This window comes from Lontra canadensis, unplaced genomic scaffold (assembly GCF_010015895.1).
Source record: "Lontra canadensis isolate GAN:19392208 unplaced genomic scaffold, GSC_riverotter_1.0 scaffold63, whole genome shotgun sequence".
NCBI classification, from domain to species: domain Eukaryota; kingdom Metazoa; phylum Chordata; class Mammalia; order Carnivora; family Mustelidae; genus Lontra; species Lontra canadensis.
In genome coordinates, this window is record NW_022631057.1 from 11,549,156 (window position 1) to 11,620,193 (window position 71,038).

Genomic DNA, 71,038 nt, shown 5'->3' on the forward strand with positions numbered 1-71,038 from the left:
CGCTGGGCCAGGGAAAGAAATCTGGGCAGAGCGCCAAAACAGCGTCCGCGAACATACTCTGGACAAGGCGTGTGTCTGTGTCTTTGCTTTCCCCGCTGGATTGTCCGCTTTCGTGTCATCAGATCGCAGTTCCCAGCACAGGCCTGGGTGCCTGATAGGCTCTTTGTAAATATCAACAGAATGATTCACAGGAGGAAAATTGCCACTGCTTTCAAAGAAGCAAACTCTAGTCGTCTGGAAAAAACTGCCAGCTAGGTGAGGTATCACTGGGGTTAGGGCCACGCTGGAGCTCAAGAGAGACTCATTGAATACGGGGGCCACGAACTCCCCTCAGCGGCTGGGTTTGCTGAGAATGCAGATCTTTTCATCGAAGCAATACGGCTTCCCCACTTTGGGAGAGCATATCCCATCAAAAAGAACCGTTTGATGGCTTCTCACAAGCAGGAGACATATGTGCTGTCACTGAGAATTAATTGTCGAAAGCCTAGCCTAAGGAAATGCCCAATTTTCTCCTTTTTGCTACCAGATCTGGTATAAGCAAGAAGTAGACTGGCAGATGATTGCTGATGTGTTCTCTACACCTCTCCAAATGGCCTACTTTTGCAAGCAACATCCCACCTTTAAATAAAGCTGCTAGCAAATGCAGAAAGCTGTCTATGTTCTCTTGCCAAGTTGCAGTATTGGAGTTATAAGTGAAATACAGGAAACCTCTAGAATCCACAAGGCCGCTGCTACTCTGATAAGGAAAAATCCCTCAACCCCGGGGATCTCACATACTGGGATGTACTCTCGTTTTCCACGCTTGTCCAAAATGAAGAAGGATGCACAATGTTGTCTGACCTCTGAACACGGTTACAGGAACGGACACCAGATACAGTGGGAAAGTGGACTGGTTTCAAAACAAAAACCGGGAGATGGAAGGCATCACGTGAGACAGGGCTGTTAAAGGGTTATTTCACTAGGCCTCCATTAAAACCAAACAAAATAATGGTAAGTGTTAGTGGAACTTGGGGTGGGGTGTGTGAACGTGACTTTGGGGCTAGAAAATGCATATGAGCACCTCAGATCCCAGATGGACTCTGCTAGAACCACCCCAAGGTTGATGTCCACATACCCACCTGTTACAGTATCTACATGGACCCTTCTTGTTCTGGCACATTCTGGTGGGGTTCCCATGGGCGCAACGTGGAAAGTCAAGGGCTTATCCAGATTCAGTTCATCTGGGGTGGGATGCTGGCAAGGAAAGAAGAAAAGGACAGCCATTGTGATACAAGGTGGCATTTACACAGGGAAGAACACTGGAGGTCTGGAAGCAGAATGTAAACTGTGGATGTATTTTGTTTGGCCCAGAGGTTTTTTTTTTTATGTTTTTTACAAATTTTGAATCAGTTGCCAATTTGAAGAATTCAGAGATTTCACCTAAACATCCAGAATTTTGCTTTTCTGGAAGAATCTACCCACATTACTACGCACGGCGCGTCCTGGTTGGGCTGGGGAGCTACTGCCTCCTCTGGTGTACCGTGCGCCCTGCAAGTCACTGGGCTCGCACCTCGTTTACACTAGCCTCGCACCTCGTTTACACTAGCCTTGCATGGCCCTTGCGAGTATGTGAGTTTGAGACCCCGGATGTTGTAAGCAAATGCTGTGCATAATTGTTTGGTTTCCTTTTTTTTTTAAAGTGTAATAAAATGTACACAAAATTTACCATTTTAACCATTTTTCAGTGTACAGTTCTATGACAAAGCACACTCACACTACTGTGCCACCCGATCAGCACCGTCCATCTCCAGAATGCCCTTCATCCTGCAAAATGGGAACTCTGTCTCTCCACGCCCCCGTTGGCAACCAGCATTCTACTTTCTGTCTCCCAGAATTGGCCTCTTCTAGGTCTCTCGTAGAAGGGTAGTCCTACAGCACGTGTCCTTTTATGACAGGCTCGCTTCACTTAGCACAATGTCTTCAAGACTCCCATGGCTTTGTTTCTGACTCAGAATTCTGGGGCTTAGTTTACAAACGAAACTGAGACCCCAAGAAAGCCCTACATTCCTATAAGCAGCAAGGGGCCCAGTTGGAATGGGAACCTAGATCCTCTCAGTCCCTGCTCAGGGCACTTTCCTCCATGTCACTCTTCTTTCTTCTCTTTCTCCTTCTTCTTCTTCTTTAAAGATTTTACTTATTTGAGAGAGAAAGAGAGAGCACAAGCAGGGAAAGCAGTGGAAGGAGAGGGCTCAGTCCCAGGACCCTGGGATCAGAACCCGAGCAGAAGGCAGCTGCCTAACCCTGAGCTGCCCAGACGCCCCACGTTGCTCTGCTTAGCCCAGATTGCGACTCCCCAGCAGGGTAAGTAGGAAAGACGTGTTCTTCACAGCAGCAAAGTCATCCTTGTTCATAAGGGTCGTGAACCTGCCCTCCTCCTGGTTGGCCCCTTGGAAGGCTTACCCAACATCAGTCTCATGAAAGGGGAAAGAGGTGCCCTCGGATGAGGACGGTGATGGACATTAATAACGTTTTCCCCTCCTAAGGGCCCAAACACAGTTGCAGCCCCAAAAAAAAAAAAAAAAAAAAAAAAGACAAACTCACTCTGTCCCCTCCACATACTTTTAGTGAATCCTTGAACTCCAAAGAGGATTTTAACAATGGCTCTCTAGGAAATTGTAGCTGTCACACCACTCTTATTGCCAGGAAATGAAGAGAGCTGCCCTCATTCATATCTGAGTGTTTCTAGAATAACCCCCTTCTGGCTCTCCCGGGATTGATTCGCAAGGTTACATACCCCCACCCTTACCCCCACCCCAACACACATGAGAATGTTTGCAGGAGCCATTATATTGCAGTGAATGTGTTCCTTGAAGGCTGAGAGGGAGCTTGCGGTAACCAGGCTAATGAGCACACACATGTCCTCCCTGCTGCCCCCCTGTACCCCCTCACCACCCCCATCTGCCCCTGCTCGGCACCCACCCACCTGCTTTGCCAGAACGCTCCAGAAGGACGCGGGAGCGGGCTGCCTACCCAGGCGGGCACGGGAGCCATGGGTGACAGCGGCGCTGGCATTCTGTTCCCTCTTAACAGGTTCATTCCTTCTTGAGCAAGCTTGTTAAAAAAGTTAGAGGGGCTTCACACCAGCTAACTGGCTCCCATCTCATTTTCTGCCACTCTGGTTTCTACGGGAGTCTTTCTCCCGAAGCACGGGCTACGGTTGTTACACACTTTCTCATTTTAGTCTTGAGATCATTTCTTGCTTCAGGCAAGAGTGAAGTTTAATTTTACTCCACGTCAGCCCCTTCCCATTACTCTAATCAACAAGGCTTTTCTTGGCTGGGGGCGGGGGTGGGGTTTGGGGAGAGAAGGAAAGAGGGAGGAAAAAAAAAGGCAAGAAAAGGCAACCTCCCCAACGTCAATAATCCTTTTCCTTGAGTGAAGAATAATCATCAGCTACTATAGATATGAATAATGTGGTCTAGCACTTCTTTATTTATGACTGTGGCAATGAAAATAACTTGGTACTTAACCAATTATTTTTAAGAGGTGGTAGCACAGTGTTTCTTTGAATGTTAAAAACCAGAAATAGAGCCTTTAAGAATTTCTCCCATCTGCCAGCCTGGATGTTGGCTGGGTAGAGATTTTAACAGCACACATGTGATGGGCTGGGCCTCCTCGCCCCCTATGTAGAACACAGGCCCATGAAACCCAGCGCCCCTCTGTGACACGCAATTAGCTGAATTCCGCTTCGCCAGCCAGCACTCCACCACTGAACCGTTGGGCAATCGGGGGAGACAGAGCCCCTGTCTGGGCGGCAGGTCCTCCCCGGAGGTAAGTAGTGACATTTACGGGAATGAGCGCTGTGCTGCTCTGGGAATGACAGCCTGTTACCAGGGTAAACACTGCATAATGAGGTTGATTGGGAATGCCTTTCAGCAGCGCCTTGCTCATTTCAGAAACTTCTCCTCACAGGGATGAAAAGGAGGCAAAATCTGGGGTATTGCTTTTGTGGTTTCGCATGTGTATTTGGGTTGGAATCCACTTAAAAATGAAGTGGGCTCATTCTGCATAGAGTGAAGCTGGCGCTTTGAGAAGAGATCCAGACACGATTAAGATACAGTCCCCAACCCAAGGAGCTCCAGGAGTTGTAGGGGAAGGCAGATGAGTAGTTAGAACTGGAAAATACCACAGCCCGATGGCTGGGAGTTTGCTCTGGACAAGAGGAGAATAAATCTCTATACAGATTCTCTCTCTATTACTGAGACTAGTGGGAGAGGGAGCCCTGCCTGGGAATTTGATTTGGCCCAAGGTAAGAAAATCTCAGTGTCATGGCTTCTGCCCGATCGGTGTGGAGCCGGAGGTGGGGTGGGGGCGGGTAGGGGACTCTTTGGGAAGACCACCCAAATAGGCTCGTTCTCTCCTGCCCACATTTTAGCTTCCTTGTTATGTCTGAGATTTCAGAAAAGTGTTTTCTGCAGCTCGTGTTATACCGTGAAGAACTAGGGCAGTGGCGGAAGTGGTCTCCTCTCCTCCGGCCCTCCGTTGAGGTCAGCTTGGTGGCGGCCATTTCCTATGGAGGGCGCTGGTCTTGGGGTGGAGGGGACAGTCAGCCCCACTCCCCACACACACTTCCCCCACATGACCAGGGGAAGGGGAGCCTTGGAAGAGAGGCTCCTGAAATACTTGGGTCCAACCCACATCACCAATATTCACACAACAGGGCAAGCGCATTTTGGGGGGGTTTAATGGTTTCCTTTCATCCCCCATCCTATTTGCTCTGGGCAACCGTGGCCAGTCCTTCTCTCCCTGGGCGACCCGTGGAGTTGTCCCATGGCCGCTCTCCCAGTGGATGTCTTCTCTGCCACCCTGGTTCTCACCGCGTTGCTGCATTTGCCGGCACACACGATGGAGAGTGTGTCACGGTGTGCTGCCTCCCGTAAGTGCTGGGCTCCCCGCTCCTGTGGCTGCAGGGCCCGACACACCAAGAACTGCGGTGCCCTCCCAACATCCCTGGGGGATTTGACCAATGACTCCTTCGGTTTGACAGCTCTTTAAGAAGCCCTCTCTTCCTAGCTCTCCTGGGAAGCCAGGGAAGCCACGAGAACCAACAGAGAAGACAATGAGGGAGGCAGGGAATGTTAGCTCTTTTTTTTTCTTTTTTTTTAAATATTTTACCAATTTTTTGACACACACACAGAGAGAGAGAGAGAGAGAGAGAGAGGCAGGCAGAGGGAGAGGGAGAAGCAGGCTCCCCGCTGAGCACGGAGACTGATGTAGGGCTCTCTCCTGGGACCATGGGTTCATGACCAGAGCCCAAGGCAGATGCCCAACCCACTGAGCCACCCAGGCGCCCTGGGAAGGTTAGTTCTTAGAGGTGTTCCTCTTCTCAAGTTTCTGCCTCTGAATCAAGTTCAGACTCCTTAACCTGGTTCCCAAGACCGTGATCTGAATCCTGCTTTCCTTCTGGCCCCGTTTCTCACCACTTCCCTTTCCTTTTCCCTTGAAGTTCCCCAAACGTGCCTGCTATCTCTCACATACTCATCTCCATAAATACTGTGCCCTTGACCTGAAGATGGTTCCCATAGCCTCATCCACTTTTCTCCCCCTTCTTTTGACTGCCTCCTGTTCATCATATGGGATTTCGCGATGATATTTCTCCCACGTGTGCTCCCAACACCTGTGAAAGTTGCCCTCTTCTGCGCTCCCAGAACACCCTGTCCTACCATCTCAAAGATACCGCTGAACACTGTGATGTCTGTTGGCATCCCTATCTCCCCGCTCAGACGGCATAGTCCTTGAGAACAGGAACTATACTTTATATTGATTTTATTGATTTTATTTGATTAATCTGATTGATTTGACTTGAATATCTGATTTGATTTGATTTGAATTAAATCATTCGATGAATATTTGATTTGAAAATCTGATTTATTTGATTACATCAAAAATATTGATTTTATTTGCTCTTCTTTTGAGAGTGTGCAGGAGGTATTAAATAATTTATTGGATGAATGAATAGTGAAACATTTCCTGGAATCAAACCTATATGCTTGAGTCTCTTCTTTTTAGACATGTTTTTCCCAAAAGGGGACCCTTTCTGCAGAGTTCATAGACTCCAGATGGATCTACCCCATTGGTCCTCTGGCCTGACTCTTAGGGTCAGCCTGGCTGAGGCTTGAGCTAGGACTCTCCCTACATAAGCATCTGATGGTGATGGGCTGCTCAGGGCTTTTTAAACCTTAGTATGTGTGGACATCCTGGGGTCCCGTGAAAGGCAGGTTCCAGCCTAGTCGATGAGGGTAGGTCCTGAGATGTTAATGCTGCCGGCTGGGGGCTCACACTTGGACTGGAAAGGCACTGACCAGGTGCCTTATGCAATCGTTTTCACTGATTCCAAGATTCCAATTTACAAAAATTAATTGGCAAAAGTAGAAAGTACTGAAGCAGCCTTTCTAGGAGACACTTGGGTTTTTCAATGCTTAATTCTATTAAGAACAGAAGTGTCTTTTTTAAAGAACACGTAATCATCACTGTAGGTTGCTTCCTCCTATTCTTATACCCAACCTTCTTCTCCCTTGTCTGTCTCAGACAGAGATTGCTAAAGCGCAAATGCTCACATCCCCAGCCTCCCTTACTGTTCTTTTTTTTTTTTTTTTTAAGATTTTATTTATTTTGACAGAGAGAGAGAACACAAGCAGGGAGAGCAGCAGAGGGAGAGGGAGAAGCAGGCTCTCTGATGAGCAGGGAGACTAATGCGGGGCTCGATCCCAGGACTCTTGGCTTACGACCCGAGCCAAAGGCAGACGCTTAACCGAAGCGCCCCTCTCCCTTACTGTTCTTGTGGAGAGGGATGTGGTTAGCCCTTGTGTTCTGCCTTAAATGCTAATGTGCTAGCCTGAGCTGCAGCACTAATTTCAGCAGTTCAAAGATAACAGGCTAGCATCCTTGTGATTCTCTCAGCCTTTCTCATATGCTTTTTACCTCATGGTCACAGAATAGCTGCTGCTGCTCACTAAGATCTAACATCTCTCGCTCTCCTTTTAAGGAATCTCTACACACAGTCTGGGGCTCGAACTCACGACCCTAAGATCAAGGGTCACATGGTCTACCATCTGAGCCAACCAGGCAGCCTCCAACATCTCTTATTATCACTGAATATCTAGTCCAGATTTTTTTATCTTAATTTTTTCTACAGTTGACTTACTTGAATCAGAATCATATTATGTTTGGTTATTTTTACCAATGTTATATGTCTTAACCTCCAAATTTCTTATGAGATAAAAATAAATTCTTATTTGTTTAAGTTCCCTTATCAGAGTTTTATGTTTCTTGCAGTCGAACTGTAATACAGTATTACCATTTTAAACATTAAAACGTATTCTCTCTCATTAGCAAATTAACATCCCCTGCTTATAGAAATCTTTAAAAATGTGGAAAAGTAGGAACAAGGAAAAGAAAATTAGGGAATCCCATCACGGAAGTACTGTTAACATTTTTGTGTATTTTCTTCTGGTGTTGTTTGTACAGTTGGGATAACATATTTTAAAAATACAATTTTGGGGGCATCTGGGTGGCTCAGTGGGTTAAAGCCTCTGCCTTCGCCTCAGGTCATGATCCCAGGGTCCTGGGATCTAGCCCCACATCGGGCTCTCTGCTCGGCAGGGAGCCTGCTTCCTCCTCTCTCTCTCTGCCTGCCTCTCTGCCTACCTGTGATCTCTGTCTGTCAAATAAATAAATAAAGTCTTTAAAAAAAATACCATTTTTAAAAAAGTAAGTTTAAAAAAAATTTAAAAATTTTAAAGTAAATTAGCGGTGGGGGGGCACCTGGCTGGCTCAATTAATAGACTCTGCAACTCTGAATGTTGGGGTCATGAGCTTGGGCCCTAGGTTGCATGTAGAGTTTACTTCAAAGAAAGAAAGAGACTTCCCAGGGCACCTGTGTGGCTCAGTCATTAAGCATCTGCCTTTGGCTCAGGGGCTCAGGTCATGATCCCAGGGTCCTGGGATCAGGTCCTGGGATCAAGTCCCCCATCAGGGTCCCTGCTCAGCGGGGAGCCTCCTTCTCCCTCACCCACTCTCCCTGCCTGTGTTCCCTCTCTCACTGTCTCTCTCACTGTCAAATAAGTAAAAAAAAAAATCTTTAGGGGGGAAAAAAAGGACTTCTCACTCTTAACTATAGAGAACAAACTGCTGGTTACCAGAAGGGAGTTGGGTGAGGGGATGGGTTGAACAGGAGATGGGGATTAAGGAGGGCACTAACTGTGATGAATGGGTGTTGTATGAAGCATTGAGTCACTATATTGTACTCCCAAAATTAATATTGCACTGTATGTTAACTAACTGGAATTTAAATAAAAACTTTAAAAAGCAGGTGGGGGGTGTGCAGGGTAGGAAGACTTCTCTGTATCTAGATAGGTCCTCCAGGAAGTAGAAATATTGTGGTGAAGTGTAACACTGCTTGAGTATTTCTTGAAGGCTGACTACCCATCAGGTGGGGACCAAGCTAAGTACTTTGCATGGATTATTTCTTCAAATTCTTCATCCCCTAAGAGGTCTATTCTATCTCTAATTTTCAGAAGTTGAAACTGACACACAGAGAACAAGGAACCCCCCCCAAAGTCCGAGGAGCCAGGCGCCTGCCCAGCTCTGCCTGCTCTCAGAGTCCACGATGCCAACATTCCCTCATCAGGCACTAATTTATTCAAACCTTCTAGTTTCAGTGGCGAAATTGCTATCTTGCTCTGACTTGCTTCCCTTTGACGACTGGTGATGCTGGATATGGCTTTGTGTTTGCCGAACTAGACACGTTCCTTTTTTGTTAATTACCGGTCAGGGGCCTTTCCCATAGTTGACTCTACCACTGGAAGAGTGAATAAAGTGGGACCTACGGGCTTAGCCCTATAGTTCAAAAGAAAAATGCAAGGCACGGTTTTCTTTTTGGAAGTATGCTCAAATGTGGTGGCGGTTTTATTGATGGCCAGCACGACCCAGGGGACTCCTTATGCCCAAGCTCCTCGACAGGAGTGCCCCGTTCTGTCCCTCCTTCCCGCCACAGTGGATGCTGGTTTTCATTCATTTCGACTTTTGGCATTGTCCTCTACCTCCCCGGCCTAGTTCCTTATCCTGAAACACGAGTGGTGAACCAGACAGCACGTAAGGCCCCCTCGGCTTTGAAATCCTGAGCCTGGGTACGGATTTGTGAGAGCAGCAGCACAGTGGAAAGCGACCTGGCTGTGGGGCTGGGCTTTCCCCCATTGGAGCAGTCTTTCTGTTCTTTCCTGCAGCTGGAAGGCTTGGAGCCGCGCTCAGCTGCTCCCTCCCTGCTCTGTTCCTAAAGCACTTAGCCAAAGAAGGGCTTCCTTTCCACCGTTATGTAAACAAAGATGACAATGATGAAGATACCAAGCACAGCGAGCTTCAAGCCCATGGGAAGAATTTCTAGGTTCCCGTACCCAAAACTCCTGTTCACGGGGCAGTCGGCGGTCTCTCGGGTGCTCCGTCCTCTGCATCTGGTGTTTGATGCTCTCGTGGGTAACCTGTGAAAACATTAATGGCTCTTAGGGCTGTGGACAGCTATGACTTGAGCACCCCTTTAACGTATGTGGGCCTTGAGCCCCAAGGGAGCAACCGTCGTGGGGCTACAATTTAGCAAGCAGCCCTCTACTTGTTTAAAACCTATGCGATTTCAACAAGTGAGACTAACGAGATATCACAGGGATGTGAGATTCCTAAAATCCCCAAAGGCATTTTTTAGTAGTACCACCCGCTTGCACAATGTCTCCCTATGTTGGCCCAAGGCCTGCCGCAGGGACCCACAGACCCGTCAGCCCCCACTGGAAACGGGTCCAGGTGGACGGGGGATGCCAGGACCCACGCTCTCTCCTTTCTCTCTCCACATGTGTGAGTAAGGACTGCCCCTCAGGGGTAGGATGGGAAGTGCTTTTGAAATCTGCTAATGTTGATTTAAAAGGACAAGTGGGTACGTTCTGAAATCTCTTAGTGAGAGTTTATGTATGGACCCACTTGTCTAATCCTGGAAATCTGCCTAACTTTATTCAGAAGTTCTGGAATTTTCCGGAAGACTTTTCTTTCTGAACAACAAATAAAATGGCCTGTCTTGAGCTCTTATTTCAACTACCTGCTCCTTTTTTTTTTTTTTTCCCCTCTCTCCCTATTTTCCAGGACATAAATAGGAATAAATGTCTTCAAAGACTACAGATCAAGACACGTGGATTCTGGTCTCAGTTTGTGGTGACTTTCAGTATCCAGCCTCTTTGGCCTATTTCCTTATCTCCAAACTTAAGTGGTGAACTAGATAGTTCATGCAAAGTCCTTTCAGTTTTGAAATGATGAGCTATGGGGATGCCTGGGTGGCTCAGTGGGTTAAAGCCTCTGCCTTCAGCTCAGGTCATGATTCTGGGGTCCTGGGATCGAGCCCCACATCAGGCTCCTTGCTTAGTGGGGAGCCTGCTTCTCCCTCCGCCTGCTGCTTTCCTGCTCATGCTCTCTTTCTCTCCCTCTCTGACAAATACATCAAAACTTAAAAAAGAAAAAGAAATGATGAGATCTTTTCTTTCTCAACAGATTCTTTTCAGCCTCAAGCCCTTCACAGAAATTTGAATAACAAATTTGTCCCCAGGAGTTGTATAAGACAACAATATCCTCTCACATGCTAAGAAAAGCATTACCTTATTCCCACAGAATGCTTATAAGCCAGGCAGTTGATATCTAGGGCTTTTGGTTTGGTGATGGAAGTCTCGGGTCTCTAATGAACAGAAAGAAAAGAATTTATTGTTTCCCAGGTCTGGTACAAAGGACTTTATTTTTTTTTATTCTAGAAAAAGCCATATACTCTGAGGACTGATCGATGTTTCTGGTACATCAGGTCTTTAGCCACCTCATAACACAAACTTCCAGTTTGCCTTTACTCAATAATTAGCAAAAACATTCCCATGCTGTGGAGTAATATTTTACTGCAGTGACTCATGCCTTAACAATAGACACTCTGGTAACGAACTCTTTATTTTGCTCTTCTTTGTGCCTTATTGCTTGGAGCTTTTTTTTTTTTTTTTTTTATGAGCAGGCATTTGTATATAAAGAATAATGTTATTGCTCAGTCAGTTGAGCGACCGACCCTTGGTTTTGGTTCAGGTCATGGTCTCAGGGTCGTGAGATCGAGCCCCGCGTGGGGCTCCATGCTCAGCGGGGAATCTGCTTGAGGATTCCCTGTCCCTTTCCCTCGGCACCCACCCCCACCCCAATTTGCACACTCATGTGCACCCTCTCTCTCTCTCACTCTCAAGAAATAAAGAACTCTTTTTAAAAATTAAACAAATTAATTAAAAATAAAAATAAAATGAAAAGCAAGTTGGCCATGGACAAAAACTGGAAAGTATGGGGTGCCTGGGTGGCTCAGTCATTAAGCATCTGCCTTGGGCTCAGGTCATGATCCCAGGGTCCTGGGATTGAGCCCCGCATCAGGCTCCCTGCTCAGTGGAAGCTGCCTCTCCTTCTGACTCCCCACCCCCACCCCCAACCCGCTTGTGTTCCCTCTCTCTCTCCCTATGTCTCTCTCTGTCAAATAAATAAATAAAATCTTAAAAACAAAAACAAAAACAGGAAAGTAATTTCAGAAAATAAAAATGCTGTCCTGTAAAATGTATAGAAGTCAGGACAATCACATTTTCTGTTCTTTTCCCAAAACTTCCTTTCGTTTTGTTATTTTTCCAATAAAGTGAAAAGGTACAGCTCTCTATGCCTTTGTTTCCTCCCTGTGAAATAGAGTTGTAAAGATGGAGTGACTTACCACATGCAAAGTGAGGGGCGCCTGGGTGGCTCAATCAGTTAAGCAACTGCCTTCAGCTCAGGTCATGATCCCAGGGTCCTGGGATCGAGCCCCACATCGGGCTCCCTGCTTAGTAGGGAGTGTGCTTCTCCCCCACCCCTCCCCCTGCTCATGTGTGCTCTTTCTCTCTCCTCTTTCTCTCTGAAATAAAGTCTAAAAAGAAAAAAAAAATATGCAAAATGATTAAAACATCTCCTGGCCCATAGTCAGCATTCAATGCATGTTAGCAATAATGATTATTATTAGCAATAATGATTATGATTCTGGTCATTATTATTAATTGCATGTTGCTGTTTTTCCTCATGGGTCTAGTCCAGCTGACTGTCCACTCATGGTTATGATGCGGGCCTCATCATCCTCAAACAATGTCCCGGGCAGGTGTTGTGTCTGCAGGACCGATGGTCTCAGCCCAAGGTGGGCTGGGGAGAGAGCATGGCTTGGTGTACCATCATTTATGACTGGCCACCCCCTTCCCGGTACTGGCCACGGATGCCCAAGCAGCTATGGCATCCACCTCTCACCTCCACTCCCTTGCCTTGCCTTCTTAAAGAAGATGTTCTTTTTTTTTTTTTTTTTTTTAATTTGACAGACAGAGATCACAAGTAGGCAGAGAGGCAAACAGAGAGAGAGGAAGGGAAGCAGGCTCCCTGTTGAGCAGAGACCCCCCAATGTGGGGCTTGATCCCAGGACCCTGGGATCATGACCTGAGCTGAAGGCAGAGGCTTTAACCCACTGAGCCACCCAGGCGCCCCAGAGATGTTCTTAACAATAGCTTAGTGATACCCAAGCCAGGCCTCTGCTGATGATGGGAAGCTATGCCCAGCACAGGAAGGCCACATCAAGAAAGCAGCCCAGTGCAGACACTACACACGTGCACACCTCTATGATTTCCCAGAAGAGGGGGACACTTGCAGAAAACGGACTTTGAAAATTCTCAAGGATCCACGTGGGCTAGTGGTGGTTTGCTTACCGAGAGACGTTTCAAACTATTTCCAAGGGTGTAGGAAAAATCGTTTATAAGCACATTTTTTTTTCAACCTTTTTAATTACAGAAAGTTTCAAGCAGACACGAAAGTAGACAACAGGATAATGAGCCTCCACGTACCCATCACATGCAACTTCTTTTAAATTCTCCTACATGCAAAAATAGGTCTGTTCAACAAAACATTGGGGGTAGAAGTCTTTTGCAAAATCAAATTATAGGATTTCACAGCTCTTAGGCAATCCAATACTCCCTCCCTTCTCTTCCCTCCTGCCACAAGAAGTTTTAGGTCTTTGATTGCTTCTCCTTTTATCATTTCTGTCCTTGACTATCATTCACACGTAGAGTTCCCCCTATAGCATATGAAATGTGCACATTTGGGTTTTCAAAAAAGGAGTAATTATGGCTTATCAGCTTGACTGTTCAGCCATTAATAATAATAATGATTGTAAAGTCAGGGTTATTGATCATGGCAAACAGAGTAGAGAATTGTACACGCACAGTGATGACAACTGGCTAAACTTACACCATGCGGTGCCCATAAACAACAACTAGAGGGAAATAGAAACAATGAAATGGTTTTTGTGTCAGGTGGCGTGTTTAGAGTTGATTCATTTTTCATATAAAAAAAATTCCTTTAATGTTGTTAAAATACCGTTTTCACTATAAATGCCATTTGCAATGGAACTAAAAAATATTGGTGATCATTAAAGCAATGGTTTAGTGAGGATGAAATCGCCCCCCTGGGGGAGTGTAATGCTCCTTTCTCCCTATGCCCGGAGCTAGAATTTGGAAAAAAAAAAAAAAAAAGGAAAAAATGTCTGGCTGTTTTCAAAGCATTCACAGCTAAGGTTGTGGCCGCCTCTTGCTTCCCCACCCTCTTCATTAACCCCCTGGGATTCAAGTCAGAAAATGTCACCCATCCACATGTTATTGATCACAGCTGTAGTGACAGATGTAATAATCCTGAGATATGCCAATTCGATAAACGAGTGTCTTAATATAATCTTGACACCTATGTAGTTATTTTCTGTGTGCCAAGCACCACTCTAAGCATCTTACATAAATAAATCCATTTAATTCTCAATACCACCCTGTGAGGAAGGTGCTTTTATGGCGCCCATTTCACAGACGACAAAACCGAGGCATGGAGAGTTTAAATCACATGCCCTTGGCCACACAGCTGGTGAGATGGCAGAGCCAGGAGTCAACCCAGGTGGCGTAGTCTCAGAGCCCCTGCCCATGCTCACTCTACTATCCTGCAAAATGTGGATAATGAGGCTTTACTAGAAGAGAATTAGAAATATCATGTTCTGAGCATCTGTTGTCTTGGGCATTCAACATGCCCCCAGCCACATATTCTTTCTAATAACTCTGTAGTGACCATTTTATTTTATCTTATTTTATTTTAAAGATTATATTTATTTATTTGACAGAGAGACAGCCAGAGAGGAAACACAAGCAGGGGAGTGGGAGAGGGAGAAGCAGGCTTCCCGCAGGAAGCCCTATGCAGGGCTTAATCCTGAGACCCTGGGATCACTACTTGAGCCGAAGACAGATGCTTAGTGACTGAGCCACCCAGACGCCCCATGTAGTGGCCATTTTATAAATGAGAAAATTGAGGTTTATAGGAGTGAAACTATTTGCCTGGGTTACATGATTAGGAGAAAGCACAACTGTAAACGAACCCCCATATTCTGGACCCAGTGCTTTGTGTTCTTGTTTTGTAATATTTCTATTGGGGAAACTCATCATGAGAAACAGAGCAGAACATGTTTGTAAAAACCGTTCTCACTAACTGATAAATGATCAAATCATTAATTCATTTCCCATAGAAATGACACTTGTAGCCATCTGATTTCTTCTTATCTTCGATGAACTGTTCTTTTTTTTTTAGGAAGATTTTTCTAGATAAACTAATTTTGTGCTAATTCTGGCTTACTTAGTATATCCATGGAATTCGCAACCAGAGTGTGTATGAGATATTATGCCCTACTGTATTATAGGGAACTACAAAACCCTGGGCTAATATCCAGAACCAGACAAAAAAGAATCATTTTGTTTTCTCATTCAATCCTTACTCATCAAAAAATGTATTTGATTTTTGAAAATGATCTACTTTGATTTAAAACAATTCATTTTGGGGAATGAGGAAATAGAAGTATGTTTGCATATCCACGAGACATGTATTTGACAAGGTAGACCCCCCCAAACCTAGCCAGAGATGTTATAGCCTGACCCCTGCAGTTACAGGCAATCGAGAGAGGGGGTGTGGGGCACCATGCCGAACTGTGCTAACTTCTTCCCCGCTCCTTTCTCTTACTCTCCCAGGACAACGACGACTACTACTACTTCTTTTTAAGATTTTATTTATTCATTTATCAGAGTGAGAGAGAGAGAGCACAAGCAGGGGGAGAGGCAGGCAGAGGGAGAAGCAGACTCCCCACTGAGCAAGGAGCCCAGTGCGGGACTTGATCGCAGGACCTTGAGATCATGACCTGAGCTGAAAGGCAGATGCTCAACCGACCGAGCCCCCCAGGCGCCCCTTACCCAGGATTTCTTACTGCTGGCCTCTGGGCGTGTCAGGAGGCAGTACTGTTCCAGGGGTCGGGGATGAAACCCTTTCCTAACTACAATGTGTTATACTTTCCAATCACGCTAGTTCATGGATGCAGTTTTTCAAAAACAGCTTATACTATAGAACCAGACATTTTTACCAATAGCTTGACAAACTGGCTGTTGTGAACCTGCTCCCAGGCAGGAAAAATCCTTTTGATTTAGAGCTCTTTAATATTGAGTTAACCTCAAAGTCCTTTATTGACTAAAAATGATTCCATTAATAACAGATCTTACAGTAATTTCAGACTTTTACTTCATTGTTTTTACCTCAGCCCTGATTTAATAAAGCTCTCATTTTCAACATTGTGCTCTGTTAACCTAAGTCATGATTTTGAATTAATTAAAAGCCTGCTAAAATAATCTCTACCACATTAATAAAAGAAAGGTTGAAAACATTATGATCGTCACGATTCCTGGTGTGTTTATTTTTTTAAAGGGACTCTCCTAGCAAACCAGGAATAGAACAGGAACTTCTTTAACTTGACAAAAAGTGTCTTCCAAAAATCATCTACACCAAAAATCATCTCAAAGGCAATTGCTAAATGTATTTCCTTTAAAATCAGAACCAAGGAAAGAATTCTTATTACCATTCTTATTTAATGTTGTTACAAAGGAGACTTAGCCAGTCCAGTAAAACAAACAAATAAACAAAGAAAGATATACAAACTGCGCTAAAAAAAAAAATCTACAGAAAAATTATTATAATTGCAGAGGGTCATTGTTATAAGATCAATATGCAAAAGTCAATTCTATTTCTATATACTAGGAACAAACCATTTAAACATGATTTTTAAAAGATACTATCCCCAAGAGCAACAAAAATTAAAAACCTAACGCAGCTACCTGCTAAATCTAATAAAAGATGAACATGATCTACACTAAGAAAATTATAAAATCTTACTGCAGGACATTAAAGAAAATTTAAATTAATGTAAAGAACATGAACAGGAAGAGTCAATAAACAGAATAAAGATTTTGCTCTTTCCAAATTAATTCATAGAGCCAATAAAATTTCGATCAAAATTCTAGTCCGAATTTTTCATGGAACTTGATAAGCTTATTCTAAAATCTATATGGAAGGACAAAAGGACAAGTCAAATAGAGAATCTATTTTAAAACAAAAAGGATGGGGGGCTTGTTAAGATAATTAAAACATTCTGCTGTTGGCACAGGCCAGACCAACTGATCAGAATAGAGACCCTGTTGAATTAATCATGGCTTTTGTTATCTATGGTTTATGATGCTTTGACATCTTGAATCTTGCTAATCCTAGAGAGAAGGCACGTGAGCAAGCCCATCAGAGGCAAATGAACCAACCCCAAACCCATATTCCCAACTACTTCCTTTGCCTCTCATACACCAAGCCAATATTTCCCCTGCTGTAATTCAGCCCAGGGCCAGATACTGGCCAATTAGGAACCAGTCCTGTGGTCTGGAGTCCACTGAAATTGTTAAAACTAGCCAATTCTAAAATGCTTACCTTGCCTGACCAATTTCTTCCTACAAAAACCACGATGAATTTGGTGCCCATATCTTTCTCTCACCACCCCCGGCCGCCCCCACCACCCCACCGCATCCATTGACCCTGGTACTTCCCCACCTGGCCCTGCGTGCCTTGAACTCTTCCCGTGGCCGCTCTCTCCACATCTGTCCCCTTACCATACGTGGTTAAAACAAATCCTGGGTACATTTTGAAACAACCATATAGGTATGGAAATTTGATATAGGACAAAAGCTAACAGTGCAGATCAGAAGAAAAAGGACAGACTTCAGAAATGGGATTGGGAACAAGGTGGGATAGATACGCTTCTCTCAATTTCTTCTACTGAGTATTGCTCCAAAATCTGGACATTACATATAAAGCAAATATAAGAAGATGCTGAAAGGTGGAGAGAAGCAGAGGGACTAGGGACCTTGGCACCCAGGAATGACACATGGTGAGTGTCCTGGGTCGTGCTTTTACCCCCAGAGGGAGTGCTGGAGAAGGGCAACCTGAAAAGCATAATGGGTGCAAATGGAAAAAGCCCCCAGAAAAGCCAAAGGACAGGAAAGGAGAAAGGGGCGACCAAGCATGATGGAAGACTTTTTGACAATCACTGTCGTACCCCAGCCACAGAGCCCACCCCCGTCCCCACCAGCCAAGGTGCAGGGGGGAAGCTTTGACCACTAGCCCCAGGTGTCAAATCCTCCTCCTCCCCACAGGGGTGGAGTCGATGGAGGCCACACAGGAGCCCCTACCCCAACAGTAGCCCAGCAACAAGGTGCCCCACACCCAGACCAGGGTGGCATTGGAGGCCCCAGGGGGACCTGGACTTCTTTTTTTTTCCCTCCAAAGATTCCATTCATCCATTTGACAGACAGAGATCACAAGCAGGCAGAGGCAGGCAGAGAGAGATGAGGAAGCAGGCTCCCCGCCGAGCAGAGAGTCCGAAGCGGGGCTGGATCCCAGGACCCTGAGATCATGACCTGAGCTGAAGGCAGAGGCTTTAACCCGCTGAGCCACCCAGGCACCCCGGGACCTGGACTTCTATCCCCACCTGACAGCAAAGAGCTGGGGCCCCTCTTCCCCCGCTTCCCCACAGTTCCTCAGTGTGGAGTCTGAGGAGGCCTGCTGAAACAAAAGATTTAACTGAGATCCGGAGTCTCATAAACATCAGCCAATGGAGATGACACAGATGTTGGAATTATCTGACCAGGATTTTAAAGCGGCCACCATAAAATGCTTTTCATAGGCAATATGAGCAATATGAAACGTTTTGTAACAAAAAAAATTAACTCCTCACAGAAAAGTAGAATATATATACAGAAGAGCCCCATGTAAATTTAGAAGTGAAAAAAAAAATGCAACCACCGAAATTAAAAACTCACTAGATGGGCTTGGCAGAAGAATGGGGAACACAGAGGAAAGAATCAATCTACGGGAAGATAGAACTGTATAAATCACCCACAACAAAACACAGAGAGAAAACAGGAAAAGAAATAAAAGCACACACACACACATATACACACACACACACAAAACCAGATAAAGAGAGTCTAGGGGGATTACTATAGAAGACTGAGCATTTGTGTCATCAGAGTCCCTGAAGGAGAGGAGAATGAGGTCAGGCTGAAAAGGATATCTGAAGAAATAATGGCTGAAAATGTCCCAAATTTGGCCAAAGACATAAATGTACAGATTCAAGAAACTCAGTGAATTTCTGAGGACAGAACAGACACAAAGAAATCTATACCAAATACTCATCATAATCAAACTTCTGAAGACCTTTGAGACATCACCAAGAAAGTAAAAAGGCAACCCACAGAATGAGAAAAAATATTTGCAAATCTTTTCTCTGATAACAGTCTGGCTTTCAGAATATATAGGAACTCTTATAACTCAACAATAAAAAGACAAGCAACCTAATTAAAAAACAGACAAAGGGCTGGACTAGACATTTATCTGAAGAAGATATATGAATGGCCAATAAGCACATGAAAAGATGCTCAGCATCATTAGTCATTAGGAAAATGCAAATCCAAACTCACTGAGATACCATTTCACATCCTCCAGGATGGCTACTAAAAACAAGTTGGCATAGAACGACAGGTGTTGTGAAGGGTGTGGTAACCCTGGGTCCTCAGATATTAGTGTGAAGGCAAAATGCTGCAGCTAATGTGGAAACTGATTTAGCCACTACTAAAAATGTTAAGCACAGAAATATCACATGACCCAGCAATTCCACTCCTAGGTGTATATCTGAAAGTATTGAAAACAGAATTTGAATGGAAATTCAAATTCTTGTCCTTGAATTTTTACAGTATCAATTTCCCCAAGAGGTGGAAGAGGTGGGAATGACCTAAATGTCCATCAACAGACGAATGAGTAGGCAAACTGTGGTCTATTCATGTAATGGAACGTTATTCTCTCAGGCGCTGATACGAATGCAGGCTGTGATGTGGATGAACCTTGCAAACTGTTGGGTGGGTTGAAAGAAGCCAGTTGCAAAATGTCACAGACTGACTATTCTGTCCATATGAAATACCTAGAAGAAGGAAATCCACTGAAACAGAAAGCAGGTTGGTAGTAGCCAAGAACCTGTTGGGAAGGACCTGCTTAACGAGTATTGAGTTTTATTTTGAGGTCATGAAAACCTTTTGAAACTAGACAGAGGTGATGGTTTCACAGCACTATGAATGCCCCCAAATGTCAGTGAATTGTGCACTTTAAAGTAGTAAATTTTATGTCAATTTAATCCTAGTAAAAAAATTTCTGGGGCATCTGGGTGGCTCAGTCGGTTAAGCATCTGCCTTCGGCTCAGGTCATGATCCCAGGGTCCTGGGATGGAGCCCCGTAGCATCCTCCCTGCTCAGTGGGGAGTCTGCTTCTCCCTCTTCTCTCTGCCTGCTGCTCCCTCTTCCTGTGCTCTCTCGCTCGCTCATGCTCACTCTCGAATAAATAAATAAAATCTTTAGAAAAAAAGAAAAATTTCTGATTCTTGTCACTGTAGTGTGAATATCTTTATGTCTTCAGTCTAAGGAAATACACACTGAAGTTTTGGGGATGGCGTAAAAGATCATGATGTTTACAATTTAGTCCAAGAAAAGAATAGATAAAATGATAAAACAAATATGGCAAAATGTTAAAAACCAGTAAACCTGGGTGAAGACCATAGAAGAATTATTTATTAGAAACTTTTTAAAGTTGAAATTATTTTTTTCATTACTTTTTTTTTTAAGTCACCGAGGAAAGAGAAAAAACAGGGCCCAGGTGGGGGATGGTAAAAGGGAAGATTATGCATGTATGGGAGCAGGGAGTAGATAAGAAATCTCTGTACCTTCCTTTCAATTTTGCTGTGAACCTAAAACTCCTTTAAAAAAAAAAATAAGCGCAGACTACTAGAAGATACGTGCTACACTTATGACTGACAACGGATTAGTATCCAAAATATACAAAGAGATCCTGTACCTTAACAAGAAAAAGATAACCTAATAGAAAAATGGGCAAAAGACACGAACTGGTACTTCATAGATGAGAAAACACAAGTGATCAAAAACATGTAAGATGCTCAACCTTATAAGTAATAATAAGCAAATTATCATTATAATGAAATACAATCTTATACCCACTACTTTGATAAACATTAAGTGTGGCAATATGAAATTTTGAAGAAGATTAAGAATGACAGAGCTCTTTATATATTGCTGGTAGAAATGGAAAATGATGCAAGTCACTTTGTAGGGTTATTTAACATATCTCTAGAGTTGAAGAGGTCTGTGTTCCCTGGTTATCCAGTAATTCCACTCCTAGGTGTATTCATTCAATCAGAAAAAAATTCTTGCACATGTATACAATGAGTCACATATCACAATGTTTGTAGCACCATTGCTCGTATTAGAAAAACCTGGAAACAATCCAAATGTCCAATAAATAAGGAATGGATAATATATTTTTACAATAACTATATAGCAGTACAAATGAATGAACCAGCACTATAAATATTGGAAGAAGCCCATGGCATAATGCTGAATGATAATCGGAAGTTATAGAAAATATTTATATGACGGTGTTATTTATTGAGCGAGTGAGTGAGTGATTGAGTGAGAGAAGGGGAGGAGGGGCAGAGGGAAAGAGGCAGAGAATCCCAAGCAGGCTCCACGCCTTGTGTGGAGCGTGACTTGGGGCTCGATCTCATGATCCTGAGATCATGACCTGAGCCTAAATCAAGAGTGGGACTCCTGATCAAATGAGCCACCCAGGTGCCCTATGATGATGTCATTTAAATAAAATCTAAAATCAGGAGAAACTAAAGTTTGTGGGAACTATAAAGGAAAGGAAAAGTAGCAAATTCTGGATAGTGGTTCCCTTGCAGGGAAGGAAGGAAGAGGAAGGAATATGATCAAGAAGGGCTCCATTGGTCGTCAACAGAACGGATTTATTTTTTTAATCTCTGGGGTGGGAATCTACCTGCTCATTATAGAATTCTTTATACCTTTTTTAGATGCCTAAGATCTATCATCATAAAACGTCAAAAAATTTTCAGGTTTGAATTTTTTTCTGTCCCCTTGGGCAAATTCCAGCTGCCTATCTGCATAGATGTCAGCCCATTTGAACAGTGCTCATTTCTGTACCAGGTACCAGGTACCAGGGCTTCTGCGTGTGAATGGAAGGAGCACGGAGGAGTGCCTCCTAAGGGCTCTCATTACAAAGCCATCTCCAGACCAGAAGCCCCCGCTTCCACAAGTGAACTCCTGTCCAGGAAGCCTTCTGCGATATCATGGAAAGAGACACTGGGGGGAGCTGTTTCACTACTCAGGTGCCTGGTTGTCCTTACTCCCCTTTTGGCAACCTGATCTGAAGGAAAGGGCAATAGAAGGGAAATTAGGAGGCTGGAAATCTATTTCTGATTCTTCTGCTACCCCTCCATGTGGTCTTGGGTGAGTCATAATCCCTCTTGGCCCGTTTCCTCATCCTTCATCTGAAAGAGGCCACAGAGCCTCCTTCAAGAAGCCTTTAAAATAGGAAATTCCATGATCAATAATGACCAAAAAATCACGCCTGAACTTATGAATAGTGATGAACAGGGTCTGCTGCTTACAAAACCTTAACAAGTCCCAAGAGAGCAATATAATCTGGGGTTCTCATATAGGAGGTACAATGGGGAAACTCCTCTCCCTAAATTGATACATGGAGCCATAGACCCGTAATGCAGAGGATAAATTAGCCAAAGTCAGGTTATATTCAGGGGTGAAAAGGAGAAGCTGAATTTTCTAAATAAATTCATCTTTTTCTGTAGGAAGAGAACACCGCTACTCATAATTCAGTTTTACAAAAATAATTTTACCTTTATTAACATGTTATCACTGTAATCAGGGTTTGGTTTCACTATCTCTTCCTGCTGCGCTTGTATTTCAAAAACTGGGTTCTATTACACAGAAAGAATCAGCATGTCGTCAATAAGATAAAGACATATTGATCATTAAGCATATTTAAGTATATCTGCCAGGAGGTTAGTATTTTTGTAGGGAGAATGTTAAATTACATTCCTTGTAAAGACAGTATTTAGCTCCCATTAGCACGTTACAGGTAAGAAGAGAGGGCTTATTAAGTAGTTATAGAATATGTAATTTACTCTTCACTTTGACCCAAGTGGAATATACAACTACTACTGGGAATAAGGATGTTTTTCAATTGATTAAGAAACGGTTACAGCGATGTTTAACATGGGGTCTCCTAAAACCTTTTCATGCAACTCAGCTCAAACTGCATACTTAAGTAGTCCTTTAACACATACTCCCTTGGCACATGGGGCCTCCCAAGGGCAGCATTCAGGGTCGTCAATGCACGTGCTAATTACAGGCCAACATGGTAACTTATCATCAGTAATAGGAGAGTAAAAATCCTATTAGAGTTTTGGCACAAAGATATGGAAGAAGACCTCAGAATCAGAAGAAAAAAGAGACATGAAGCTTTCCTTCCCTTCCTTTCCTTCCCCTGGGAGTCAGTGTGGGAAGAGGGGACATGGGTGCTGAGGGTCAGTGTGTCCAGAGGCCAAAGAGATGGAGAGCAGGGGGCTGTGTATATGGAGGGGGACATTGGGGCCCCTCATGGTTGAAGAAGGAGAGGAAGGGACAGCACGAAGGCATTAGTGTGCCCTGTGTCCAAGGAAGAGGGATGGTGAGAGAATGGCCATGTGGAGGGGTTGGCACGTCCAGTGGCAGAGGAGGGGGTCATGGGAGTTTTGTAGAAGAGACAGTAGCTGTTATGGTGGGAGACTTGTTACACTGATAAAAATTTTTAAATTGACCAAACATATATTGGGTATAACAGAAGCCAGGTTTCTCACTGTCGTAGGAAGGGGAAAGGGTAGAAGGAACATTGAAATACTGGATTGGAACCGGAGATCAACATGGACTCATGGCTTTTAACTATAGGTAGAGAGAGAGACAAAATCGTTACAGATGTTTAGGTGTATGTGTACATATGCAGACATTTATTTTTTAGCTCTATTCACTGAGAGGGCCTGGAAGCCACGACTCCCCAGGAGCAATGAGCTTCCTAAATGCCTCGATTTTGGTTTCCAAAAACCACCCTGCAATGAAAGGAACCAAGGCTCCCAGGGCAGGGAAAGCATAAGAAGGGACTGAAACTTCTTACGCCGGAAATTAAGAAAATCCTCAAGGAATAATGAGGACATGTTAAAAGGACACAGTACACGTTTTGAAGGGGGCTCCCACAGGCCAAAATGAAACAATTTGAGCATTAAAATGATATCAATGAATACAACCTATGGGTCAAAAGGAATCAACGAGCCCATGCTAATATACACGAACGAACGAATGAGAAGGGGAGCTCTTCTTTATGGTAGAATGTCAACTAAAAAATACAGAAGGAAGGATAGAAACAAAATCTTTTTATCCTTATTTTAAATTTTTTTTTTTTTGGGTAATCTCTCTGCCCACCATGGGGCTTGAACTCACAACCCCGAAGTCAAGAGTCACATGTTTTACCAACTGAACCAGCCAGGTGCCCCTAGACATAATAAATCTTAATGGGCCATCATCATAATGGAGGCGGAATCAGGCAGTCATCCATGGGTGCTGGGGACAATGGATGAGGTTTGATGAGGAACACTATGTTGGTATCATTTCAGAATAATTCCCCACAAAAGCCAGATCGGTTACCAGGGGGAGAATGACGGTTTTATGGAGAAATCTGACAGACGCCAACTTTCCCAGGTGATTTAGGTTGCCGTCACCGGCAGTGGGACAGGATGACATTGTTCCCTGGTGTGATGCTCTGAGAAGAGCACAGCACCCCGTCTGAGGTATTTCTGCCCAGAAAGCAAAGCCTCTCTGAATAGTCAAAAGGAAAAATCAGACAGAATGAAAGGCCTGTACTTTCTAAAACAGTCAAGGATAAGGATGACAGGGAAAGATTGAGGCACCGTTCCTCCAGACTGAAGAAGGCTGCTGAGAGGCAAAGTGTGTCCCTCGACTGGTCGTGGACCAGAAAGCAGAAAGACATTTTGGGGACAATTGGTGAAATCTGAGTGGGGTCTGATTATTAGACAGCAGCATTGAATCCATGTGAATGTCTCTCTTCGGAGCACCGCATGGTGGTTATGGAGGATGGTGTTCTTTGGGGGTAGCAGAAGACGTGCAGGGGAGCTGAGAGACTTCCTGTCTACAGTGGACCCTCAAGCGGTTCAAAGACAATGGTAGGGCGTGTGTGTGGACACGTACATGTACGTGCGTGCACACGCGCACAGAGTGAAGGCGGTAAAAGCTAACCCCTGGATAATCTGGGGGAGAGCAATCTCGGATTTCTTTCTACCAATCCTGCCACCGTCCCTCAGTTTGAAATCCTTTCAAAAATAAATTATTTTTTTGGGCGCCTGGGTGGCTCAGTGGGTTAACCTCTGCCTTCGGCTCAGGTCATGATCTCAGGGTCCTGGGATCAAGTCCCGCATCGGGCTCTCAGCTCCGCAGGGAGTCTTTTTCTCCCTCTCACTCTGTCTGCCTCTCTGCCTACTTGTGATCTCTCTCTCTGTCAAATAAATAAATAAAATCTTTTAAAAGTAAATAAGTAAATAAATTATTTTTTCAATGTTTCAAAAAGCAGGGGAAGGATTTAGCATAGATTAAGAAGGCATCCTTATATACAAGGAGGACACATATGACTTTTTTTCCAAAGGTGGTTCTGCCCCATTCAACACACAGCACTGATATAGAGAATAATCTTTAATTACATCTGTATATTTAATTCGATAAATATACCTGTGGGCACGCTGAAAAACCCTTCTCTGTAGCACTTAGGAGTTCAATACTGACTTTCAGTTGCCATCATATTATTTCCACTAAGTAGTTTGCTTTATTTTGTAGAAAATTAAATATCATGTTTTTTCTATGATCGTACTGATGATAATACTAGCTATTATTGTACCTATGTGGCTCTTACGGTGTGGCATCTCTACTCTGTTTCACATATTTTAATTTCATTCTCGTGACGCTCTATGACATTAAGACCATTTATGAGCCTGATTTATAGATGAGGAAATGAAGACAGGGAGGTCAGGTGTCCTGTCTAGGTCAGGGGCAGAGCTGGGATTTGAATCCAGGCAGTCTGGCTCTAGAATCCAAATTTTTAATACACACATTCTTTGTTTCCAGAGCTCGTTTTTAAGCTCCTCCAGGGCACCTTGAGCACCTATTCTCTTCCTCAGAAAGTTCTAGCACAACGCCCCAGTATAGGTAAATAGCTGTTAATTCACAGGCTGAGACCCAGGGGTGGAAAATCTGTTGCAACCATTCCCTGGGTGGTCATCAATTCACAGGGCCCTAAGCATTGTGCCTCAGGAGAAAACGTTAAGGTATATCTAAGAGACAAAAGAGATGGTACAGAATGGGAAGTCAGAGAAAGGGAGATAGTCCACACCAATATAGGGAAAAGGTTTCCTTGGGTTCAGCCAACAAAGACTGAGTAGCTCAAAGACTGAGTAGCTCCCTCCCCCTCTCCCCATAGGCCTGGCACCGGGTTCAACACAGAGCATTCAAAGACTGTAGGTTTCCATGCTCGGGGTTTTACAACCTGAAGCCAAAGCTCTTGGGCAGAGGGTGGGAGTCGGGGAGGACAGAAAGGGCAGACTGCGAGGCCCAGACTCATGGAACTCATTTTTAGAAGCTCCCAGTGGAATGTGTAGCATAGGTGGCAAGACTGAGCAGAGAGTTTTCTGCGTTGGGAGAACAGTGAACCGGGATGCTGGCAGCACTGAGCATGCGTGTCTGGGAGGGAACAAGGAGACACGGAAGGGGCCCAGTAGCCCTCTGGGGGTTGGACAAGCAGCTGTCCAGAGTTGGGAGTACACGTGCAGACACCCCCCCACCCCTGGAACCACTCCTAAGCCCAGGGTGCCCAGATGCCCTGGTTTGCCGGGACCGTCCTGCTGGATTCCCGTTATTCCAGTGTCCCTTCTAGAAGTGTCCCCTTTCTCTCAAAAGCATCCTGTGCGGGGTGTAAATGACAAGGTCACCTTACTCCGAGGCCACTCTAGGCAGCCTGATGTGGCAGATCATTCTGCTTCCCCAGCACCCCAAATCCCATTTCGACCTCTTTGGTGGGCGGGACTTAGAGCTTGCTTTGCACACATTGGCTTTCCTGCCTTCTCCATCACGGGAGGCACCCGCTGTGCCCCGAGTTCATGTGATGAAAAAAATCCCCAATATGGACCACATTTGTGGTCCTTCCTTATCCATTTGTCCGTTGAAGGGCATCTTGGTTCTTTCCATAGTTTGGCAACCGTGGCCATTGCTGCTATAAACATTGGGGTACAGATGGCCCTTCTTTTCACTACATCTGTATCTTTGGGGTAAATACCCAGTAGTGCAATTGCAGGGTCATAGGGAAGCTCTATTTTTAATTTCCTGAGGAATCTCCACACCGTTCTCCAAAGTGGCTGCACCAACTTGCATTCCCACCAACAGTGTAAGAGGGTTCCCCTTTCTCCACATCCCCTCCAACACATGTTGTTTCCTATCTTGCTAATTTTGGCCATTCTAACTGGTGTAAGGTGATATCTCGATGTGGTTTTAATTTGAATCTCCCTGATGGCTAGTGATGATGAACATTTTTTCATGTGTCTGATAGCCATTTGTATGTCTTCATTGGAGAAGTGTCTGTTCATATCTTCTGCCCATTTTTTGATATGATTATCTGTTGTGTGCCCTTCAGCAGACGAATGGATAAGGAAGATGCGGTCCATATACACTATGGAATATTATGCCTCCATCAGAAAGGATGAATACCCAACTTTTGTAGCAACATGGACGGGACTGGAAGAGATTATGCTGAGTGAAATAAGTCAAGCAGAGAGAGTCAATTATCATATGGTTTCACTTATTTGTGGAGCATAACAAATAGCATGGAAGACAAGGGGAGTTGGAGAGGAGAAGGGAGTTGGGGGAATTTGGAAGGGGAGGTGAACCATGAGAGACTATGGACTCTGAAAAACAATCTGAGGGGTTTGAAGCAGCGGGGGCTGGGAGGTTGGGGGAACCAGGTGGTGGGTATTAGAGAGGGCACTTATTGCATGGAGCACTGGGTGTGGTGCAAAAACAAGGAATACTGTTATGCTGAAAATTTAAAAAAAAAAATCCCCAATAAAAAAATACATTGGCCTGACTTTCTGAGGGGTCTTAATCGCCAAAGCAGGGGGCTGCACATGTGGTCTGATAAAACACAGGCACGTGCGGGGTTACAAAGTGTCCAGAAAGGGACATAAGCCAAATCTCAAAGTGGTTTGTATCCGCCGGAAACCCTACTAAGATAAGAGAGAAACAGGTGCTCGTTGGTGTTTCAAAGCAGTGCAAATTCTGTCTCTCCAGCTACTCACAGGACAGTTAGGTACACACCACTGCTCTTACGTCCTTGAAGTCTATAGTGTTAGACAAGGGACTCCATAAACACACTTTTTACCACCTTTTACATGGAAATTTAAATGCTTATTTACATTTACTTCAGAATTTAAAGTTGAACAGATGTCTTGAGGCCCTTCTGAGAATCAGAATGGCTTCTATATATTCTTCAGATCCAAACATTTGGATCCAAACAAACTTTCTATTGAGTTCTCTTGCCAATTCAAAGTATTGATGTGGTTTTATTTCAGGTTTATGGAAGGCAAAGACCCAAGGCCTCCGGTCCCATCCCCATGCACTGCAAATACTCAGGTTGGTTTTTTTCTCCTCTCTGTGTCTGAGCAGGAACTAGACAAAGGGGTGTTCTGCCGACAGGAGGTTTTCTGAATGGGAAGGATCCCTCTGATGAGCCATTTGGAAGGTTTTAAAAATTCTTTTAGAATGTTTGATAAGCTATCAGAATTACTTCATCAGATTCAAATTCTTTCCTAATGGGAAACCAAAGCTACAGGAATGTGTACTTTGCGTTTCCTTCTCATTTACTGAAACTCAGCGAGGAGTACTCAGTACTGGGCTATGCTGGCAAACTAACCTGTTTGTTGCTAGAGCTGTTTGTTAGATGCACTGGGGTGAGCTCTGGGCTCCTACTCTGTGCAAGGGCCCGTGACAGCTGATGAAGGGGATGGATGGCAATTTTAAGGGAATGCACAGGCATGGCCTTGGAGTCGGGTCCTTAAACAATCACAAGACTTTAACCAGAAGAAAAATGGGCAGGGGATGGAGTGGGGGGTTGGAGGCTGAAAAGAATGCCAGGCATAAGGAACAGTTGAGGCAAAAGCACATGGGGAGGAAGGGAGAGAGTTGGGAAAGCAGGGAAGAATTTGGAGGAGGACGTGGGAGAAAGTGGGGTCTCCCCGTGCTGTATGGCAAGTTTGTACCTTGTTTCCAGACGAGTGAATGACATGGCCCAAACACTGCTCCTATGTGTCAAATGGGATCAGGGAACGTTAGAGGCGGAGGTCAGTTAGGAGGATATTACAAATGTTCCAATAAAAAATAAAACGCGTAATATGGGGGCACCTGGGTGGCTCAGTCGGTTAAGTGTCAGACTTGATCTCAGCTCAGGTCTTGATCTCAGGGTCATGAGTAATATGGATGCAAGCTAGGAGAGCAGAAAGAAGGCATGGATTTTTAAAAATCATAATTCAAATCCACTGGCAACTCTTTATATGGGAGGGGCAATCGGTGTTCCAAAATAACTCTGAGAACTTGAGCCCGGACCGCCGGAAGGTGGTGAGAGCATCAAGGTGAACAGAGGCCACAAATGCAGGTTTGGGGTGAGTGAAAATAAGCATGGTCCTAGATGTCCTCTGTGGGAGGAGCTGGGAGGTAGAGCTCACCCTGGGGAGAGGAATAAATACGCTTTGTATAATCTATGAAGTGTCACCATTATAAGTAACATTTGCTGCATGAATGCAGGAAGGAGGGGATGAAGGAAAGAAAGACGAGGAAAGCAAAGGAAAGAGCTCTCCAGGAGGTGGCTGGATGTGAAGGCCTCTGCCTTGGGGGACAGGGCCCGTGTGGAGGCTTCTGTGTGGAAAGAGGACAGCAGGCAAAGGGAAGGAGGTGGGCAATGGAAACAATGCAGAGCAGGAGGAGAGGGGGCCTGAGACAGATCTCCCTGAGGGGCCTGAGATAGAATGGAAACTGTCAGAAGGGCAGAATCAGGAACCAAGCCACCACGGTGTCCTCAAAATGGAAAGAGACAGGCGTCTCTAAATACGGAGGGACAGTGGTCAGAAGACTGGAAAAATCCTTGGGGTTGGCATCTTGGAGTTCATTATGTGAACTAATTACGTGCCTCATTCTAGAGCTTTCCCTTCGCCCCACGCTATGAAGTACGTCCAGCTATCAAGCCGTATGAGGAGTTGACATCTGTTAAGTGACTTCCCTGAAGCCCCAGGACGAAGCTGGGGGAAGAAGGACTCTAAGCCAGTGAGACCTCATGACAAAACCTCTGACCTTCACACACTTGGCCATGAGCTTCAACACGGCATTGAGGATAGAAGCCAGAGCTCAGTGTCTGGAAAAGAGACGGAAGCAGGGGGACGCCCGGGTGGCTCAGTCAGTTAAGCGGCTGCCTTTGGCTCAGGTCATAATCCCAGGGTCCTGGGACTGAGTCCCCATCGGGCTCCTTGCTTTTGGTGGGGAGCCTGCTTCTCTCTCTCCCTCTGCCTGCCATTCTGCCTGCTTGTGCTCTCTGTCAAATAAATAAATAAAATCTTTTTTTAAAAAATCCTTTAAAAAAAAAAGAAGAGAGAGAGAAAAGGAAGCAGGAACTCACATTGATTCTCTGCTCAAGGTGGGTGCCCAGGGCTCCCTGCAAATGTGGACCCTGGGGCAGGGAAAGGGGCGGGGGTGGGGGTGGGGGTGGGGAATGGCAGTCGGAGGGCAAAGCAGGGCAGCCGCAAACTCAGGGAGGGACAGGAGGATGGTGACTCTGGGTCTTGAGCCAGAACATGGCAATAGTTTCACAAGACAGAAACCTGCATTACAGTGAACTATTGTAAACTAGGATTTCCCCACTGGAACAGAATGTAGTCACTTTTGCTATTTCCTTTCTTAACACATAGGAGGAGTGCTATTTCCTATGTTTAATATAGTATGGGTAAAAGTATTCATGCATTAGAATTGTACATACTTTTTTGGGTCCCTTGTTTTTTTCTGATGAGAGAATGATATTTCCTTTCAAAATGATAGTGGCATTAAGCTCTGGATCATGAAAAACAAAAGGAGAATAGGCCATGAGAACATACGAGCTAGAGAAGGAAATAAACACCAGTCATCGGGGGTGCATTCTCCCAATTGTAGGGCAGAAGAATTTCATGAGGGGAAGAAAATTCACTTTGCTCTACTGAGGGCAAAGGGCATTTCTGCAGTGGCCTTTGTGCAAAGCTCTGCGGCCTTCCCCTGGGGACACAGGGAGGGCTCCTAACAGGAAGGTCGTCATGTCTGTATGACTCCAGGAGCTCACAGCCTGCCACGCCTCTGGACGGCTGTTTTCAGTCTAGTTATTGCCCTTTTGAACCAGCTGCAAGCCTCACCAGTCCCTGAATGTCAAGGTCGGCGGGAGGACTTTCTCCTTCCAGGTCGGAAGAAGCCCCCAGAGGCGGGAAGGTCAGACCTGCCCTAAAGGACTTTACCATCGGGGATACTGCCAGGGGCAGGAAAGGTGGTTGTTCATCAACCCTTGGCCTCAGCCCGCGGAGAAGCATTTTGATAAACTCGCAGCAATCATGACTGTTGCATACAGAGCAGAGCTGCTGGAGGGGATTTTAAAGGAGCCCTCCAACTCAGAAATATCTGGGAAGCTGGAGAAGAGTTTCGACCATAAAAGCTATGTCCACTTGGTGCCAAAACAATGAGTGAAAATGAGAAAAAAAAATCAAATCCACCCGTTGTCTGGGTTACCTACTGCTTCGCCTCTGAACTGGCCCCTGCCACACGTTCCCCACCTTTACCACGCCCCCCCCCAGGATGAGGTGTTTCTGTGAATCTCCCCAGGACTTTATCAGTCCTGTGGCAACCCCTTCATTTTAATGGCTCTGGGGTCTCTGAGGCTCCTCCAATGAGCAGATATAAATGTCTGATTCAGACCTGACCCGGAGAAAGCAGTCGTTGCGTACCCGACCTAAGCACTGTCCACTGACACCGCAGATTCTGCATGACAAGGGAGGGACTGACCCAGAGCTTTCACCTCTGACCTAACTGCCTGCACGTGTCTGGCATCAGGTGGACACAGCCTGTAAGGTAATGGCAAAGCTTACAAACGGAAGGACCCATTTTTTCGAAGCCTGGGCACGCGTGCCCCTCTGTGGAGGGCTGCGTGCTGGGAAGCAGGAGAGCTTGGTCTGGGACCACCACAGCTTGGCTGTGCAGCTCTGACTCACCGTCGTGGGCAGCTGTGAGCAGTAAGGACACAAGCCTTCCTCTCTGGAACCTTCCAGCCTGGCCCTCCATTTCATCAGAGAACTGGTCTAGTCCCTTCAGCTCCTGATTAGGGCAGGAAACACCCACAGTCCCAGATCTGGGACAGGACTCTGAACATATCCCCCTTGCAGTAAGGGCCTGGGGTATGCTCAGGAGCCCATGGGGTCCAGTCCCCCAGCCTTGCTGCTCTTTCCAATGAGGCTGACCCCGCAGGATTTAGGGAAATCTCTCAGAACTGTGCTATGGCGATACCAGGCATCACCAGCAGATTTTTCAGAAGGCCCCAGGCACTTATCTTACTTGTTCAACTACTCCCTTGAGCTGTATGAAATTGCCATTTTTTGGTAGGTCAAACACAGTCAAAAAGGTAATGTGTTCGTCCTCACAGTAGAGATCGTGAGAGCAGTGTAAGGCTTGTGCAAGATCACAATGATGAGAACCAGACCTGGGTTCAAATCTCAGTTTGGTCACCCTCTTTCAACAAACACATCCTGCATTCCCACTCTGTGCCTGGGAGTGTTCCAGGAGCTGGCTGTGTAATGGTGACGGAGACAACGGACCTTGCTGTTCATGGCACATTCTGGGGCTGTGTCCTAGCTATTTGATTTTTGGGTGGTCACTCTGCCTATCGGAACGTCAGCTAAAAGTTTGTGAGAGTTAAATGAGATATTGCACATTAGGCCAGAAGTGCACTGGGGGTGGGGGGTCTTCCAGGCATGGCAGTTCCTGTTACTTTACTGTGCCTCTTAGAGGACTCCTAATAAATATTTACTGAATGAAACAGCCTTGGAATGGATTGTAGGAATCTCTGAGCCCACCCCCTACAGGAGAATGGTGCCCGTGGGGGGAGGGGCTAGTGGAACAGAGGTCTCCCCCACCCCTGCCCCCCGCCAGATCCCAGAGACCACAGCTCTGCACCTACCCTGGAGCTCGGAGGAGACCAGCTGTGGTCAGCTCCCATGAAGCCAGGAGGGCGTAGGCATAGGACTTCCGGGAGGTACTGTTTGGTTCATCTTTCTGAATGGATTTGAAATCATTTAATCTGAAGAAAATAATCGTCCCATTTATTGACTGAGGCAAAGCAGAGTTTGGGGCCTCAAAGGAGATATGGAAAACGACCTGTAGGAACTCCCGGTTTTAGAAATCAAACACAGATTTGGCTCTGGCTAATAAGAGGACCTGCAAATTGATCAGTCCTTCCCCCTCTTTCCACCCAGTGGAGTTGTTGGCATGAACATAGCCATGGAATAATGGATTCCTTTTGTGGCCCGGGGCCCAATTCTCCAGGCCATAAGGCCAATTCATAGGTGACCCTGCATAGCATTTCCAGCTGCATAGAGCATCCCAGACCAGATATGAATAAGCCGGCACTTGTTATCAAACAGTACAGCTTCTGATCGTACCTTTACTGCCGTCATCATCCTGAGCTCCGTTCAGCCCCTCAGGTCCATTCATCACCGGTGGTGTACAGGGAGGTGAGACCAACAGCTGCACTAACTTTTTTTCATACACTTTTCTGGTGGAAGCTGAAGAAGGAGGTGGAGAACGGATTAAGCTATGCTGCTCCCGCAGGCGATCTCACTGCGCTCACGGTATTTCAGGAAGGAATCCTTATTCTTGTACCTTACATGGTTAATTACGGTCTTTACAATCGGGTCCACCCCACAGCTACTCAATGCACTCCTTTCCTTCCACAAGCAATTAAGGTGAGGTCTCCATTGGATATATCCAAAAGTAAGACTGACAAAATTGCACTTCCTACCTACGGGGAATATTCACAATAAGTACATAAAGTTAACATAGTGCACAGACTAGAAATGAAAAAAAAAAAAAACCAAAAAACAAAAAAAAAACAGGGTGATAGAACCAAGAGTAACTGGGTTTTCCTCGTTGGAAGAAACCAATCCTTTCTCTCGGGCACCCAACTTAGTGACCTGTGCACAGAATCTGGGTGTATTTCTCACTCCTTCCCTCTTTATGGTTTTCTGTGTTTTTTTTTAGTTAATTTTTACTTATTTATTTACTTGACAGACAGAGATCACAAGGAGGCAGAGAGGCAGGCAGAGAGAGAGGAGGAAGCAGGCTCCCCACTGAGCAGAGAGCCCGATGCAGCCACCCAGGCGTCCCGGTTTTCTGCGTTTTAAGAAAATTTTTTTTTTTCTATTTCCATGTTAATGTTTTTTAGTTGTGTATGTCTCTTCCGCTGTAAATAATTTTAAATCTTGGGAGGTAGTTTGTAAGTAATAAAGGACGAGTCTGGGGTGCCTGGGTGGCTCAGTGGGTTAAAGCCTCTGCCTTCGGCTCAGGTCATGATCCCAGGGTCCTGGGATCAAGCCCCACATCGGGCTCTCCGCTCCTTGGGGAGCCTGCTTTCTCCTCTCTCTCTCTGCCTGCCTCTCTGCCTACTTGTGATCTCTGTCTGTCAAATAAATAAATAAAATCTTAAAAAAAAAAAAAAGGACGAGTCTCTGATGTTTGCCTCATACGTACGGAGTATTGGTCCAGGTGAGAATCCGAGCTTACTAAGTTCATGCTGTAACTCATAGTCCCTCAGACACTTCACATCCACCATGGTGTGACGAGGAGTTGGGTCTCTTTCAGGCAGTGGAATCTATGAAAGAGGAAAACAGTCAACTCATTAAAGCAGCCTTACAAAGAAGAACTAGAACTTTCCCAAAAGTCCACAGAAGGGCTTACAACCCAATCCCTCCACTTTTGGAGATGCACAGGCAATAACACACCTCCCACCCCAAAACCACCATTCTCTACCATACATCTCTCTTGGATTGAGGTTGCCTCCATGCAAAGCTTTGGGTGGGTGCTACTTTCCTCAGTATCTCCGGGGTTGAATTATTTCTAACTTTTCTACCATCTCATGGGAGAAAAGTCTTCTGCCTCAAATGAACACGGGAACAAATACTTCTATGACAGCTTAGAAACTCTGAGTAAGACTCGGGCTCTGAGAAGATAAGAAGTTAATTAAATATGAAAGAGCTGAGAGAGATTTTCTAGTGAGTTAAATAAAAGTTATTTATCCCTGCCCTCCTTTTGATGAGAGTACAGAGAGTCAAGAGCGTTCGGTTGCTGCAAACACTAGTAGTTTTCACACTTGTAATTTAACTCGGAACATAAAGAGATAGTAGTTTTTAATTAACTGCCAGCAGACTTTGTAATTGCTGAATTGGCATTTGAAAAAAAAAAGTCAGCTATTCATTCTCTGGCACATAAATTGATTTATATAAGCTTACACCAGTCATGATTGGCTTACCCGTCCTACACCAGCCTCAAGTTCCATCAGATCTATGCACCAGATAAATTTATCCCCCCAAAAGGACCCCTCCACCTACTTAACAAAGTCTTTGTCACACCTTTCAACAGAGATCTGTAATACAGAAGTGTATGTGTTGTACCTCACTTCTATTATGTTTCCAGGTTTTTTAATATTGCTGTGAAAACCACTGCAAGACGATCACTCAGTGTAAGAGGGTCTGGACCAATTTTAAGTAATGACTTTGCCTTTATTGGTGATCAGTCAATGTCCAATTAGGAAGTACGTGGTATACAAGCTAGAAGAAGCTGTGAGTAGTCATGTATAACAGGGTTGTTGGAGAACGCCTCCCTTTACAGTTCTCCTCTTTAAAGCTGCACTTGCACCACAGTCACATTCTGGCGCACAGTAGGGGCTTAGTAAATGGAAGTTCCCTTCTTTTCTATGTGTTGGGGAAGCTGAATTAACATTTTAGACCCTTAGGAAACAACCTAATATAGAAAGGAAAAGGACAATAAACCTCAGATTTTTAAAAAAATTATTCTTATTATCATTAGAAGCTAGCTTGGGCACGCCCCATGACATTTGTTCTTGAGAACAGCTGTCTGTTGTTTTGCCGCCTTCCCCAAAATAACCTCCAAAAGAACCCTCATCAATTTCAAGTGACACTAGGCAATTGCCTAGAGGGAACACACATACGGAAGAAAAAGATTCAAATGGAAGCCAATGGGATGATTAATCCACTTACCCCTTTACATGGTTGTCTAAAGTCTATGCAGTTGGGTTAGTTACTAAAGCTGGGGGACTTTCACCCAAGGTTTCTAGTAACAACCGGCCCCTCTTTGCCTATTAGATATTACGGTAATCATAATCCTGACAGTGTGACATCAGTAAACCCCATAGCAACAGACTGATGTGAAAGCCAGATGATTCATTTAACCTGAGTTCAGATGGAAGGAGACACTGGTTGACTTTAGAGGCAGTCTGCCATGATAAAATGTCAAGGGATGCAGAGAAGTTATCGTTTATGCACACGAAGTTTGTCTGCTACCCAAACAAACAGTGCCAGGAAACTGGGAAGATAAAGGAAAAATCAAACAAACTCAAGGGTCTCGGCCATCTTCAAAAGACCCACAGTGTGTAAGGGCCTGCTTAGCCAGAGCGAGCCATTTTGTTGTTTATGCAGTAAACTTAGATTGACACCCCCCCCCAGCCCCCAGAGGAACTTACTTAGAAACAAGTCTGGGAAACCAGTAAAATATGACTGACCAGCCCCTGATAACAGAGCCCATATACCAGGATGTGTCAGGTCAGGGGGAGGTAACAGAGCCCAGAATACAAGGATGAGCCAAGCCAGGTGGAGACATCCAATCAGGAAAGCACCTCCCTAAATACCCAAGAATGTGGGACCTGCCTTTTGGGCGCCAATTCTGACCAGAGTGACAGGCTAGTTCAAATAACTACTATAGGGTGAATTGTAATTCAACTGGCCACCTGTGTGTGGCCAGGCTCGACCACATGGCCTTCACTCTATAAAAGTTAGTCTGTGAGGCTGGGAGGGGTCGCCTCTTTGCAAGAGACGGCCCTGGCTGGTCAGTTTGATTCTTGATGCTTGGCGTGAAATAAAGCTTTGCTTGACCTTCGCTTTGTATCAGTCTCGCTCCTTTGACCATGGACCCAACACAGTGGTAGGTGGATAATTTGGCCTTGGACTCTAGGCAGAAGTGAGAAAAGAGAAGATGGCTATATTAACTTGTCAAGGAATTGCTCGTTTAAGAATAAGAAGATCCTTTAGGTGATCAGCTTGAGTCTTTTTAAAAAGAACGGCTGAGAATTTAGAAACAGTTACGCAAGACAAAACCTAAATATGGGAGAACACCTTGCCTTCATTAAATGCCAGGGATAGGAGGGAGTCACCTGAAAGGGTTAAGGGGACAGACAGTGAGCCAGCCTGCTTGGAGGCCATCCTAGCTCTATTTCTTAGCAGCTGGGTGACATCAGGAAGGTAAGTTACTCACCTGTGTCTCCTTTTCCTCCTCTGTAATGGGGATGACAATAGTACCTACCTTACAGGGCTGTTACTCGGTGGCAACCAAGTTTATAATACACATGAAATGCGTGGCACTTAGTAAGCACTATATACATGTTTCCCATTATTCTAATTATTTGTGAGCCATATCCTCAAAGCCTCCACGTGTAGTTTCTTCCTAGGAGGCCCCATCCCATTCACACTTGTCCATGGGACTCGGCCATTTCAATGCCACCCGGATTCTGGGAAAAGATTAAACATCTTTCTGTGTATCGTCAGGAGGCTCATTGACTGATTCCAGGCTGTGGTTTCAAGGGCTACAGCTCCAGAGTTTCTGAATAGAGCATCAGTTTCCAAACAAACATGTAAGGCAAACATTTGCCAACATCCAAACATTGGATTCCCCAAACAAAGACTTGGAAAATTGACACATTTGTTTCAATGAAAGCAAATAAATGATAGGCTTGGGTTATTAGGATGCATAAGCATTTTGTTTACATTTCCCAGAATTGCTTTCAACAAAAAAGCAGCCAGCAGGTGGAACTGCTTGCATTTAAACAGACTATTAGGATGAAACAGGCATTTCTAGAATATTTTCTGAGACCTCAGCGGTTTAAAGGAACTAGGCTGACAAAGGATTCTATCAGACCATCTGACTGGGTTGAGCCTCCTATTATGTGTAAACTATTCTGTCTGAAATTATTTTCCTGAAGATCCCACCAGCCTATCTAGGATTCTGTTCTCATCATTACTCTGTTTAAGAATTCCTATACTCTGCAGGACCCGGAAATACTTGATTTTGACGTTTGCAGCTTCCCTTTCCCTCGGTTTTATCTGTGCAGTCCTGGGCACTTGTTTGGTTTTTGTTTCTTATTCCCTCCATGGCTGCAAAGATATTTTATTCCATTTCTTGAGGCAAGCAGGTTTTAATTGCCAATCGAGAAGGTATTCAACATGATAAGGTATCTAAACCCTGAGAGCTTCCTCTTTTCATTAAAATGTAGATCCAATTTCTTTTCCCTTAATGCCACATGCTGTTATTAAGCGGAAATAACGGAAATAGTAAAAGCCAGATGTCACTTCGGTCTCAGGTTTGACGTGGGGCACAATTTCTTCTCCTCAAGTTTAATCTGCTGTTATTTACTAACCCCTTCCTTTGGAAGAATGCACAATTTAAATGTAAATGCAATTTACATATGGGAGCAGATAGTAGATTTGCGGTTTCAATTGCCAATAACCGTTTGCAAAGGGGGAAATCAGCTGAAGCAAAAAGATCAGCAGTTGTCAGGCTGAAGTCTGCATCACTTGCCATTATCCTAGACTTTCCTTCTGAAGGCACCTGCCTCTGAGCCTCCGCGAGGCGGGCAAAAGGAAGTGGCGAAGTGAGGCATCTTCCCAGATATTTCGAACTGCATTTACTATTGACTAGGGGAGAGAAGAGGAAGTTTGGGTTTCAAATGGGCAAATTCAGTTGGCATCATCATTGGAGTCATTAACGGACTCTAAGTCTTTCAACGAATATTTATTGATCATCTCCTATGGAACAGACATCATGCTTGGCCTAAATTAGAGAGTGGTAGAGGAGAATCTGAAGATACAGTTTTCCCTTTAAGGGGCTCTTTGTCTCCTTTAAGAAAAAGAGAACAAATAATGACGGGGGAATCAGGTAAGCTGTTAACAGAGAGTTGTCGGAGCCCAGATTCAGAAGCCTCGAAGTGTTGAAGGATTCATTTAGGCTGAGACTTCCGGAATGAGCTCTATAACGACGGGGGCTGGGGAGAGCCATTCTAGGAGCATAGTGATAGAAGGGAAATGAGCGGCAGGACAGGTTGGCCACTGATTTGTGAAGGAGCCTGTGGGCCACGTAAAAGTTAACCCTTCACCTCTGGGCACATCTGGAAGTTCGGAAGTGGGATCTGGCAAGATTAAATTTCTCTTTTGCACTGGCTGGGGGTTCCATGTTCATGCATGTGATGTAGTTTAGGTTTGGTTCTGAGTGGAGACTGAGTCAGTAATGCAAAGTCTGGAGGCTACTTGGGGAGTTATGACAGCAGCCCGGGGAAGAGTTGATTCGACTGGGACCAGGCCAGGGGCACGGGGAGGACTGGAGAGGAAGATCCGCGATTCGTGAATGATTTAAGAGCTGGGAGAGCCAGGACAGGATGTTCTGATTGGATGTTTCCTCCTGACTCCACTGGTGCAGGCACGAGCTCCATCTAAATCTTTGGGTGACTTGGCTAAGCTTCTGCCTTCGGCTCAGGTCACGATTCCAGGGTTCTGGGATCCCGGGCTCCCGGCTCAGCAGGAAGCCTGCTTCTCCCTTCCCCACTCTTCCTGCTTGTCCTCCTTCTGCTGCGGTGTCTCTCTCCGTCAAATAAATAAATAAAATCTTTTAAAAGAAATAAATCAATCTTTTGTCTCTTCCATGAGTCGCCTTACAGAAGGAACCATACGGAGTGTGGTCTACACAGCACTGACACGGGAAGGCTTCCGTTCTCGTCTAGTCAGCCCTGGATTACCCACACTACTTGAAGGCGGCAATGATGCAGATAATCCCTAACTCTCTCCTATTTGGCTTTGGAATTAATTACACCTTTTAGAGCAAATTTGCCTTCCTAATTAATCTTTCTTAGGCTAATATTAAAATTAACTAATATTCACTGAGCCTGTAACAGCTGGGCAGGGGAGGGGGCGAGCAGGGAAGGGGAGGGCAGGGTAGCTGCTCAGATTCAGGCTGAGTGGCAGGAGAAAGCCACTTCACGTTAAAATTCGGGGTGAATCATCCACGGGGGCCCTGAGCCGGGTCTAGCTCTCCAAGAGGCTGCATACAACCAGAGACTCAGATCCCCTGGGGGTTCATTCGCTGAGCACCTACTATGCGCCGGGCACCCGCACATCTGGCTGAGCCTCCAGGCGAACCCCACAGGACCTCTGCTGCCTGTTTGACGGGGACAACGGAGGAGTAAACAGATCGTTTAATCAAATGCAGTCAGGCCTCTGGCAGAAGCGTCTTCTCAAGAGAATAAGGCATGAACAAGGTTAATGGAGAAAAAAACAAAACAAATGTGTGTGAAACAAAGGGGAGAAAGCCGCTTAATTGCTATTTTACAAAGACACCAGCAAATATGTTTTTAATAAAATGAGTGCATATAGTTTCCTCTTTCAGTAACTCCAGTTTGTAAATTCCTCTTATGTGAAGTAAAATGTGATTCCTACCCACCATGATTTTTAAGCCATAATACTTTGACCCCAAGATTTCCTCTGAGCTACCAAGGAGGGGTGGGCCGCCCCAGTCAAGGGCAGCCAGAGGAACTCTACCCCTGTCTGGTTTCCATATTGAGCTCTTATGAAGACTGCTTCTATGTGATTGATTGATTGAGAGGGAGAGAGAGAGGGAGCAGGCACACAAGTGGGGGGGCAAGTGGCAGAGGGGGAGAGAGAGAGAGGATCTTTAAGCAGTCTCCATGCCCTGAGTGGAGCCTGACTTGGGGCTTGATCTCATGACCCTGGGATCATGACCTGAGCTGAAATCAAGAGGAAGATGCTTAACCGACAGAACTACCCCGGCACCCCTGAAGCCTGTATTTAAAGGAAGAATTTCACTGCTATACAAAGTTAGGAAGCCACTCATCTAGACCGTTTTCTGAACTGATTCTTAAAACCAAAATGACATCTAGTCGTGTTATGAAGACAAACCAAACCTTAGATACTGACAAATTATGGTCCTGAGGGCTTCCCTTCTAGTGTTCTGTAAGCCCTGCATATGGAGATTGATTGTGCATAAACCTGCAAGAAATTTCGGATAATCCACGGTGACAGATATCTAAAATGTGCTTTTTGTCCTCATAGGGATTATGTTCTAAATGGAGAAACCAAAAACACACCAGAAAAAGGTAAATCAAAGTTCATAATCGAATACCAACACAGTGGTACCCATGGGTGCCACAGAAGTTCAAAAGCAGGAAAAAAAAAAATAAGCACTGGTTGGGATGGTAAGTGTTCAGGGAAAGCTCCCCAGAGGAGACGGAATTCAGAGTGTGAGCTAAAGCACGGGCAAGGTCTGGATAGGCAGGAAGCAGGAGGGTGGGCATTCTAGGCAATGACACATCATGAACAAAGGAATGGAGTAGCTCCAGCAAAGGATTTGCTTAGAGAAACAGATGGATACGGTTGAACCAGAGAGTACTTGGATTTCCTATTAAGGTATAGGCCCCCACGACCATTCTGCCTCCAGGATCCTCCCCTTCCGGGGTGCTCTGATGGCAATGATGGGTTGCCCCTTGAGGCCACTGACAGAGGATGCCCGGTGATGAGAGCAAGGCCATCAGAAAGACCAGCCTGGCAGTGCAGGACAAGATGCATTTCAGAGGAAGAGATACCACTGGGGAGACGCCATGGGTTCCTGACCCTAGTCTCCCCTTGAAATGGTCATGAACAGTTGTGGAGGGAATGCAAAGAGGCTTTGGCCTGCCAGAGCCTTGAGATGCAAATGCAGAGTGGTCAGGAGCAAAAACTCTCAGGTCAGACTGCCTCTGTTTGTATCATGGACCTGTCACTTCCTATAAGCTCTGTGTCCCCAGGCTCTGGCTTTTACAGCTCTACAGTGGAAACATAATTGTACATTCTTCATGGAATTACTGACAACCGAATTAATGCATCTTAAGTGCTTAAAACACTTAAAAATATATATTTTATTGGGGCGCCTGGGTGGCTCGGTGCGTTAAGCCTCTGCCTTCAGCTCAGGTCATGATCTCAGGGTCCTGGGATCAAGCCTTGCTTCGGCTTCTCTGCTCAGCGGGGAGCCTGCTTCCCCCTCTCTCTCTGCCTGCCTCTTTGCTTGCTTGTGATCTCTCTCTCTGTCAAATAAATAAAATCTTTTTTCAAAAAAGAGACTTCAGGGGCGCGTAGGTGGCTCAGTGGGTTAAAGCCTCTGCCTTCGGCTCAGGTCATGATCCCAGGGTCCTGGGATCAAGCCCCACATTGGGCTCTCTGCTCAGCAGGGAGCCTGCTTCCTCCTCTCTCTCTGCCTGCCTCTCTGCTACTTGTGATCTCTGTCAAATAAATAAAATATTTTTTTAAAGATATATATATATATATATATATATATATATAATTAACTTATTTGACAGAGTATGAGAGAGCACAAGTGGGCAGAGAGGCAGGTAGAGGGAGAAGCAGGCTCCCCGCTGAGCAGAGAGCCCAGATGTGGCGCTCAATCCCAGGACCCTGGGATCATGACCAGAACCAAAAGCAGACACATAACCAACTGAGCCACCCAGGTGCCCCTAAAACACTATTTCCAGGAAGTGCCCACAGATAAGTGCTCAAAGGTGTGAGTTGTTAGGAAAGCCTCATTTCTATGCTGTGGCATTAGGGACATATCCGAGGGGTGTCCGTGGGGAGGTGATACAGGTGTGACAGCGGCATCTTTCGACCTCAACCCCACCTTTCCTCCTGAAGCCAGGGAAACCAAAAGTAGCTTGTCCTTCTGTAAAGAACTATAAAGCTATTACTCCAAGGAACATTGAGAGAGAGGGACCGTCCTGGGGGGCTGGGCCTCCAGTGCAGTCAAGGGAGGGTGTTGGCTTAGCACGAGGAACACTCAGAACACTCACTAAGAAGCGGCTACATTTGAGAGAAGACTAGACAAAGCAGAGGGAGAGGGCGTGATGGGAGATCCCGTCCTGTCCTGAAAACCCAGGAGAGGTCAATTCTCATGGCTTAAAGGAGACTCTGCAAGAGTTTAGGATAGCCACGGAAAGATAATCAAGGTGGAAGCAAAAGAAGGAAGAACGAGTAGGAACATGAAACAGAGCCAAGAATGAGCTGAGTGAGAAGGAAACCCTAATGGCCCATATACACGGTTACTGTACTTGCCGGAGGATTTCCAATTTGACCTAGCTTTCCAACGACCATACAAAAATCTAGTCCATTCTATACTCATAAAATAAAAACAAAACTGTTCCAGAGAATTCTGTCTGTTCCTGGTAATAAGGAGTGTGGATGTTTCCTGGGGAGTCCTCTGAGTGTGCAGAGCAATGGGGTGACAGCTAAGGGGCGACACTGGTGGTGGTGGGTTGGGGGTGGGGGGCAGTGCTGGGAAGCACAAGGAGCTCTCAACTTTATCCTGAGGACAGTGGGGGACATTTTTTATTTCCATAATTTTTAAAGATTTTTTAAAAATTTTTAAGTAATCTCTACACCCAACATGGATCTCAAACTCACAACCCCGAAATTAGGAGTTGCGTGTTCCACTGACTGAGCCAACCAGGCGCACCTCCATAATTTTTAAAAAAATATTTTATTTATTTATTCGACACAGATATCACAAGTAGGCAGAGAGGCAGGCAGAGAGAGGAAGGGGGAAGCAGGCTCCCCAGTGAGCAGAGAGCCCAATGTGGGGCTCCATCCCAGGAACCTGGGATCATAATCTGAGCTGAAGGCAGAGGCTTAACCTACTGAGCCACCCAGGCGCCCCTCACCTCCGTAATTTTTAAACCCAATTAGCTTTAAACAGTTTCAAGCAGGGGCGCCTGGGTGGCTCAGTTGGTTAAGCACCTGCCTTTGGCTCAGGTCATGATTGAGTCCTGCATTGAGCTCCCGCTCTGCGGGGAGCCTGCTTCTCCCTATCCCTCTCCCTCTCCCTCCTCAGCTCCCCCTGATTGTGCTCTCTCTTTCTGTCAGATGAAAATAAAAAGTTTCAAGCAGAAGGAAATTATAAGCAAGTAAAGTGAAAGTTTAATGAAACTCACACATACCCTTCACTCTGCTTCCACGGTTGTGAACATTTTGTCTGTCAGCAAAGGGCTATGAGCAAAGGAGTGACCTGATGACATTTGCATCTGAGAGGGATGCCTCTAGAGGCTTCAGAGAGAGTGGTAGGAGTGGTGCACGACTGGACACAGGGTATCATTAGGTTACAGCAAGCCATGCGTTCATTCATTCATTCATCCATTCAACAAATAATTCCTGAGTTCTACCACCAACCTGACACTGTTCTTAGTGCCGCGAATTTAAGGGCAAAATAATGGGGCTCTTGTCCTCCTAGAGCTCATGTCCTAGGAGGGGAAAGTGGACAAATGAGCAAATGAAGTGAACAAAAACATTTCAGAGTGTGACAGCGAGACAGTCTGATGTGACAGTGAAGGACTCGGGGGGGCGGGGGCTCATTCAGACTGGGTGGTCAGGGAGGCTCTAGCTTGAGTGCCCAAAACAAGAAGCCCAGGGGCCCTCAACGGCATCAGCAAGAGCATGGGAGAGAGGAGACCAGAGAAACAAGGCAGGAAGAGGTGATGGCTTGGACTGAGGTGAAGGCGGTGGAGAAGCAGGTAAGTGTATCTGGGGGAGATGTAGGAGGGAGAGCCCACAGGATTTAGGGATGGATCAAATGTCCGGTGGAGAATGGGGTGTCAAGAAATGCTTTCCGGCTTGAATGGAAGGAAGAATTCTGGCTCCAACATCGAGGTGGACAAGGATGCCCTTTACTGAGACAAGAGGGATAATGAGCAGAGCTCAGAGCCCCAGGGGTCCCCCCCACAGGCCCTTTCAAAATGAGGACCTGGCCAAATGAAACCACTTCTACCCCCAGCTCCAGTCAAGAAACCAATGACCTACGTAGCTCCTTGGATCAGACAGTTGCCTGAGGAAATTCCAACCACCACCATCACCCAAACCCTCCAAAGCTGGTACTAATCCACTCCACTTCCATCACACAGAGAGTACGGAAGGATGCTTCTGGGTCCAGCTTAATTTGCTTGGGCTGTAGAGGAGATGAAGGAGATGCCACAGCCTCTTGGGGAGGGTGAGAGCATTAAGCTGAATCAGAGGAATATGGTCTCCATGGTGATGTTTTTATCATCATAGCAGCGGTCCTCTGAAGCCATGTCTGTCTCGTGCCATTTTGGGGCTTGGCTTATCTCAATGTCCTCTGTCCCCATAGTCATGACGGCTGAAATTCAAAAGGAGTGGGATTTGGCTGGGAAGCAATATGCAGGTCTGGCTAGAGGGAAGCCTTACATTAGAATTTCAATCCTGTGGCTTTTGCGCGGTGTACAAATCAGGGGGGACATAAAAGGTGGCCTGTGAAGACAGGTGGGGTAGGGAGGAAGAAGGTGCCCCCAAATGCAGTCTAGACAGAAGACCACGGTGGCTAGGCAGGTGTCTGTTTCTGAAAATGACACCTCCAGCTCTCCTTCCCCCGATTTTCATCAGTCCTTGCATTTTGCCCTAGAAGGGCATTTTCCCCCCCCAGCTGTCTATTTTGAGGGGGAGGGCAGGGACGGGCATTCAGAGTCATTGTCTGGGAATGAATCCTGGACAGCAGGAGGCTGCCGCTCTCACTCCTCATCCCCGTCATCTGTCACCCAGCGAGGGCCGCCGTCAGCCAGGCTGCGGACTTCCTAATGAAGACAGAGAGGTGGTTCCGGCTGTGCACAGGTGCCATTTCCCCATTAACAGAGGTGACATTCCGAAACACGACTCATTACAGAGCAGACATTGGACAGGGCTGGGACACATATTGATGGCAGCCGGGCCAGCCAGCGTCTGTCTCAAATCCCACTGCCCCTGAGACAGCAAGCAAGAGCGCCAGAAAGAAGCGTCATAAGGGTCGAACCCACTGGCCCCTCACTTTGCAGAGAAAAATGAATGCTCGCCACTCCGCGGACATTTAGGGCTAAGTCATTCTCGCCGCTGCCCGCACACTCAACGATCGTTATCTTCAGGCTACACACCCCCTCCCCCCACCCAACGCTGACCCGCTCCCAAAGAATCCTTCAATTCCTACCCTCCTGGAAAGGGCTTTCGGGGCGGATGGCTGGGTGTGTGGGTGGGGAGGCCAGTCCTCAAAATGGGACGTGGATCTGGACTGGGCCCACGGTGTAGCTTAGAGCTACGGAGCTAGGCTAAGAACTTGCAGACTGAGGGCGATCAGGGACGGGGCACGTGGAGAATCACAGTCGTGGCAGCTGCTTTCCACCGGACAGGGAGGAGTGGACAGAGCTCCACCTCGGCCAGGATGGGCCTCCGTTCCGCTCGAGCCCGGACCACCAGGAACTGCAGAGCCAGCCGCGGCCGTGAGCAAACAGGCCAAGACCCGGGGCGCAGGTTCCCCGCGGCCAGGACACCCCCGCGGCCGGGAGCCCGGGAGCCCCCACGGCACCCCCACGGCACCCCCACGGCACCCCCCACGGCACCCCCCACGGCACCCCGCCCCACGGCGGGCGCGCAAGCGCGCTCTGCCCCACCGCCCGCCCCCTCGCGCCGCCGCGGGGCGCCCCCGCCCCCACCCCGCCGGCTTCCCAACCCGCAGCAGACGGAACTCGACTTAAAAATAACTATTTTGACAGTTCAGATGTAAATATGTGAGCGACGCGTGGGGCTGTTTTTCCTCCACACTTCCCCTCTCCCCCTCGCTCCCTACCCCAGCCCCTACTCTGCCGACGCTGAGATGATGGGAGAGCGCCGCCTGCAGGACGCGCCTCCGCATGGAGCTGGGGGAAGTGCGGGTCCGAGAAGGTTCGGCTCCTGGCGCGGGGTGGGGGACGCAGTGTGTGTGTGGGGGGGGAGGGGATGGAGAATGCGAAATTAGACCATTCCGAGCTCGCTTCCCCCACGCCACAGGGCGCAGCACTTAGGGGCCAGCCCATCTATGCACTATTTCTTATCTATTACCGGAGAAAGGAGACGTGGTCTAGGACACCTTTGAGCTTACTTAGTAACTCCTGACCTACCCCTAAGCGTCTTCAATTCAGTCTGACCTGTGTTTACTGACTCCCTGTCCCATACCCAACACTGTGCCGGAGGCAGTACAAGAGGAGAGATATGCAAAATCTTTTGCCCTGTGTAACTCTTCTTTCTTTTTTTTATTAAGATTTAATTTATCCATTTGCAGGCAGATCACAAGCAGGCAGAGAGGCAGGCAGAGAGAGAGGGAAGGGGAAGCAGGCTCCCCGCCAAGCAGAGAGCCCAACGCGGAGCTCCATCCCAGGACCCTGGGACCATGACCGGAGCCAAAGGCAGAGGCCCCAACCCACTGAGCCACCCAGGCGCCCCTGTAACTCTTTTTTCAAATGACCATGTCGGGTAACTCGTCTTTAGTCCCTGAGCTAAGGAAGCATTTAAGCACACGCTATCTTATTTGATAAGACTGGGGGGGGGGGGGCTGGGCATTATCACCTGCATTTTACATAGGCAAAACAGAGGTTTGGGGAGATTAAGTGAGTTCTCCCGACTGCCACAGCTAATGAGGAGAACAGATCAGAGCGCAAGTCTGGTACTCTTTCCTCCATAGCCAATTCAGAGGAAGGGAGTTGGAGGCAGAGACTCACCCATTCTACAAGTAGGGAAGCTGAGGTCCAGACAGACAAAGACACTGGCTGTCTGACCACCTCCAAGCATCTTAGCTGGAGCAGAGCCAGGATAAAAACATTGTGTGTGTGTGGCGGGTGGCTTTAGGACTGCCAGCTCCCACCTCTGTCCTCAACTTCTGGATGCAGGCAGTGCGCTGGGACTTGATGGAACATCATATGATGTCTTTGAGGTTTTCTGACGGTCTCTTTGGAAAGAAGGTAGAGGAAAAGGTAGTTGGTAAGAAAAAGAAGGGGAAGGGAAGAGGAGGGAGGAGGTCTGGAGAATGGAGGAGCAGAAGCAGGCACAGGCGTGCATAGCCCCCTCTCAGCAGAGCGAGGAGGTAGAGGTAGTTCCTTGTCACACCTCCCAGCTACACTTTTCTTTGTCCCCTTTTCCCCACCACGTCATCCCCAGCCAGATGCCCATTGATGCTATCACGCTTTTCCCCTCGTCCTAATGAAACCCGCTTTTGGAGGGCATCTGATGTAGCTGGTGATGCAGTGGGGCAAATGCCTGACAATCGACGCCTGTTTGCCTCCCTCCTGGATTACAAACCCAAGGGGACCAAAGCCTAGAGCAAAAGAGAGGGAGCACTAATGAAATTTCAGATATCAGACTCTTTGGGGGAGGAGAGGAATTTGAGGACAATAGGGCCCACCTGCAATGGAAGAGGCTATGTACAACACCTGCTTGCAAGGTTCTGGCTGGCTCCAGCTGGACATCTGACAACGGGCAGATGTCTGTAGACTGGCGAGGAGGAGAGAGGGTCCCAGGATCTGCGCTTTGAATGTTCTATCCTCTTCATCCTTCAAGGCTCAGCTGAAATTCACTTCTTCTGTGAAGCCTTCCCTGATTCCTCCCCATTTTCCAAACAGTTCTGCTCTTTCAGACCCCTGCAGCTTTAAAACACTTTGCTATATACTCTACCTAAGGCATCTTGCATCCTTCAAGCCCTGGCATGTTGCTTTTTTTTTTTTTTTTTTTTTAATGAGTTCCGCGAGGGGAAGAGCAATGTCTGATTTCCCTGTTTTTCCTGCAGCTCCTCCCACAGAACTTTGCACAGAGTCAGAACTCAAGATCTTGATTGAAGGGCTTGAGCTGACAGCAGTAGAGTGCACACCTTCCCCACACAGGGAGGTGAGGACCGGTACTGACAGCCTAAGAGCTAAAGGCGGCGTCCCCGGCTGACTCCCGAAGACTGAAAGTTGGAAGGCACTCACTGAGGGGCAGCTGGGTGGCTCAGCCCAATAAGCACCTGACTCTTGCTTTCAGCTCAGGTCATGATCTCCAGGTCTTGGGATTGGCCAGTGTAGGACTCCCCGCTCAGCGGAGAGTCTGTCTGGGATTCTCTCTCCCTCTGCCCCTACCCCTGCTCACGTTCCCTCTCTCTAAATAAATGGATAAATAAATCCTTAAGAAAAAACAAACACTGAGTGCTTCCATGCTAGGCAGCATGGTGGCTGGAGCAGGAGAAGAGGGAATCCACTATTCTAAACCTTAGTTTAGTCTTGTCCTGTCCCAAAACACTCCATGTGTACCGGATGCTGGCTTTGGGGTTAGAATTTACGGCTCTAGCCTCCCAAACTCCTCTCAGGTCCCGCTGTTTCAGGGATAATTTGGAATCTCTGTCCCTCTGATCAAAGTGGAGTCATGGTATAATAATTCTTTTTTTTTTAAAGATTTTATGTTTAAGTAATTTCTACACCCAACGTGAGGCTCGAACTCTGACGCCGAGATCAAGAGTCCCATGTTCTACTGACTGAGCCGGCAGGCATCCCAAAGAATTCTTTCAAAAAATACTTTTATTGATATGCAATTAACATACCACATAATAATTCTTATCCTGAATATTATGCCATCTTGTAGCATCTTGCTCTCCTTGTAAGTTTGGGAATTCCCATTTGTTCTGTCAACAGTCCTGAGAAGCCCGACTTAAAGGTCTTTATTCTTTCTGTAAAAAACGAAACCACTTTTCAGCTTATGCGATTGTATTATAATCTTAAACAACCTTCCCCGCTTCCCAGTCCACCTCCTCCAGCCAGCTCGATCCCACTGTTTCTCTGGGACTCCGAGGAGGTAAGGAGGCCTGCCTTCCCTCAATGTATTCTAGGTAGCACAAGGGAAGCTCACAGCTCTAGGGGCTCAGTTCATGTCCCAGAGCCTCCTTCTAAGCCCTATCACCTCGCTTTATGTCCACGCTCCTGACTTCCTCCTGCTCTCCATGCCCCTTTCTCTCCCCAGCAGAGCTGGTGGAAACAAACGTTGAGCTTCTGCTGCCGGAGCGTATCACAGTGCAAAATAAACACGGATACCCCATCTACCCTGACAACATAATTCATTTACTGCAAAGGGATATAATAAAGTCTGTTTATTACAGCAATTAACAGAGAAGCATTTGCCGGCATGCTTTTCAGAGGCAACCAGAAAAGTGCTTACTCCAGGTGCATGGATTCGGGAAACCGTGCAACTTGAGCCAAAATGAAACCAATTAGAGGCTTAGTACATGCATCCCAGCCACCCTAGACAACTGAGCCCTCCCCGAGTCAGTTCAACTGAGGTGGAACCTCACTGTAAGAGCCCGACACAGTATGACTGCCACTTTGTTGGGTTAAGACCTAGACCTGTCTCCAGGGTCATGGTCTTGAGGATGTGCCTGAGGGGCTCCCCCCAGCCCAGCTGCCCCAGCTGCTGGGTTCAAATCCAACTGACCATCAGAGTATATAGGTGGGGACCGTTAGCACCATTGACTCTCAGCGTACCACTGTGGGGGAAGTGGGGACATACGGGGAGGACCAGAGGCTGGGCCAGGCGAAAGGGACAGAGTAGAATCAGCCCTAAGAGATCCTTTCACTGGGGCGGCTAGGTGGCTCAGTGGATTAAGCCTCTGCCTTTGGCTCAGGTCGTGATCTTGGGGTCCTGAGATCGAGCCCCACATCGGGCTCTCTGCTTAGCGGGGAGCCTGCCTCTCTCTCCGCCTGGTGCTCTGCCTACTTGTGATCTCTTTCTCTCTCTATTCAATAAATAAAATATTTTTTAAAAAATCCTTTCATTAAACCGTGACTTTAGAGGTATTGTCAAAGTTTAAGACCTCGGGGCGCCTGGGTGGTTCAGTGGGTTAAAGCCTCTGTCTTCGGCTCGGGTCATGATTCCAGGGTCCTGGGATCGAGCCCCACATCGGGCTCCCTGCTCAGTGGGGAGCCTGCCTCCTCCTCTCTCTCTCTGCCTGCCTCTCTGCCTACTTGTGATCTCTGTCAAATAAATAAATAAAATCATTAAAAAAAAAAGTTTAAGACCTCAATCCTGGGGTAAAGAAACATGGCGGTATGGGGGAGGGCAGGGGTAGGAAGGAGAGGAACTCAGCCTGGAGGATATGTGCTAACTTGCTTTGTGCATAAAGCCTGGATGAAGACACGAAACCCAATTGCTCTGGTTCTTGGGTGGAGGGGCAGAGGAAAGAAGGGAGATACTGGTTTAGAGTTCCCAGGGATGTTAAGTGTATCTGATTGCTAATTAATCAAACTTTGTTCTCCGTCCCCTTTCAAGGGGCCAAGGCTTGGCTTGTACCAATAAGACATTCTGCAGAACGAGGTCTGACTTTCCCAAGAGGAGCAGCAGCTAACCCCTCACTTCCCCCGAACAACCACCACCAGTGTCACAGCCCTATGGAAAAGGCATCCAGAGTAGCTGCTCTTCCTTTCTTCTCTGGAGCAGCCTCTTGGGGAGAACGTGGGGAGTTTTGATCTCCTTGAAAATATGAAACGGAGCGCCTAAGCCAGCTCAAAAACCAAAGGCTCAAAAGTGCAGAGGCGAACCACCGCCAGGCAGTTCCTCTAGTTGAGGCAAGACCAAGGGTTCCCCCTTTCCTCCATTACTCTTTCTCCTTCTCAGGCCTCTGGGAGAAGGTGCTGTGTTGAAGGATGAGGGCAGAAGCCCGCCTGGCCTCTCTGGAACAGAGAAAGTCAGAGCTTTGAGCATCATGAACAACGGGATAAAAATAGCAGCGTTGCCACGGCGACGAAGGCTGGGGAGAGTCCTGAGGACCTGGCTGGGTCCTGCTGTCTTCGCCTGCAGCCTTCCTCCCACCTCTGCCTCGGATGGAACACCGGAATGAGATGAGGGTGGGGGGAAGGCTGCCCAAGGACGGGGAGACAGACCAGTACCCACGAAGAAACCCTTGAGCTTCAGAGCCTGGAGCTGGGGCTGCCCGCTTTGGGGGATTTCTGGCTTTTGGATCTCCTTCCTCAGTATCGCGAGTTCCTCCAGGGATGCCCGGGGTAGCTCCCCAACCTCACCCTCCTGCGGGATGGTCCTGATCTCCTGGCTCCCCTGTGGAGAGCCAAGGTTTCCGTGTCCTCTTTTGTGATCTGTAGCTCTGATCCCACAGGAATTTACAGAAGGGAGCCCAGGCTGGACTGGCCACAACAGCTCGACGCCGTAGGCACTGACCTGGGCGTGTGGCGGGGGGGACGGTGGGGGGTAGAGGATTCACTCGGGCCAGCCAGCCGCCGGGACCCTGGATTGTCTAGCCACAGTCCAGCGTGCTGTTTGCACTGGGGACAGGGTGATGGTGATGACAGCCAGCTCATGCTCTTGCTTTTGTGCCAGAGGGATGGAGGGTTCTTTCTTTGGGAACAGATTCTGGTTCTTGGTTCTGATGGTGTTGTCAGTCCCATCCCATGCTGGGCACAGCGACCACCTTCAGAGTGAACACTGGGCTTTCTGGACCGGCCTATGAGGAGCCCACCAAATGCAGCAGTGAGATTTCCTTTGCTGGTGGAAGCCCACCTTCATAATGGTAAACCAAGTATTGTCTCCAAAAGTACAAGCCACACCGAGGCACCTCTGATACAAAGTGCCCTTGTAACCCATGCCTTCCTGCGAGGTAGGGAGGAAATGGATCTTGTCACCACCTTTTACAGAGTCTGGGAGAAAGGAAGCAAGTGGCTGAGGTCAGGAGGCAGCCTCCGCGGGGTGCTGGGAACCTGGGGGCTGCAGCTCTCCATCCAGACACGGTCCATCTGTCATCAGCCCATCCCACCACCCACGCTCCCAAACCAGTGGGCAAACTGCACATTCCTTCAGGAGACGGGGCAGACAGCAGCCCAAGGCCCCTCCCCTTGCAGAAGGCAAGGTGATGAGGAGGGATGGGTCAGGCAGCCTCCGCTGAGATCCCATCCCACCTGCAAGGGCTGGTGTGTGTTGCGGGGTGGGTGGGGGGGGGATGTGCAGGAGGGGACACCTGGGGTGCAGAGACGGGCCTGGCTGTTGGAGGCAGGAGAGGCGGGACTCCGTGGAGCACTGGCACAGGATTCCAGTGGCAGCTCTGGGAGCCTGGGAGTCCCTCTCACCACTCCCACCCGTTCTCAGATCTCCCATATCCCTTCCATCCACCCTTGCCAGCACATGCGCTGCAGGCCAGGAGTGTGGGACACCTTCGACCCTCCTCTTCCACCGACTGAGCCCAGCTGAGGCTCAATGTCCCAGGGCCACACACAGAGCCCTGGCCTCCGGAGGGGGCTCCTTAAAGGACGTTCTCGGGAAGAGACCGAGTCCCAGAAGTCAGACAGGATGATGAGGTTCAGGTCACACTGTCATCGGCGTCGAAGCAAGGCTAGAACCTGGGAGAGCAGGTTCCCAGCCCAACACCCTTTGCATCCCGCTGTGCTACCTCATGCACATTTCAGTTAAATGATTGTTCTTTTTATTTCTTTTTTTTTTTTTTCAAAAATAACACTCTTATATATTTCTATGGACTCCTGTGCGACACCCAGAAAGCCCTTCCCTGGGAATGGAAAAGGAAATGACATTCTAATTAAAATGCCCTGAGACAAGAACCTCTGAGGGCCAGGCTCCCAGACAACATTCGAGGCACAAGCACCCCTCCCATTTCTTTATCCCCTACTCAGCAGCCTGCAGCACAACAGGGGGAAACTGAGGCCCAGGGAGGCCAAGGCCTTCTGCCCTCATACAAGGACTCAGGGCGACACAGCGAGAACGAGAGGCCTCCTGCCCTCATACAAGGACTCAGGGCGACACAGCGAGAACAAGAGGTCTGCGCCCTCCCAGAATCATCTACTCTCGTGCCCCTTGCTCCCACCCAGGAGCTCCCAGTCCCCTCCTCAGCGTGGTGTCTGGGAGAGAACTGTGGTGTGGAGGGAATCAGAAACAGGGAGGGCAACATGGTCCCACCTGTCCTCTGTGAAGGAGCCTCAATGCAGGGCAGGAAACGAGGTGGCCAGACCTCACTCCCCCAAAAGGAACAGAAGGAAGAGAAGCCTGGTCTACAAGTCAGAGGCCTGGGGCATGGTCTGGGGACAGTGGGGCTGCTTCTGCCCTTTTGGATTAAACCTCTCGCCTGGGCTCACCCAGGGGCAGAGAGAGAGGGGCGCAGATGTCCAGACTGGTTCTCAAGAGGCTGAGAAGAGCAAAGTTGCCATTTCCCTGAGAAGGAAGCCAAGGGACAGCAGAATATGGGTGGCGTCTGGCTCAGAGCTGCTGCTGTCCTCCTACTTCCACATTTCAGCACAGGCCCCAGCCTTTACCCTGATGAAGAAGGGGCCACTGGCTTGGGGGCCAAGGGCTGCCGTCTGCAGGCATAACTGGGCCTCCACTCAGAGAGGCCTTGACCTTGGGACCGCTCCCATGTTCCCATAGCAGGGGCTCCATATCCAGTATCCCTCTGGAGCCAAAGGAGTTCTCCCCGGGGGCAAGAAGCTCTCTGAACAGGCTCACTGCCAAACCCCTGCAGCTGAAATTCCTGCCAAGGCCTGAGAGGTGCGCAGGGGCAGAACTCTCCTTCACCTCCCCTCCTGACCTCTCCTCGGGGTGAGCCTCTGTGGTCAGGACCTAACACCCAATCCCTCTGAGGCTCTGGGAGATCCAGTTTCATCCTCCACCGCAAGAGTGACTTCTCTGGGGCTGCAGCCTCGCAGGCGACCGCTAGGGACACACATGCCCTCCAGGCGGGCTCCCCTGCAGCAGGATCAAGGTACCCTTGAAAGCCTTTCCGCCCATCTCTGTGCCTCATCCAAGTCCTCTGCTGTGTAAGAGCCCAAAGAATCGGGGAGTTTTTCTTCCATCCCTCGTGACCCCACTGGCCTTTACTGCTGTTTCCTCGAGGGAAGGACTTCTGTTTATAATTCTTTGGATATAAAAGGAACTAACAGATTGCACAAGGCTGGGACTGGATGGTAGAGGCCAAGGAGGGGGTTGGAGGATGGGAGGAAAGAAATCGTAAGCTGTGCTCTGGCTTCACAAGGACGACCTGGATCCCACCAGATCTGCCCCAAACTCTGGAAATCTCCCTGAGCATGGGGCATGAGCTGGACGGACGAAGGTGGCCAGGATAGAATGTGCCTTTGCTTCTTCCAGGTTCTGGATGAAGCGGCGGAAGAGGATTTCTGCCCTCCCGGACTGCCCAGAGAGGCACATTCCAAGGGAAAGGGCACCCAGCCCCCTCCTTCTGTCCTGGGGCCCTGACCTTCTCTGCCCAGGCCACCTGTTAACTCTCAGAAAGGTTATTCTGTCCCTAGATACTGCAGGGGATCTGACTTTGTTCCTGGGCTGACCTGCTCCATAGTGAAGTGGAGGGGGATTTGCTAAAGCTGCAGAGTCTGCTGGAAGCATCTCTGCCACGGACATGCTGTCCGTGTGACCCTCTAGCACCTGAGCGGTTCAGGCACAGTGACAGAAGGTAAGTTATAGCAAATGGGAGGGAGGAAGGAAGGAGATAGGTTTTGGTTTGCTTCCTACTGGCTGGAAATAGGCTGGCGGAGGGGAAGAGACTGACCCTGGAAGACTGGCTGAGGGGGGCAGAGAGATGAGGGGAAAAGTCAAGGCAAGTCCTTGAGGGCTCCCTCGGCCCGGTTTCCCCAAAAGGCACAACAACATGCAAGCCTTTCCCTCCCTTATGGCTTCTGAGAAGAGAAAGAGGAGGCAAATGGGTGAGGCAGGGCGATGGGAGATTAAAGGGAGGACACGGTCTAGTCCAGGAAAGGGGTCCCACAGTCCGGCCCTGGAAGACAGTTCCTGAGAAGGGGAGTCAGGGCCTGGGGAACGGGCCCCCACATGTGGGCTGCTGCAAGGAGGCCTGGTGGGAGTGAAAGGGTCCTGGAGGCCAGGGCTGGAAGGAAAGTGGCTTTCCGGTGTGCGGGGGAGAGCGGCTCCAAGGGGACACGCAGCCGGCTTCCTTCCACGAGGACACCGCCTGCCTCTCACTGTCCCGACTCTGCCGTCCGATTCAAGAGCAGGCTGCCCACCTTGGGCCCGGCTGCACCCGGCCCAGGAGGACTCGGGGAGGGGACAGGAAAAGACTCCTCTCTCGGGGGCGCTGCTCTGTAGAGGCTCCTGCCTCAGGTCCCGGAGTCCCAGGAGCGACTCCATCCCGGGCTTGGAGGGGCTTGTCTTACGCTTGCACCCTGCCTAGGCTGCCTGCGTCCTCCTCCAGGGTCCGGGCTGCCGGGAGGTCCTCTGGCGGAAGAGCCCGCTTCCGATCCGGGAGCAGGGCTCCTAGCCCAAGGCGGTGCATCCCTCCCTCTGGGAGGAGTTGCCCTGAGCGGAGCACCTGGAGCCCTGGGGGGCCAAAAGCAGTTTCATGCCTTGGGCCGCCCCAGGGCTTCTCGGTCTCTGGAGGGCTGGCCAGGTCCTACCAGAATTGGGTGCTCTCAGGCCTGGCACCTGCCGGAGGCGGCGGGAGACGGGGGCCCGGGTCCTGCTCACACTGCCGTTTCCCGCTGTCTGTGAACTTCCTCCTTCTTCCTCTTCATCTTGCAGAAGCCATGGAGGCCACAGAAGCAGGCGAAAGTGAACTGGGGCATGCCCTAGGCCAGGCTGGGGGGAGCTCACCAGAGAAGATCTGCAGGGAAAGGCAAGGGAGGAAGAGGGACAGGAGGAAGGCGGGAGAGAGAAGCAAGCTGGGGTTAACGTTCCCAGAGCCCTCCGGGGCTGACCAGTCACTGCCACTCCCCGAGGGTGCCCAGGCCACCGCCAACCCTCTCACCCGGGGCCGGGGGGAAGGGGCCACCACACAAGAGCCTCTGTGAAAGTCAGAGTGTCCTGATCTCTGGGGAGCTGATGTCATCCCTCTGATCGGAGCCTGGGAGAGTCCACGGTAGGCAGGAGAAAGCCACAGCACCTGCTGCCTCTGTTCCCCTCCTGCCTCCTCTGCCTAGCTCCTCACCGCACACCTTTGCTTGAGGGACAGGAAGGAGGAGGCTCAGAGTAAGCTCTGTGCCACCTTACAGGGGTTGGGGGGCGTCCACTCGCCCCTTTAGGTCACACAGTCCGGTGATCCCAAGGCGGAACTTCCTGGATCTGTATCCAACACAGCCCTGATCTTGGTACCTGGAACCGAGTCCCGGGAATGATGGGGGGGTCCCCCCCTTTCCTAGCAGGCTTGGTTTATCTGATACCCTTAGGGAAATCTGTAGAGAACAGAATGGACTTTGACAGCTTAGAGCAACACAATTCGCGGTTCTCCTCATGCAGAGAACAGACAGCAGAGTTCTTTCAGCCAACAGGCTATTTTATTGAGCACCTACGCTGGGCCAAAAGGTTGGGAGGTAAAGGGTAAAGAGAAGAGCCTCTTCCCTGGCACAAAATTCAGTTGAGGCTGGATTTGCCCCAGCTGAGCATGTCATTACCCTCCCACCCCCACCACCGCTTGCACAGCTCTCAGCCCCCCAAGGCAGGGCCCCTTTGTGGCAGCTGGGGCAGTCTGGCTAAGGGTGGGAGGGGGCTGCAGGGGACCGGCACTCAGTCTGCAGATCCCTCCGGCTCACTTAGCTGCCCCAGCCTGCCTGGGAGGGAGCACATGTGTGTTCAAGCCGGCTCAGCCCTGCGGCCCGGCCCAAAGGGAGCACCTTGCATGGAGGTCAGGTCTACCTCTGAGGCCTGCTTTGAATCACATCTCCCTCTAGAAGGGAGACAAGGGGTGCAGCCCAAATGCCGAGAGGAAGGAGGGAGGTGCGGGGCGAGGCTGAAGTCTGGACCAAGGAAGCACAAGGCCTGACTGTCGTCCAGCCTCTCAGGCGGGATTACTTCAGATGGCCCAGGCCCCAAAGGCTAACCACACCTCCAAGGGGTTCCATTGCATTTGAGGAACTTGGCCAGCCCCAGGTGCCGGCCCTCTGAACAGTTCCACAAGTCTGGCCAACCTTGCACCTTTGGACAAACGGCATGTTTCTCCAGGCAGAGCAGAGGCCCAGCTGGCAGATTCTCGTTGAGCCCAGTGCACCCAGCGGGGTCGGGTCCTGTCGGGATCCTCCCCTCCTGTCCCCTCCAAGTGTCCTGTTAATTCAGCTGGTGACTGTAGTGACTGTAATTAATAGGTGCGATGCATTTGCAGCGGCGAGCTGGGTGGGCAGGAGGCCCAGCTTGAGTCAGCACGGGCAGGTAGACAGGTTATTCAATCGCCTACTTTCCAGCAACCTCCATACACCCACTCTCCTGGAGACTCTAGAGAGAGCAGAGAGCCATCTCCGGGATATATACAGACAGAGCCGAGACACAACTACTGTATTTCTAGATCTATCCATGGCAGCTATCTCTGGATCCCTCCTGTGACAAACCTAGAGAGACAGGGATCTAAACTGGGGCCTCGGTGGCCTGGGTTCTATTCTTGGCTCTGACGCTGGCATGCTGTGTCACCCTGGCAAGTGGCTGTCCCTCTCTGGGCTTTCATTTCCTCATTTCAGGGTACCACGAGGTGAATCAAGGTTTAACGGCCTCCAAACCTAAGGGGCTTGCAGGGCCCTGGGGAATCCTCGGCTGATCAGGGAGAAAGGAGGGAGGACAGGTGGGCTTCCTTGTAATCGGTAATTTTAACGCCTACACTTTCTTGGCTGGAGGGATGCCTATCGAGTACTATCAACAAAGCATTTCCATGATTACAGGAAAAAGACATGGAGGGAAATCGGGAGGCACAGCAAAGCTGATCTGGGGAAGGAACTCATAATTAAAACAAGCTGGAAAACAAACAAACAAACAAACAAACAAAACAACAAGCCAGGCCAAGTAGCTCTGGCCATGACCCTCCCACCCCGAGCCTGGGTCTAGGAGCAGCTCGGCGTCTCTGGTCCCCCAGGTGTATAGATCCTCTTCCCTCTCCATCCTACTTCCCCTCCAAGGTCTGCCTGTTCTACAAAAACAGCAAAGCATGTCCCCTGGTGTAAATATTCATCCCCAGGGTCCTTTAGGAAAGACCAGACCATCTGGGCTTTTTTGCTCACTGTGAAAGTGTGGGGGGCAGAGTTTGGAGGCACCAGGACCTTCACTTCAGAGTTTCAGGAGGGTCGAATCAAACCACCCAGGGCTAGGGGGTGCCTGGGTGGCTCAGTTGGTTAATCGGCTGCCTTCAGCCCCAGGTCATGATCCTGGGGTCCTGGGATCCAGCCCCACATCGGGCTCCCTGCTCAGCAAGGAGCTGCTTCCCCCTCTCCCTCTGCCCACAACTCCTGTGCTTGTTTTTTCCCTCCCTGTTAAAAAAAAAAAAAAAAAAAAAAAAAAAAAAAAATCATTAAAAATAAATAAATAAATGGCTCAAGAGCTAGGTTGGAAGTTACAACCTAGTTCCTGAGAGCTTTCCGGGGAGCCAACCATCTCCGGGAGATTCCTGGGTCCTGGGTCCTTGCTCCTCGGTCAGAGTCTTGTCTCTGATATAAAGTGCAGGTTTGGGCCCCACCCCCTTCCCTACCAAGGCCTGGAAGCAGTCTGAGTCCTGTGTGTGAGGCAGGTCCCTGGGCCAGCCCCTGAAATGGGGACCTGTGGAGCCGAGAACCCCTTCCCATTTCAGGGTCCTGCGCATCCTTCAGAATCCCTCTGCCAGCGCGGTGCCTCCGCTCCTCTCTGTGCTGCCCCCTCCCCTTCATCCCGTCATTCCTTTGCAGTGTTCCAGCACCAACTGGAGGGCTCCCTGGATGTCAGGTCCTGGTGAACCTGCTCTTGGTAGGTCTACTCAAAGAGAAAGGGGTTCGAATGTTCAAAACGACGGAGTCCAGAATTTCCAGAAAGCAAGTGGACCAGCGCGTGGGAGGGACCCCCCCCACTTATCTGTGTTCGTGATGGAAATGTCCCCTCCCACCCTGCAGCTTCCCCTCTGACCTCAGCTTTCATGCCTCCAGCCCAGGAGGGGCTGAGGGATAGAGAGCTGGGCCCCAAAAACTCAGAGCAGGAAGGAAAGGAAGGTGGACACTGGACGGACCCCTGCTGTCTCATGGTTGGCTGCACCTGACTGCAAAGCTGCTGGCCCAGATTTCTTCCCTGCCCTCCTCTCTGGCCTTTCCCCGGCTCAGGGCTGAGATGACCTGGGGTCTAGGGGCGAGAAAGATTCTCCACTTAGCCAGCTTTGTGGGAGCCCAAGCAGAAGAGCCGTCAACCCACAGCTCATCACCCCCAACTGCCAGGGGGTTCCCGGCCTCTCTGGCCTCAACCCCGCTTCTCCAGTCTATCCCAGGAACCCTCCCAGGGCCCCCCAGCCCGGGCACCTCCAGACAAAATGGGGCAGTGGGTCAGAGACCGCTTAAACACATGGAGGGATCAAGAGGAACTGGGCTAGAAACTAAGAGAGGGGCCAGCCAGGGCTCCACACTGGCAGACCACGAGCTCTGGGGAGCCTCAAATTTTGGCAGTGCCCTCTATCAAAGTGGACGGCAGTGGGGGGCTGAAGGGTGGGGAGGTATTTACAAGTGTTGGGACTCGCCCGGAATCCTCTAACAAAAAAGGGGGTATTTCCCTCCCACCCACCCATCCCCTCAACCTCCCAAAGCAGAAGCAGAGAACTTCCCATGAGGCGCCCCCCTCCAGCCTCACTCTGCCCCACCCCCACCCCAGGTAAAGGGCAAAAGAGAAGTGACCCAGTGAGGAGGGGCGCCTCACGCCTCCAGAACAATGCTGAGCCCTCCGCCCCTCCCCAGCTCCCCTTAGCACCGCGCCTCAGTAATTAAAATATGAATTCACCTTCCCTCCCCGAGCCATTCATCACTGCGAAGGGAAGCAGCTGCGGCTTAGGAGACCGGATTTGGGGGATTAGCTCGGGCGGTGGAGCAGACACACCAGGAGAAAGAATTAAAAAGGAAGGGGGTGAATTGGGTTTTCTCTCCCCACCTCCTCCCTCTCCCTCCTGCTGCCACCGAGCCTCACACCCCACCCCTTCCCCCAAAGCCTGGCCTCTGCAGGTTTCTGGGAACTGTAGTCCCCACGACTGTGTTGACAAACAGGCAGGCCACGGGTGGGTGGTGACACAGACTACAGATCCCAGGACTTCTTCCCGGAGTTGGCAGCCGCAGAGCTGGGCACAGGCCTCCAGTCTGGGAGTAGCCCTCACTCTCCTTGGAGATTAACTCCTTCTTGGCCTGCTGGAGACTGACTTCCAGCCTCTGGCTTACGGAGCTCCTTGGAATCGGGAGCCAACGTCCTCTCTGCCTCTGATGCTTCTAGGCCATTCCTGCTTATTTCCTCCTTGCCCACCTATGGAGAAAGAGGGGACGTTCTTCCCACCTCTCAAGACTGCAAGGACAAACAGGCAGTTAGCAGTGGTTCTGAGGGACTTGGGGGCCCCAGGGACTGGAAAGGTCATCCCCAGGGACTGGAAGGGTCAGATGGTGAAGAGTCTTGAAATGTCTTGACGCCCTGACCTCCAGGGCCTTCCAGGAGGCCCGCTGCTGGGCAGAGGCTGACCCACCTGAAGAGTCATCCTAAGTGTGTCTAGGGTCGTCAGCCTGACACGCTGGGAACACAGCGGTCCAGGCCCAGACCGTTGGGGCCAGAAGGGCTCCCAGGTGTCAAACATTAGGGCCATTCCCTTCTAACAATGGGGCAGAGATTTTTTTGAATAGTCTTTGCATTTGAAAGGAGCAGAGTTTCAGCAGTGAAACTCCACTTGCGCTAAAAAAATGGGACACACACAACCAGAGAGATCCGCTTGAATCTCTGTGTGGCTCAACGTGCACCCGCTCTCTAGGCCGTATGCTGGGTATCTCTGAGCACTGTGACCAACACTGAGGTTCGGGGTCGTCTTTTAGGTCTCAGCTGTCTGCAGACAGGGACCAGGATAGACACAGGCTTCTGATCCACGAATCCTCCAGGGAGAAAGGGCAGGAGGCCAGCTTGCCTATTCAATCCCGTTGAACAATTATGTGAAATATATAATTACGTACCTCCTCCAGGCCAGCAACACCGGCAGTGGCCAAGAGACAAAGAACAGAGAGAATCCACAACCTTGTAACCCCAGAGGCGCTCTGGGCCCAGGTCCAGCAAGGCCACCTTGCTCTGTGTCCCCCTTCTCCGGGCTCACAATTCATTTAATCAACATTTACCCAGCAGACCCCTGCTCAGAGCCTTGCCTTGCTGGAGTTTCAGAGAGGCAAAAGCTGGCCTGGTCGTCTGTTCTCTTCGTCCAGGCCCAGCCTGGGGCTGCGGGGGCCCTTCCCAGCAAACTGTGCACCGGGATTCCTGTTAGGGACCCTGCTGCAGAGGCAGGAAGGGGGCGCTGCTCCCACCTGACTTGTCAATGAGATCGGGGAGCAATGGGCAGTAAAACCTGGATGTCCTCTGAGCAGAGGCTCATTCTGCGCTGGGGGCAGCTGGACAAGGAGGGAGGTGGGGTAAGTTTCTAGCCACCTCTGAGCTCTGGGCAAGAGAACCCAAGGGGAAGATTGACAACACCTGGCAATTCTCATCCCTGTTCCTCACACCACCCAGGCTGGGGCAAGTGGAGGGGAAGGGGCTTGGAGCAGCCCCAGCGGAAAGCAGCTGGCTGGCCCTTTCTTTGCTTCAATTGTTTTTTTTTTTTTTTTTTTCCCTTTTTTTTTCTTTTTTTTTTTTTTTTTTTTTTTTTTTTTTTCCCCCCCCCCCCTTTTTTTGCCTTCTTGCTGGAAAAGGAAAACCAGCGATAGACAAAGGGTGATTAGAGTTGGGCCACAGAGCCAGTTTGTGGACGTGCGTGCAGCAATTTCCAGCTTCCAGAGTGGTTCTCCATGGGCTGCCTTGTTGGCTTTCCCTGCACCAGCATGATGGGGCTTAAGAGTCCAGGTTTAAATCCTATCTCTGTCCCTTACTAGCCATATGAACTTGTGCCAGTTTCTTAGTTCCCTTGTGCCTCAGATTTCCCAAAGTAAAAAGGGATAATAATAGTAATTTTTATCTTAGGGTTGTTTCCAGGATTAAATGGGTCAGATGCATAGAATCTTGTCCGCTACCTAGCAGACACTAGATAAATGTTGGTCAGGGAGATAAAGGGCTCGGAGACATTGTAAGTAACTTGCCTTCTGATTCTCAATACCAAATATAGTACTCTCTGATTCCTCTTCAGTGGTCTGTCTTAGACAGACTGGGCGCTGAAAGGGGAGGGGAGGGGAGGGGCGGGTACTTCCTCTTCTGCTCCAGCTGGACTGCCTGCCTTATTTCCATCTGCTGAAACATTCCAGGATGGCTGGGATGGAGTTAGGTAGATTTGCATGGGCTTGGACGGTAGGGCAGGAACGTGAGAGCGAGAACGGGCACGGGCAGTCAGGCAAGATGAGTAGCAGGCAGTGGGAAATAAGAACAGGTCCCATTCATAGACCTGGGGAGAGGGAGACCAATGCCAGGGCAGGGTGGCCGACCAGGAGCTAGGAACCTCCCACTTTCCCTTGCAGCCCATAGCAGGAGGCTGTCTTCCTAGTTTCCCTCTGAGGAACTTCCTCTGCCTAAGTGGCCGGCCTGAGCTCTCCCATTTCAACCACTGACAAGTCCTGAGGTCTCTTACAGAGAGAAGGCTGTGCATTCGAGCGCACCACAGAGAAGTGAGTGAGGCCAAGAAGCATAGACTGTCCTGGGGCCACTGAGGGACGGCCCGAGTGCTGTGTGGCCCCAGGCCTCTGACTCCGGCCCCCAAACTTCTGAGCATGAGCCAGTCCTCAGTAACTTGGTAAGGGGTAGGAGACTTACAGACCTCAGCACCCCTGGAATGTGTCTCCATCCTCAGAGAGAACTCCCTCTGGAATCACCAGTACAGCCTCCTCATTTCAGAGCGAGGGCCCAAGCCCAGAGAGGGAGAGTGACTTGGCCAAGATCACACAGCCTGGCCCCAGACCCTCCATGACCAGATGCCCTGGATAACCCCATCCCCAAGTGGAAGCTCTTCCCGATACCCCCTTTGTGGCCGGCTCCCAGCCTGGTCCACTGGGGAGGGAAGTGCCGATCTCAGGAGAAGGAGTGTGCCCCTCACTGTAGCCCATGGCTTTTAGCCCTACATGAATTAGAAACAGCAATCACATAGGAATGAAAAGCCATAGGCCACAGCAGAGCTGAGGGGGTCCAGCGGTGGGAATCTCAAAAGGAAGCAGGGAGCCCTCCCCACCAACCCTCCCCACCCGCCCTGCCACCCTCGAGGTATGGGCCAGGTCACATTCTCTCACATCCCCCACCACCTGCCCTGGCTCCAGCATTAAAGCCTTCCCAGTAATGAGTTTCCAGTTCTGGCCCCACAAAGTCCCCACACAATGGGCCTCCCTCCTGGGTATGAGGAGGCTTCCTGGCCATAAAGGACCTCCTCAAATTCCTTTAATTAGCCTCCAGCCCCCTGCTCAGGGTCCTTAACTCCCCCCCCCACCCCCACCAAGAGTAAGGCCGCCCGTTTTCAATGGTGCCGCTGCCAGGGAGGGCCCAGGGCCGGGCCCCATATTAGCTGCTCTCCTTACAAAACTTAACCCTTCCTAGTCCAGCCACAGGAAGCAGAGGGCAAAGGAGGGTCTGGGTAAAGGAAGGCTGAGATGAAGGCCTGAGTGTGGGATTTGGGGGAGGGGGGCCTGGGGATGTGGACAAGGAGAACCGGAGGTCCTATTTTTTAGAGGAGTGAATGCATTTCCGGAGCACCCTGGAGGCTGGGGGCTGGCCCACACTTCCTAGACTGTCAGGGGGCCCGCCAGCTGTAGACCAACTCTACCGGTGCTCCTGTGGTTTAGAGGAAAGCGGGACCTTGTTTTCAGTCCCAGGTGGAGGCAGGAAGGGGCCTGAGCTTGACATCCCTGGCTGAGGGCGGCTAGCTTCGGACCCACCCCTGGGTGATGCTGTGGGAGGGGTGCTTGCTGCTCGCTCTCTGGCAGGGTGTGGTGGTTGACACAGGCATCTCTAGGACCCGGGGAGTTGCTGAGTGGAGGGGAACCAAGGTCTCAGAACCCTGGAAAAGATGTGTTCCAAACACAAGGACTGTCTCTTCCTCCCCTTTGCTGTGATGGGTCGCTTGTGGGCAAGCACCAGCCTCAGAGGACAGGAGTTCAGGGAACCCAGGTTGACAGAAGCCGCAGGGGCTGCAGACCCCTGCAGAAAAGCGAGAGACCTTCGGCCCAGACCAGGTCCCGTGTCTGCCAGGGAGCAGCGGCAGCCCTCACCTCAGGTTGCAGGCTCACCGGTTCTCTTCAGGACCCTGGCTGGACCGACCTCCCTAAACTGGGCTTCCCACACTGCAGGAACAACAGGGCATACACACAACACACCACACACACACACGCACACGCGTCTTTTCCAACCTGCAGGCAAAATTGCTGGACATCTTCCAACTTCCCACCTGAACTTCTGGGCATCTGCCCCAACCCCAGCAGCCTCTGGTTCTCCCTTGGCTCCCTCTCCCGTGGGTCCCCATATCCCAGACTGAGGACCTGCGGAAACCCGTGGCCTCCAAGCAGAACGCCCTCAGTCCCCTTCCAAGGGACACTGGGGCCAGGGGCTGGGGTCCCAGGGAGGGCTCACCTGGTGGGCCCCCTGGCCCTGGAAGTCTCCTCAGAATTCCCACAGAGCCACTTCCTGCCTTCCTGGCAGCCACTCACTCCCCCACTTACCCCCAGAAGCTCCACGCCCAGCGAGGGCAGGCCTCCTCCCTCTTCCCGCCCACCAGCCTGGTCTGAGCTGTGCCCAACTCAACTTGACTCATTGAGAAGCCCTGGCCTGCCTCTCCCCCAGCCCGGTGGCCGGTGGGGTGGGGGTGGGCTTGGCAGGCGGAGGAGGTCAGGTATTCCTTCAACCCTGACTTGGGCCTGGGTAACAAAGGTCTCATTGAGCCTCTGGCTGTCTGGTCGGTGAAGCACAAACCTCTTGTATCTACTCGCTTTTGATCTCACTCCCTCTGAACCAGCCGTGTATTACTCACGTCCCCCTGCCGGGCTATTGGTGTGGAGGGACTGTTCCTCCCCTCCCTTCCTCCCCATCGCCTTTCTCTCCTTCCTTCCCCTGCTGCTCCCCTCCAGCTTTTTTATGGTTCAATTTTTGGCAGGAGACCTGAGGCGGCTGCCTAGAGGCCCCCTCTCCTGCCTGGCTGGCTCTCCCCATCTCTGTGCGCCCACCCTGTGTCCCTCCACGTCCTCTGCCCCTGCACTCGTCGATCCTTCTAGTTGGAAGATCCACACACCAGTTAGATCTGGGCCCCCCATCTCCCCTCACCTGGTGGTTCCCTCAGATTCCTGGCCCCGGGCACAGGAAAGGGCACAGGAAAACCCCTGCCCCGCCGGCCCCAGCCCACCTGACAAGCCCCAGGGAAGTGCCATAAAGAGCCATGTCCAAGGTGTTTCTGGGGCCAGAAACAGGGTGGGGGAGGGAACATCTGTCAGGCAATGGCTCATCCAGACCTCGCTGGCAGGTGGAGGAAGGGGACACAGGTCAGCTCTCTGCTTCCTCCAATCCTGAGAATCTGCTTTCTAGCGAAAGGTCACTACTTGGTGAGGGCCCTAGGGGCTCGCCCTCCTCAAGCTGGGGCCACCCCCACCACTCTTGTCTCTTCTGTGGTCACCCCCGGAACCTTCAGCAACTCTGCTGGGGCTGAAAGCTGGGGCCTGGGCTGCCCGCTGGCACCTTCTTTCTATGGCCTCCCTAGCTCTGTCTCCACAGAGAGACAGTCACCTTTGAGCTCTGAGCTCTCCCCAGAAATGCCACCAGATGCTAAGAATCCATCCCCATGGTGGCCGGCTCCAGGGAGCTCTGCCAGCTTCCCCCCATCCCCCACCCCGTGCCTACCACCTGTGGCCTCTCCCCCCACCTCCACACCCCACCCAGCCCTCAGGTACTCCCATTCAGCCAAGCTGAGGATTGGGGAAAGTTCTCTTGCCCCGACAGAGGCCCCATTCTTCCTGCTGCTGGCTCTCATTGTCCCTCATGACTCCACACATTCTTGGGCCTCTAATGAGAAGCCAAGACAGCCACCTTCCCGCCCTGTCTTGTTGTCAGCACAGCCTGGGCCCTGCCACCGGCCAGGGGCAGGAGGTGGGGGAGGGGAGGGGCAACCAGGAGGCAGTGAAAGGAGACGGGGACAAAACAGAGGGAGGGGCAGGAATGGACGGGACAGCAAATGCTGAAGGAAATCGTGAAAGGGGAAGATCGGTGATGTAAGAGGAAATTATAGAGGAGAAAGTGAAGGGGAGAAAGGGACAGAGACTAATATTTGAGGGAAAGATGTATGTCATGCGGATGCTAGGACACTGTTGATTAATTATAACCATTCAGGAACGCAAACCCTAATATTCTTATTCCCATTTAGCAGATGAGAAAACGGAGGCTTACAGAGGTGGGTGGGTATGGCCAATGCCCATGTGCCCTTGCCATGTGCCTCCCTCTCCAGTGGTAGTGCCACTGAGCCCACGTGAACCGGAGAACGGAGGGTGAGCCTGGACACCGAAACCTCTTCCCCCCGAGAACAGGCTGCAGCAACCCCCTTTTTTAGGATCCTCCGGTCCCACCATTCCCTGCAAGGGCACACGGTCACCCTGAACCACAGGCTCAGTCTGGTCTCACTGGGGTTGGAGGCAGCTGGAGCTGAGGATAAGCCAGATGGGGGAGCACTCCTCTACAAGAAGAGGAGTGAGGGTGTTTCTGGGGGGCTCAGTTTTTAAGTGTCTGCCTTGGGCTCAGGTCATGATTCCAGGGTCCTGGGATGGAGCCCCTCATCGCATCGGGCTCCTTGCTTAGCGGGAAGTCTGCTTCTCCTTCTCACACTCCTCCTGCTTGTGTTCCCTCTCTCACTGTTTCTCTCTGTCAAATAAATAAAATCTTAAAAGAAGAGGAAGAAGAAGAAGAAGGGGAGGAGGTGTGAGGCTGGGGCTAGCAAGCCATTTACCCTGCCCTCCACTGGAGAGAAATCCACAGATGGAGGGGGAGAGGAACCCAGAGATGGAAGGGGCAAGGGGCCCAGACTGGGCTCTGCTCTAGAAAGGAGCAGCAGAAGAGGACCTAGAACAGCTCCAAAAGGAGCCACTGTGCTCCCTGGCTCCAGAGGAAGTCAAACACTAGGTACACAACGTCTCAGACCCACTGCCAGGCACAAAGTAGGTGCCCAGTAAATGGTCTACTAGTGTAGAAGGGACCCTTGCACTTGGCAGGAGGCTAGATAGATCCAATCCAAGGTCCCATCAACTCCAAGATTTAATGAATCTACGTTGGAGCCGACTTCTCCTCTCAGAGCTTTTCATACTTATGAACCTTCTGGGGCAGCCTGGAGCCCGACAGCCCTGCATCTTTGCCGCTGGTGGGCAGGAAACCAGGCTGCTGGAAAAATCTGAATAGGAGGAGGTTCTCACCCCCCCCCACACACACTAACCTGGAAGGGGTTAAGCTGGAAGTATACCAGATTCTTCTAAAGATGCAGGCTGAATGATGGAGGTATGCATTTGCCGAATGAATGAGTGGATGGCTGGCGAGCCTGGAAGGACGAGAGATCTAAGCTCTCCCACGTTCCAGGTTTAGTGTGTCTGGGGCTCCCCCATGCCTCCGCTCTCTGGGAGGAGCGTCCCTGTGCTGTACCCTGGCATCCGACTCCCCTCGCCGGGAGATGGGAGGCACGTCTGAAACTTCAGAGGAGCCTGAGGGATTTGCCTCCGCTGCTTCTGCCCCAAACAGATGTCTGGCTTTGGAGTTGTAATCAGGACGATCAACGGGTACAGTCCTTGGCCTAGAACTGACTCAGGAGAAGACTAGTTCCAGATGGATCTGCCAGTCTCCCTTACGTGGTCCTCCAGACCCGAACCAGACCAGCAGTGTGCTTGTCGCTAAAACAGGCCGAGCGCCTTATTTCTGAACCCTCCGGTAGCCTTCCCTGTGCCTCAGACTCCCATGATTCCTCCCTCTATCTCTACTCCAGAGCTTGGCCAGTTCAGGTCCCCTCTCGGTCCCCGGCTCCACCGAGTAAGAAAGCAGAAACGTCAGGCATGAATTTTCTTTTTCCCCAGGACCTTCGTGTTGTCTCAGGAGGGCTCAGCTCTGAGCCCTCCCAGACCAACAGGGAGCTCCCAGCCCCTGGGCTCTCAGGGAAGGGGAGAGAAAGGAGACCTCGGGCGGTCTCAGGTAATCAAGGCAGAGAGAGACCAAGGGGAAGGAGAATGCAAAGACAGAAGCTGGGGGGATGAGGGGGCAGGGAGAGGGGTGATCTTTCCAGCCTTGATACTTCCTGTCCCTGCATTTCTACAAAGTTCCAGAACTGGGGTCGGTGGGGGGGCGGGGAGAAGAACCCAGGGAAGTGCTTGTGTCACCAGAATCCAGCCTCCCCAAACACAGGACCCAGGCCACAGTTCAGCCCTTCAGAGCAGTTACGCTGTTAAAGAAAAATACAATAACGGATCATTGGCAAACTCAATGCATTTCAACCTGAGCAATTCATGAATACCAAAATATTCTGATGTTCTGCCCAGGCTAATTCTTGCCCCGCTCCTCTCCTCCCCTGCGCCCCCAAACCCACAAAGGGCAGGCAATGGCAGCCCAGTCTAAAGAATTACACAGCTGGGCTCTCCCAAGCCTTAAAGAGTGCCTCTCAGAGGACGAGGCAGGTGGCAATCAGGGTGGGGAGAAGGCCCTCAGGGGCAGCCACTCACTTAGCAAACAAAGGTCACTGAGCACATACCCTGGGACAGGCACAGTGCTAAGCACCGGGAGACAGCACTTGCTAAGGCCTGGCCACTAAGCAGGCAGTCCTGTGGGAAGATGGGCCCATGTACCTATGATTGCATTCTGAGCCTTCCTACAACCTGATCCCTGTCTCCCCCACCAGCTAAAGCCTCCACACCACCTCCTGGGGGCTATAATGAACTTGCTTCTCCCTATTTGAGGGTTCCTCCTTCCTCTTAATGCCTTTAGGAGTGGCCACAGCTGGATATACACTTCTTCCTCTGTGTGTGTGTGCACGCACAGCCCATGTGTAAGAGATGTTCCTCTTTCTCCCGATTGTGATAGGCCCCGGTGGGGTGATGGGAAGCTGAAACAGAGTGACAGAAGCTGTTCCCAGTCCCAAGCCTCAGCTTTATCCTCCTAGAGGATGCAAGCAGGGTTTTAAGGCCTCCAACCCCCCTCCCCAAAGGGGGCTTCTTAGAAGACAACCAATTCATAGCTCTGTGATCCCAGGACTCCCATCCCAGCCTCAAAAGAGCTGAATTTCCCTCTGAAGTTACCCCTTCTTAAGGCTTAAGGCTGGCCAAGTTGTTCACTGGCAGATGAAGGTACGCTGGAAAAATCACCAGGACAGAGTAAAATCAGACCCGAAGAGGAATTTCTTAATGAGGGTTGAGGAGAGGAGGGCAGGATACTACACTTTCAAAGGGAGGCTGTGGAATGTCGGTCAGGAAGGGCGGGCTCTCCCTTGGGCACCCAGGCGCCCTCTCCTGACAGGTCTGGTAGAGCCAGGGGCTGGTAGCCAGCCCGGTTCCCTAGGGGCACCCTGTCATGGACCCTTTCTCAGCAAAGGGAGCAGCTCTCCTCTCCAGAGCGGCCTCCCCCGCCCCCACCCAGGCCAAGGCTCCAGCTCCCGGGCGGGCCTTCAGCTCCAGCCCCTCTTTCGTGTGCGAGGGCGCCAGGGGCAAGGAGGGAGGTGGGCGGAGGACCCCGAGCCAAGAGTTGGTGGTTTTGCTTCTAGAAATGGCTTCTCTCGGTCTCCCCAGCTGGGGTCACCTGAAGACCCCTGTCCCAGGGGTACCGGACACCTCTGCTTTTCCCTTCTTAGTGCTAGACAAATGCACAGGTGTCACAAAGTCCTGATCCTTGCCTCATTCATAGCCCCTTCCCCAACCCGCGCCACACCATGGGGTAAGGGAAAGGGGGGGACACCCAAAACGGATTTCTCTCTAGCTCCCTCTCCTTCTCCCCCTTGAATCTTACCAGCTGCAAAAAACCTTTAAAAGGAACAAAGGCAATGGGGGCGGGGTGGGGGGGTTCCCTGTCGCGGACTTGCGGCTGCGGTTGACGCAACCCGCTGCGGGTCAGCGCCGGCTTTCAGGTGAGTGCCCGAACCCGCAGCCCGGAGTCCGCCCCTGCCTCAAGGACCCCTCATCGTCCAGCCAAACACCCCCCCCACCCCGGCAAAGAGACGAGTCCTGCTCAGCTGCTCCCGGTCCTCAACCCGGCCGAGGGGTCCCCGACTCGCAGCACTTTCTGCCTATTTGGTTTCGCTCAGTACTCACAGTTCGGATGCTAAGCCGTCTCCTCTCGCACTCACTTCCTTTGTCTCTTTCTCTCTGTCCCTCTCCAACCTCTCTCTCTCTCTTCCCTCCTTGTCTGATTCTCTGCTGTAGCTTCCAGTGGAGAAAAATAATTATTCTTCTCAATGGGTTCGCACGGGGCGCACGCACACACGCGCGCGCA

General features: G+C 49.3%; 1 protein-coding gene across 1 annotated transcript; it reads right to left on the bottom strand.

Moving 5' to 3' along the window:
• Window positions 1–9,239: 9,239 nt before the first annotated feature.
• LEMD1 (LEM domain containing 1) lies at window positions 9,240–35,900 on the bottom strand. The gene is made up of 6 exons (XM_032878090.1): window positions 35,825–35,900; window positions 34,299–34,419; window positions 33,212–33,334; window positions 30,520–30,590; window positions 10,668–10,744; window positions 9,240–9,515 (listed from the first exon to the last, which is right to left on the bottom strand). The coding sequence occupies exons 2-6, from the start codon at window positions 34,378–34,380 to the stop codon at window positions 9,320–9,322; spliced, it is 549 nt and encodes a 182-aa protein (XP_032733981.1). The 5' UTR covers window positions 34,381–34,419; window positions 35,825–35,900; the 3' UTR covers window positions 9,240–9,319.
• Window positions 35,901–71,038: the final 35,138 nt, after the last annotated feature.

What these genes read in the sequence shown, in the direction of transcription:
- LEMD1 (XM_032878090.1), bottom strand. Translation starts at nt 34,380, where the DNA reads ATGGTGGATGTGAAGTGTCTGAGGGACTATGAGTTACAGCATGAACTT. An exon ending in CTCACCTGGACCAATACTCC is followed by an intron (nt 33,335 to 34,298) that starts GTACGTATGAGG and finishes CTCCTTCTTCAG; the next exon opens with CTTCCACCAGAAAAGTGTAT. An exon ending in GGATGATGACGGCAGTAAAG is followed by an intron (nt 30,591 to 33,211) that starts GTACGATCAGAA and finishes TTCATGATCCAG; the next exon opens with AGCTTAATGCCACTATCATT.